Source organism: Amblyraja radiata, unplaced genomic scaffold (assembly GCF_010909765.2).
Source record: "Amblyraja radiata isolate CabotCenter1 unplaced genomic scaffold, sAmbRad1.1.pri S89, whole genome shotgun sequence".
NCBI lineage: Eukaryota > Metazoa > Chordata > Chondrichthyes > Rajiformes > Rajidae > Amblyraja > Amblyraja radiata.
In genome coordinates this window covers 10,898,883-10,965,527 of record NW_022630172.1, presented here as the reverse complement: position 1 = coordinate 10,965,527, position 66,645 = coordinate 10,898,883, and the positions used below count along the sequence as shown (strand labels likewise).

The following is a 66,645-nucleotide window of genomic DNA, read 5'->3' as shown; positions in this document are numbered from 1 at the left end:
GTCACCCACCCACCCTGTCCCCACCCTGCCGAGCCCTCTCGCCACCCTCCCCACCCCATCCTCACACTCCTGAACCCTCTCCTCACCCTCCACACCCCATCCTCACCCTCCCGAACCCTCTCCTCACCCTCCTGAACCCTCTCTTCACCCTCCACACCCAATCCTCTCCCTCCTGAACTCTCTTCACCCTCCTGAACCCCATCCTCACCCTCCTGAACCCTCTCTTCACCTACACATCCAATCCCGACCCTCCTGAACCCTCTCTTCACCTACACACCCAATCCCGACCCTACTGAACCCTCTCTTCACACCCCATCCTTACCCACCAGAACCCTCACTTCACCCTCCACACCCAATCCTCACCCTACTGAACCCTCTCTGCGTCCTCCACATCCCACCCTCTCCCAAACCCTGTGCACTCTCCACATCCCTTCCGAACCCTCTCTGCATCCTCTCCACTCTCTCCCAAACCCTCTCTGCACCCTACAAACCCCGTCCCCATCCTCACGAACCCTCTCTGCACCCTCCACGCCCCATCAAATAGTGAAAGGCTTGGACAGAGTGAATGTGGAGAGGATGTTTCCACCAGTGGGAGAGTCTAGGACCACTAGTCTAGCCTCAGAATTAAAGGATGTACCTCTAGAATGGAGATGATGAGGAATTTCTTGAGCTGGAGGGTGGTGAATCTGTGGGATTCATTGCCGCAGACGGCTGCCATTGGGTATTTTTAAGGCGGAGATTGACAGATTCTTCATTCGTTTGGGTGTCAGGGTTATGGGGAGAAGGCAGGAGTATTAGCAATGTTACAAAATTTTGAGATTTTAAAAATCAAGTCTGTAATTTATCCCATCAGATAAAGCATAAAAATAAGTTTAATTTGACACCTAATTCACTTTCATATCTCAAGTATTTAAAAAGTTATGGCCATTTTCATACTGGGAAATGAGCATCTTGTTCCCTATTGATTTTCTATGGACATAACAAAAAAGCTGTGATCGTGAACAGTCAAAAGCCCATAACTTTCTTAAAAATTAAGAGAACTGAATGAAATTTTCAGTTATCATAGATTGAAGCATTCTGAAACAAATATAAAATAATCTTACTTGGATGACCTGAAATTAAAGCATATAATTAGTTAGTTACCTAATTGTAGCTAATTTCAGACTTCAATTACTAGATCTAAACATCTATCCATTTCTTAATAAATGATTAACATTTTTAAATAGCCTAAATGTCCAAATAATATTCACAAATAATTCACAATAAAACATGATTTTTAAATCTCATTTACATTAATTTATAGGCCAAATGGAAGGAATTTAGTGTTTAATTGCTGTAAATAAATGCCCATTTAAATCAGCTTTCCAGTGGGTCTCTGTGGAACGCGCTGGTTTAGAACGTTCACATTGCGGTAGATTTGTGCCTCAAATGCCGAGAAAAATACTGCGCGATATAATGGGCCCAAATTGAGCTACTCGCAATATTAAACTTAGTATAAATGGATCTTTAGAAGCCCTTTTTAATGTAAAAATATACAACCTAACTTCTGCTATTTGCTTTATGAGACCCTGCGGTTGCTGACGGTCGCGGGTTTAGAGATTGATTTTTAAACTACTATAACTATTATTCAAGGCCTTTAAACCTAATAATAGCTTTTGCGACGGGGTCTTCCAGCGATTTTTCGTTAATAATTAACTAGGCTGAACATTTTCGATTGGAACAGCTTAGAGAAAATCGCGTTTTAAACCCGCCCCCTCTAAACGGCGCCAAAATCGCGCACACCCTCAGCAGCAGATCTTGAACGACGCTTCAGGTAGGCTTTGCAACATACCTAGGAGTATGGGGTTGAGAGGGAGACATAGATCAGCCGTGATTGAGTCTAAGAAAAAAATCATCGTCTATATCTCTCGTTTCCCTTAACCGTAACCAGACTGAAGAAGGGTCTCGACCCGAAACGTCACCCATTCCTAGTCTCCAGAGATGCTGTCTGTCCCGCTGAGTTACTCCAGCTTTTTGTGTCTAACCATGATTGAATGGCGGAGTAGACTAGATGGGCCGACTGGCCTCATTCTGCTGCTCCCCACGGCAGACCCCTCTCTGCCCGGTGATGCATAAACTCGGGGCGTCACCGGGCAGCTGCGGCTGCAGGAACCCCTTCACTGATGAGCGGAGACCCGGTTGACAAACGGCGCCACTCTCCCCGGGGTTTCACGGTGGCGCGTACAACAGGTAGAGTTGCTGCCTTACAGCAAAATGCATCGCCGGAGACCCGGGTTCGATCCCGACTACGGGCGCTGTCTGTACGGAGTTTGCACGTTCTCCCCGTGACATACGCGGGTTTTCTCCCAGATCTCCGGTTTCCTCCCACATTCCAAAGACGTACAGGTTTGTAGGTTAATTGGCTTGGTGAATGTAAACATTGTCCCTAGTGGGTGTAGGATACGTTTGTGACAACCAGTGGTGGTGATTATAGTCAAAGATACAGATACAGAGCAACGGAGACGCGCTATATCCCCTCTCTACCCCCTCCCTATCTACCCCCTCCTACTCTGCCCCCTCTCCTCTCTCCACCCTCCCTTCTCCTCTCCCCTTCCCCTCTCCCCTCCCCTCACCCCCTTCTCTTTACCTGCCTCCTTCTCCTCTCCCCTTCCTCTCTCTCTCTCTCTACCCCCTTCTCTCTTTCTCTTTCTCCCCCTCCCCTCTCTCTCCTCCCTCCGTCCCTCCCCCTTCTCCCATCCTCTTTCTCCCCTTCACTCCGTCTCTACCCACTCCCTCTCCACCCCCTCCCCCACTTTTCTCTGCCCTCCCTCCCCTACCACCACCCTTACCTCTCTCGCCCCCTTCCTCCCCCTCTCTCCTGCCTCTCCCCATTCCCCTCTCCATCCCCAATCTCCCCCCTCCCTCCCCTCTCCATCCCCAATCTCCCCCCTCCCTCCCCTCTCCATCCCCAATCTCCCCTCTACCTCCCTCTCACGAACCCCAATGTCAACGCTCGCACTTTCCCGCCCGGCGTCAGCTCCACCCCCCACACACACACATGTCAATGTCCGTTACCCGCACGGTCCTGCTGTAGTCGACCATTGGCCGCTCCCGCTCCCGCTCCCGCTCCCGCTCCCGGGCCGAACAACTGTCGACAGTTTAATTCTGAATAGGGGGGTCGGTCCAACGCGCTCGCTCGCGCTCCCGGTTTGAATGTGTCGTCTGTCTGTCGTCACCAACGGCCGCTCCCGGCCCCGGGCAACGGCGCGAGCGAGTGAGCGAGGCCCAGTGACGTCAACACGCAACCTTCCCGGCCCGGACCAACTGTCGACGCCCCTTTGCTCACGCGCGCTCCCGCTCCCGCTCCCGCTCCCGCTCCCGGCTTCAAGCTGTCGTCACCAGCGGCCGCTCCCGGGCAACGGCGCGAGCGAGCGAGTGAGCGAGGCCCAGTGACGTCAACACGCAACGTTCCACAACATTCCCGGCCCCGGACCAACTGTCGGCGCCCGCTCACTCACGCGCCTGCGCGTTATTTCCCGCCCGATCCACGTCCCCTCAACCGTCGCCGTCGCGCGTTTCCCGCCGGGCAGAAGATTCCAGAACATTCTCCACCAACGGTCGCTCGTTCCATTCATTCATTCACTTCCCCACATCCACCTTCACTTTCATCCCTCGCTTCCTCCTTCCCCCTCTCCCCCTCCTCCTTCCCCCTCTCCTCCTCCTCCTTCCCCCTCTCCTCCTCCTCCTTCCCCCTCTCCTCCTCCTCCCGCTCTCCTCCTCATCCTTCCCACTCTACTCCTCCTCCCCCTCTCCTCCTCCTCCTTCCCCCTCTCCTCCTCCTCCTTCCCCCTCTCCTCCTCCTCCTTCCCCTCTCTTCCCTCCTTCCCCGCTCCTCCTCCTCCTTCCCCTCTCCTCCTCCTCTCTATCTTCCTCTCCTCCTCTCTCTCCTTCCCCCTCTCCTCCTCCTCCTCCTTCCCCCTCTCCCCCTCCCCCTTCACCTCTCCTCCTCCTCCTTCCCCCTCCTCCTCCTCCTTCCCCCCTCTCCTCTCCTCCTCTTCCCCTCCTCCTCCTCCTCCTCCTTCCCCCTCTCCTCCTCCTCCTCCTCCTTCCCGCTCTCCTCCGCGCTCACCCCCTCCTCCTCCCCCCTCTCCTTCTCCTCCTTCCCCCTCTCCTCCTCCTTCCCCCTCTTCTCCTCCTTCCCTCTCTCTTTCCCCCCTCCTTCCCTCTCTCTCCCCCACTCTCTTCTCTTCCTTCCCCCTCTCTCTCTTCCTCACTCTTCTCCTCCTCCCCTCTTCCTTCCCACTCTCTCTCCCTCTCCCCTTCTTCCTCTCCTCCTCCCCTCTCTCCCTTATCTCTCTCCCCCTTCAACACGACGCTGCATTTCTGCCGCTTTTTAGTTTTCATTTGACACGTTTGTTTTGAAATTCTTTTTATTTTCGATTTCATTCATTATTTCGATTTAAACCATTTTTTAAGCTGACTATCGATAAAAACACTGGGTTTTTGTTTTGAAAATCTTTATATTTTTCGATCGCATTCACTATCTATAAAAAACAATTTTTTGTTGCTGTTTTGAAAATCTTTTTATTTTTCGATTACATTCATTATTTCGATTTAAACCATTTTCAAAAAGGTCAATTTTATTTTCCAAAACGTGGATGATTTTTTCAATATTTATTTATATTGTGGAGTAAGGGAGAGGGATTTATATTATACACCACTATTGTGGGGCGTATCACTGATGGGGATGAGTCAGAATACAGAAGAGAGATCGAGCAACTGTCCATATGATGCCAGCGCAATAACCTGGCCCTCAACACCAGCAAAACCAAGGAACTGATTGTGGACTTTGGAAGGAGTAGGAGGGGGACCCACAGCCCCATTTATATCAACGGGTCGATGGTTGAAAGGGTCAAGAACTTCAAATTCCTGGGCGTGCACATCTCTGAAGATCTTTCCTGGTCCGAGAACACTAACGCAATTATCAAAAAAGCTCATCAGCGCCTCTACTTCCTGAGAAGACTACGGAGAGTCAGATTGTTAAGGAAGACTCTCTCTAACTTCTACAGGTGCACAGTCGAGAGCATACTGACCGGTTGCATCGTGGGTTGGTTCGGCAATTTGAGCGCCCTGGAGAGGAAAAGACTACAAAAAGTAGTAAACACTGCCCAGTCCATCATCGGCTCTGACCTTCCTTCCATCGAGGGGATTTATCGCAGTCGCTGCCTCAAAAAGGCTGGCAGTATCATCAAAGATCCACACCATCCTGGCCACACACTCATCTCCCTGCTACCTTCAGGTAGAAAGTACAGGAGCCTGAAGACTGCAACAACCAGGTTCAGGAATAGCTACTTCCCCACAGCCATCAGGCTATTAAACCTGGCTCGGACAAAACTCTGATTATTAATAACCACTTTCTGTTATTTGCACTTTACCAGTTTATTTATTCATGTGTGTATATATTTATATCATGGTATATGGACACATTTATCTGTTTTGTAGTAAATGCCTACTATTTTCTGTGTGCTTAAGCAAAGCAAGAATTTCATTGTCCTATACAGGGACACATGACAATAAACTCACTTGAACTTGAACTTGATTTGAATAATCTTTTATGAAAAGCTGATTGTATAACTGTTTAAAAAAGTCGCGGTGATTTAGAACTTTAAGAAATTGCTTTTCTTACATATACATGAATTGTTTCATTTACATTTAGAATTTGCTCCCCTATTGACCTTGTGAATTTGGAGCAGACAGCAAAGGCCGAAAGGCCTGTCCCACTAGCGCGACTTTTAGAAACATAGAAAAATAGGTGCAGGAGGAGGCCATTCGGCCCTTTGAGCCAGCACCATTCGCCATTCAATGTGATCATGGCTGATCGTCCCCTATCAATAACCCATGCCTGCCTTCTCCCCATATCCCTTGACTCCACTCGCCCCTAGAGCTTTATCTAACTCTCTCTTAAATCCATCCAGTGACTTGGCCTCCACTGCCCTCTGTGGCAGGGAATTCCACAAATTCACAACTCTGGGCGGAAAAGTTTCTCCTCATCTCAGTACCAAATGGCCACAGATTCAAAATTCTCTGGGTGAAAAGGTTTTCCTCACCTCAGTCTTAAATGACCTACCCTTTATTCTACGACTGTGTGGCCCCTGGTTCTGGACTCGCCCAACATTTGGAATATTTTTCCTGCATCTAGCTTGACCAGTCCTTTTAGAATCTTATATGTTTATATAAGAACTGCCCCCTCATCCTTCTAACCTTCAGCGACTGTCTTCGCCCTTCATGCTCGAGGGCACTCGCCTGGAAAACCTCGCCGCCGATCCGCTTACTCGTGACTTTGAGGATAGATCGTAGCGGGGATATAAAACGGAAAAGTCAATAACGGCAACGTTTGAAAAAGAAAGGACTGGGCAGTGGGGGTTTTAAAAATCAAAAATAAGCAATAAGTAAATACATTTTGTAAAAATTAATTGTTTAATGTAAAAGTGCTCTCCTTTCTATTTTCTTTTTCAAACGTGGACATATTTTTCAATATTTATTTATATTTGAATAATCCTTTTTAACAAAATGATTACATAACTGTTTAAAAACGTCACACTGATTTAGACTGAAATTGCTTTTCTTACATATACGTTAATTGTTTAATGTAACTTACATTTTGAATTTGCTCCTATAGGGAGGTTTCACAGCAGTCGGATCACGACCCATGACCCGTACTGTTGCTATGCTACTCCAAGTGGAGTACAAGCGATGAACTGCAGGTAGGCACTCACCAGTGATTCCAGCGTAGCGGTCCCGTTAAAACCCGCCAAAATGGTCAATTTTTGCGCTGTAAATAATTATGGAAATCGGGATAAGCTTGAGAGACATTTAGCCTCCTTCAGAATTCCAAAAGCGAGGAGAAATGACCGTAGATAGAAGCGAGAGCTGAAGGGACAACAACAGCCCGAGTGCTTGGCGAACATTGGCCGTTTGCTCACTGCATTTCATCAACAGTAAGGCATTATTTGTGTTCTTTCTTGATTCCTTTGGCATCTAAAAAGTTTCAGAAGTGATAAATCTGGCTGTAAAATTTTTAAATCGCCCATGGATCTCAAGTGGGTTTTACATGCAAAATGAAAACGCCTCCGAAGCAAAATTTACAGCCAGATTTATCACTTCTGAGACTTTTTAGATAACAAAGGAATCAAGAAAAAACACAAATAATGCCTTACTGTTGATGAAATGCAGTGAGCAAACGCGATAATTCCCAATATTTTCAACTCCGATATCTGCACGGCCAATGTTTACCAAGCACTTTAGCTGTTGTTGTCCCTTCAGTTCTCGCTTCTCTTTACCTTCATTTTGCTTCACGTTTGGAATTCTGAAGTTGGGTACATGTCTCTCACACTTACCCCGATTTCCACAATCAAGTCTGCAATTTATCCCATCAGATAAAGCATAAAAGGAAGTTTAATTTGACACCTAATTCACTTTCATATCTTCAGTATTAAAAAAGTTATGGCCATTTTCATACTCGCAAATTAGCATCTTGTTCCCTATTGCTTTTCCATTGACTTAACTCAAAAGTTGTGATCAAGGACAGTCAAAACTTTATTAAAAATTAAGAGAACTGAATGAAAATTTCAGTTATTAAATCAGTTTGAAGCATTCTGAAACAAATATGAAACAATCTTACTTGGATGACCTGAAATTAAAGGATATAATTAGTTAGTTACCTAATTGTAGCTAATTACAAAATTCAATTACTAGATCTAAACATCTATCCATTTCTTACGAAAAGGTTAACATTTTTAAATAGCCTAAGTGTCCAATTAACATTCACACAAGAATTCACAATATAACGTGATTTTAAAATCTCATTGTCATGAATTTATCGGCCAAATGGAAGGAATTTAATGTTTAATTCCTGTAAATGAATGGCCATTTAAATCATCTTGCGAGTGGGTTTTTGTGGAACGCGATCGATTGGAATGTTGCGGTTGCGGTGTATTTGAACCCCATATCGGCAAGAAAAACACTGCCGGTTCGTATGGGGCCCAAATCACATTTTCGCAACGTGAAATTTTGATTAAAGGCATCCTAAGAAGCAAGTTTATTTGTTAAATAGATGACTTACCTTGCTTTGTCCCGTACGTGAGATCCATACCGTTGACGGCGTTAGAAGACGATTTTTATTTTACTCCAGCGCTGAAATTGTCCCGCGGTTTTTTAAAAAAATTGCGAGAATAAGTCACGTTTAATGTCACAACCGTGTATTCTGTTAAGAGTCGACATTGTGTCCACCCAGAATCAAGAAGAGAATGCACCCCTGGGACTGAACAGTGGGGGAGGGACAATTGTTGTGAGTTAGCGCATTGTTTAGATGCCGCAGGGAATAAGTTGCAGCAACAACCTAGGGACCATTGTCAGGGCAAGTCGAGGATCGCAGCCGGGTCTCCCTCCGTGCAGTGTGCAGGTAGACAGCAGCGCGTGGCCTGACAGCAACCCGCTGATCGGAGCGCCTCATCTCCGTCATGTGGTCTGCCTTTTAGCAGAGTGGGGTGGTGACACCGGTGGTGGGGTGGTGAAAACAGACAACCCTTGATAATTCCATTATTTTGATTCATCACAGCTCCTCCAATGTCTTCGATGACGGAGCTCCTGGAAAGGTGTGATGATTCGCAGCTACTGGATTTGACAAATCATTACCGCAAGAGGCTGGAAGAGGCCACTCAAGAGGCGGTGGAGAATGTCGTCTTCGTTCTAGCGTACGAGAGATATTTCAGTGAGCAAGTATAAGGTAGGGAGAGGAATGGATGAGTGGGTAACTTCAGCTGATACTCAAATGTTTTCATTCACAAATATTGTGGGCCGAATGGTCCATTCTTGTAATGAGTCGAGTCATATACACGTCAAGGTACAATACATGTTTATTAAAGTCCACTCACTCACAGCATTCATCTGCATGGTGTTACAGTAACTAGCAGCTACTCAGACTAATGACCAATAAACATAATATGACATAGTGTCCAAGCAAAGATACTATAAACATAGTAAACACAACTTGTTCCCTGCATCACTGATTACACTGCGAGAGGCATAACTGAAGTCGGGTCAGGCTTACTGAATTGGCGGAAGTTACGTTCCGTTGCGTACTACACGTCAGTCCATTGGATGATGCAGGAGTGGTCTATCATGCTAATTGCTCTCGTATCTTTGCTAATTACTTAAGCAGACTTCTGATAATATAAACCGCATAGTAGGCGGAGCATCGACTAACAAGCGCTGCATAGAAACATAGACAATAGGTGCAGGAGTAGAGGCCATTTGGCCCTTCGAGCCTGCACCGCCATTCAATATGATCATGGCTGATCATCCAACTCAGTATCCTGTACCTGCCTTCTCTCCATACCCCGATACCTTTAGCCACAAGGGCCACATCTAACTCCCTCTTAAATATAGCCAATGAACTGTGTGGCCTCAACTACCTTCTGTGGCAGACAATTCGACAGATTCACCACTCTTTGTATAAAAAATGATTTTCTCATCTCGGTCCTAAAATACTTCCCCCTATTCATTAAATTGTGTGTGGCCCCTTGTTCTGGACTTCACTAACATCGGGAATAATCTTCCTGCATCTAGCCTGTCCAACCCCTTAAGAATTTTGTACGTTTCTATAAGATCCCCCCTCAATCTTCTAAATTCTAGCGAGTACAAGCCGAGTCTATCCAGTCTTTCTTCATATGAAAGTCCTGACATCCCAGGAATCAGTCTGGTGAACCTTCTCTGTACTCTCTCTATGGCAAGAATGTCTTTCCTACAATTGGTTAGTAAGAAGTAAGCAATCTACACTTCTCTCTATAATTACAGTGCAGTCACAAAGAATATCCCGTACAGTGGTGGTGAGTTTGTCAAACACGCCATTATATTCACATGTAATACACTGACACAACACAAAGTGTTTCAATGATTCACATCGCTCGCTAGTTTTCAAAAAAACCCGCAACAAAATAGTTATATGCGCATTTTACATTTTTGGCATAATTAATAGGTGATCAACCTCTCTTTGTAGTCTTGCATCCTTGCTTTCCACCAGGTAGACAAAAATGCTGGAGAAACTCAAGTTCAAGTGAGTTTATTGTCATGTGTCCCTGTATAGGACAATGACATTCTTGCTTTGCTTCAGCACAACACAACATAGTAGGCATTGACTACAAAGCAGATCAGTGTGTCCATATATAGCATAATATAAATATATACACACATGAATAAATAAACTGATGAAGTGTAGATAACAGATAAAGGGCTATTAATGTTCAGAGTTTTGTCTGAGCCAAGTTTAATAGCCTGATGGCTGTGGGGAAGTAGCTATTCCTGAACCTGGTCGTTGCAGTCTTCAGGCTCCTGTACCTTCTACCTGAAGGTAGCAGGGAGATGAGTGTGTGGCCAGGATGGTGTGGGTCCTTGATGATACTGCCAGCCTCAGCGGGTGAGGCAGCATCTATGGAGTGAAGGAAATAGGCGACGTTTCGGGTCGAGACCTTTCTTCAGACTGATGTAAGGGTGGGGGCGGGAAGAAGAAAGGAAGAGGCGGAGACAGTGGGCTGAGGGAGAGCTGGGAAGGGGAAGTGAAAGCAGGGACTACCTGAAATTGGAGAAGTCGATGTTCATACCGCTGGGGTGTAAACTACCCAAGCAACATATGAGGTGCTGCTCCTCCAATTTGCGGTGGGACTCACTCTGGCCATGGAGGAGGCCCAGGACAGAAAGGTTGGATTGGGATTGAGAATGGGAGGGGGAGTTGAAGTGCTGAGCCACCGGGAGATCAGGTTGGTTATTTCGAACCGAGCGGAGGTGTTGGGCGAAGCGATCGCCAAGCCTACGCTTGGTCTCACCGATGTAGATCAGCTGACATCTAGAGCAGCGGATGCAGTAGATGAGGTTGGAGGAGGTGCAGGTGAACCTCTGCCTCACCTGCAACAACTGCTTGGGTCCTTGAATGGAGTCTAGGGGGGAGGTAAAGCGACAAGTGTAGCATTTCCTGCGGTTGCAAGGGAAGGTACCAGGAGAGGGGGTGGTTTGGGTGGGAAGGGACGAATTAACCAGGGAGTTACGGAGGGAGCGGTCTCTGCGGAAAGCCGAAAGGGGAGGAGATGGGAAGATGTGGCCAGTGTGGGATCCCGTTGGAGGTGGTGAAAAATGTCAGAGGATGGGGAGGGGGGGAGGGGGATGGGAGTGAGCAGAGGTTATGGGATATAGAAGAGGACCCCTGGTGAGAGCCTCATCTATAGTGGAAGAGGGGAACCACAGTTCCCTGAGAATGAGGACATCTCCGATGCCCTGCTGTGGATCCACCAGATCATTTAATCTCACCGCCAAAGGGAGTACAGTGTTCACCATCAACCGCAGCAAGAGCTGGGGACCGCTGATGATAAGTGACATCTGGGATCCTGCAGATCCCCGCTGTAATTCCCCCGTCCCCCACTGGATGGCAGGCAGCACCGGATATCTGGCATCATCATCAGCATCAGCAGCGCTGAGTACCCGGGTCACGCGACAGCGGGCAGGGCCGCCTCACGTCACCGCCCGCGAAGCGTCGGGGTTTAAAGGGGAGGGAGGGCGGCCGTTTAAAGGGGAGGGAGTGCGGGGAATCGGCCAACAATATTCCGGTCCCCAGGGCCGCGACGTTTACACCACGAGATGTTCACACAAACACTTTCAGTCCAGGTTTGGGTTCCTGCAGCGACCTCAGTTCCTTCTTCCCGGTTGGACTGAACTTATTCTCCACCAGCCTGAAATATGTGGAGGAATAAAGAGGAAATAAACAGATGAAACAACAGTGTCAATAACAGGGACTGGGGTTAATATTTCAACAACACTTACAGAACAAAATCACAGGAGAAAGAAGCCCGCGGATGGATGGATGGATCCCCTGATATTTGATCACATTAAACATTAACACAAACACTCACCTGATCCGCTCCAGTCTCGGGAGGGTCAGTATGAGGCGGCGGAGAGCGGGGACACATCGGTCTGTGAGGGAGTTGTCTGTCAGGTCCAGCCCCGTCAGTGAGGTGTTTGTACTGAGAGCGGAGACGAGATCCTCGGCTCCAGAATCTGTGAGACCGACACTTGCCAGCCTGGAGATGAGAGAGAGTGAGGGTGAGGGACACAGAGAGACAGGAGACGGTGCAAATCCCCAGTGTTTATCAATGACACAATTACTGATCATATTAATGTTCAGTGTCAGACACCCAGTGAGTGTAAACACAATCTCTCACAGTCTGGGACTTACCACAGTCTCTGTATTTTACAGTCCGGGTTCCTCAGAGCCGCAGACACCAGTTTCACTCCGGAATCTCCCAGGTCGTTGAATCCCAGTCCAACACAAACAGACAGAGTAAGAAACAAACTGATACAAACCCCGCCCGGTGAGGCTGAGATAGACAACTTCTCCCAAAGGGATATTTCTGGAAACACCTCAGCACATTATTGAACAAATCTGTGTGGATGTGGGTGTTTGGTGACTTTCACCATTTATTCTCATTCCCCGACAACCGGGACAAGATTTTTTCTCATTCCCCGTGCAGTGAACGGCGGCAGGGCAGGGCAGGCAACAGGCGTGTCCCGGGGGAAGGGGTCGATCACCGTGACCCGGGGGAGCCCAACCACCCTGTGCACAGTGACGGCCGCTCGGCCCCATAGAAGGGGTGTTGGACGGACGGAATAACAAAATAGTGGAACAATTTTACAGTTCAGTGTTAGCGTCAAACGGACAGTTACCTCAATTCCTCACACTTGTGCAGAGCCGGTCCCAGCCGCTGGAGACCTTCACACTGAATGCGGCAGTCCACCAGATCGAGGCGTTTGATTGTATCACAGAGCCTGATGGCATGAGACAGGACCGTACAGTCAATCGGGGTCAGTCCCAGTCTACTGAATGAAAGTGTTTCCACAGATCCCAGTGTCTGCTGAGACAGTGCAGGATTCTGAGACTCAAACAGGTAGTGCATCGTGTTCAGGAGGCTCCGTTGACCAGCTTCACTCCCTGTCTTTCCAGCCCGGCGTTTAACCTCCCCCTTCACCCAGTCACTCACTCGGCAGATTGTTTGACGAGAGAATTTACCCAGAAACTCCTCCAGGATCCAAGCTGTCCGTGGGGAGGAGAGACCAGCGACAAAACGGAGAAATACTTCAAATCGCCCGTCTGTCATGCCATGGGCTTCAATGAGGAGTGTCGTGATATCCCCGCGATCTACAGTCAGGAATTGTGCGAGTGCGGCTACAAACTCTTGGATGGTGAGGTGCGGGAAGGTGTACACCACGCTCCGGGCTGAATCCTCTCTCTCCAAAAGTTCCATCAGGAACCCGGACAGGAACTGGGAAGGCTGCAGATTATATTTGATCAAATCTCCATCTGTGAACACAATGTTCTTCTCAGCCACTCCAGTGAAGGCCATCTGACCAAGCCTCAGTAACACCTCACGGAGGTTCTCAATCTCACGGCCGTGGTTTTTCAGGATGTTGTAAATAAAGTAGCAATATAGTTGTGTGATAGTCTTGGGAACTCGCTGCGGGTCCCGGTGTGTTTGTGTGAAGAAGGGGCCCAGTGTCAGGACAAGGATCCAGCAGTAGGCGGGGTTGTAGCTCATGGTGTACAGGATCTCGTTCTCCTTCACATGTTTGAAAACAGCTGCTGCCACCGTCTGATCTTCAAAATACCTGGTGAAATATTCCTTCCGTTCCTCACCAACAAATCCCAGGATTTCAGCCCAGACACTGATCTCTGCCTTTTCCAGTAAATGTAACGCAGTGGGGCGGGTGGTCACTAGCACTGAACACCCTGGGAGCAGCTTGTGCTGGATTAAACTGTACACAATGTCAGACACTTCACACCACCACTCGGGATCTGGACACTGGTGCTTAGGTTCTGTGTCTCTCCGACTGTCAGCAAAATCGATTCTGCCCTTGAATTCATCCAGACCGTCGAATATAAACAGCAATCCCTCTGGGTTCTTCCAGACCTCCCGCAGCATATTCCCAAAGTAAGGATACTGATCCAGAATCAGTTCCCTCAGGTTTATTCTGTGTTTAATCATGTTCAAATCCCGGAATTTGAAACTGAAGACAAACTGGAATTGTTGGTATATTTTCCCCGTGGCCCAGTCATGAACAATCTTCTGCACCATTGTTGTTTTTCCGATCCCCGCGACTCCGGACACTGATGCTGAACTCCCCGCGACTCCGGACACTGATGCTGAACTCCCAGATCGGGATTTACTCCGGGAAAAGCTGCTGTGGAACAATTGATCAGTCCTGATTTTTTCCAGTTCTCCCCGGAGATGTTTCTCTTGCCATTTCTCATGGTCCCGACCTCTTGCCAGCAGCTCATGTTCCACAGTGTCCGATCTCGAACAGTGGAGATGATTGTGAGCTCAGCGTATCGATCAAGCAGCAGGAAATTCTTAACCTTCTCGTTCATCAGGATAGTGTTCACACTCAGTGTTTCAGTCTGTGCTCGCAGAGTCTCCTTGTGTTTCTGTTGAACATCTTGCATGGGAACAGGCAGATAATGGACACAATGTTAGATGGCTCAACTGAAAACCCAACATTACACAGTGTGTCAGCACTCTATCCAGGAGTGTGTGGGGTTACACAGTGTGTCAGGGCTCTATCCAGGAGTGTGTGGGTTACACAGTGTGTCAGGACTCTATCCAGGAGTGTGTGGGGAATCACTACACACACATTCTCTCCCAGGTGAGCACTGGATTTCACAGATCTCTTCCACAACCTGATACATTGCAAAACCTTGTACCATGAACGCCTGGAGGAGTTGAAATAATGCAGTGTAATAGTTCCAGTGTATGTCAGAGATCGAGTGATCTGGGAACTACTATCTACCTCTTCGGTTACACTCAGACTATCCTAGATCGGAGGTACACAAAAATACTGGAGAAACTCAGCGGGTGCAGCAGCATCTATGGAGCGAAGGAAATAGGTGACGTTTCGGGCCGAAACCCTTCTTCAGACTGATGGGGGGTCGGGGGGAGAAGGAAGGAAAAAGGGAGGAGGAGGAGCCCGAGGGCAGGGGGATGGGAGGAGACAGCTCGAGGGTTAAGGAAGGGGAGGAGACAGCAAGGGTTAGCAAAACTGGGAGAATTCAATGTTCATGCCCGCCGAACGCAGACTACCCAGGCGGAATATGAGGTGCTGTTCCTCCAATTTCCGGTGATGCTCACTCTGGCAATGGAGGAGACCCAGGACAGAGAGGTCGGATTGGGAATGGGAGGGGGAGTTGAAGTGCTGAGCCACCGGGAGTTCAGGTAGGTTCTTGCGGACTGAGCGGAGGTGTTCGGCGAAACGATCGCCCAACCTCCGCTTAGTCTCACCGATGTAGATCAGCTGGCATCTAGAGCAGCGGATGCAGTAGATGAGGTTGGAGGAGATGCAGGTGAACTTTTGTCGCACCTGGAACGACTGCTTGGGTCCTTGAATGGAGTCGAGGGGGGAGGTGAAGGGACAGGTGTGACATTTCTTGCGGTTGCAACGGAAAGTGCCCGGGGAGGGGGTGGTACGGGAGGGAAGGGAAGAATTGACAAGGGAGTTGCGGAGGGAGCGGTCTTTGCGGAAGGCAGACATGGGGGGAGATGGGAAGATGTGGCGAGTGGTGGGGTCACGTTGGAGGTGGCGAAAATGGCGGAGGATGATTTGTTGTATGTGACGGCTGGTGGGGTGAAAGGTGAGGACTAGGGGGACTCTGCCCTTGTTGCGAGTGCGGGGATGGGGAGAGAGAGCAGTGTTGCGGGGTATGGAAGAGACCCTGGTGCGAGATCGGACTTTCCTCGTTATACCTTGCACTAAACGTTATTCCCTCATAGTTTATCTATACTGTAAATGGCTCAATTATAATCATGTATTGTCTTTCTGCTGACTGGATAACACGCAACAAAAGCTTTTCACCGTACCTCAGTACATGTGACAATACACTAAACTAAGCTAAACCTGAATCTACACACAAAGAAGCAATTCATAGTGAATCCCCGTGTCAGTCTAACAATTGCTTAGCCTTTGATCTTCTGATTTCCAATTTTGCAAAGCTCTGAACAGTTTCAGTATTACATCGATTCTAACAAGTCATTGGTGTGAACTGTACATTTCAACACTCACCTTCCATATGAGAGGGTAATTCAGTTAAACCTCTGAGGATGTTCATGTATTCTTCTGTATCAGGACCTGTTTAAATCAACGAGCATTCATTAAACCAGACTTGAATAACATTGTTAACTCCAGTGTTTCAATGTGATATTCAGTTCAGTGTGTTGATTTACCGTACCGAGCTCCTGGATTTCTTTCAGTATTTTGTTCAGCTTTGGTAATTCATTCTGCATTTTCACAAAGGATTCCCACATCACCCGCCGGGCACGGTTACCCTTCTCCATCACCAGACTGAGGAAGAGTATGGAACTGTCTCTGCGGTTTCCCTTTACCACCAGCTCAGCGACGCTCTGTGAAGAACAACAATGAATATATGGGGAAGTGAATGAGACAATGCTAATGGGGAGGGATTAGCTGTTCAGTGATGGGGTATTCCGTTAGTTTTGAGCACAGTGACAGGCATTGGTCTGCCTCTTCATACACCCATGACACTGTGCTGACAAACTGTGTACTCCCAGAGTCCTGACAGTGGGGAAACTCACTTCACACCTGGCAGTGTCCGAGAACACAGCAGAGTACAGCACGGGAACAGGCCATTCAGGCCAATGATGGCTGTGTTGAAATTGATGTGAAATTAATCCAATTCCTTTTGGCCTAACGTGGACGTGTCCAGTCCAACCTGCATTACTTCCTGCTCTGTAGTTTGAAGCTATTATGTTCTTTCATCTACATTCTTACCCCCTGAGCCCACATTCACTAATTGACCAGATAACGTTTCTATTTAAATACCTACCCCAGTTTTACCCGATCAAAGACATTCCATCCTTGTACATTTCCTGCAGCTCACCCCCACCTTTCACTACACATTATCTCGGCTTTGCTTCCCACAGATGCGTAAATAACACCTGCTGAATATTTTTTTAATACCGTAGGTTTTAGTAAAAGATTTAGTAGAAGATTTTAGTAGATTTTAGTTTAGTTTGTCATGTACATCAATGATCTGGATGATGGTGTGGTAAATTGGATTAGTAAGTATGCAGATGATACTAAGATAGGTGGTGTTGTGGATAATGAAGTAGATTTTCAAAGTCTACAGAGAGATTTATGCCAGTTGGAAGAGTGGGCTGAAAGATGGCAGATGGAGTTTAATGCTGATAAGTGTGAGGTGCTACATCTTGGCAGGACAAATCAAAATAGGACGTAAATGGTATTGTATTCAATTTATTGTCATTGTCTCAATTAGAGACAACGAAATGAATTTTCCTTACAGTCAAGTATCATCAAAAATAAATAAATAATAAATAATAAAACATATTATAAAATAGAATTTAAAAAAAGCACAAACACAGAAAGTCCACAACACAACATAACACAATGGCACCAAGGTGAGGAAGGTACCATAGTCCAGCCAGCCTCCCTTCCGATCTTCCCAGATGTTCACCCGTGGTTGGAGCCTTCCGAGCACCCGCAGTCGCCGCCCCGGGTAAATGGTAGGGAATTGAAGAATGCAGTTGAACAGAGGGATCTGGGAATAACTGTGCATAGTTCCCTGATGGTGGAATCTCATGTAGATAGGGTGGTAAAGAAAGCTTTTGGTATGCTGGCCTTTATAAATCAGAGCATTGAGTATAGAAGTTGGGATGTAATGTTAAAATTGTACAAGGCATTGGTGAGGCCAATTCTGGAGTATGGTGTACAATTTTGGTCGCCCAATTATAGGAAGGATGTCAACAAAATAGAGAGAGTACAGAGCAGATTTACTAGAATGTTGCCTGGGTTTCAGCAACTAAGTAACAGAGAAAGGTTGAACAAGTTAGGGCTTTATTCCTTGGAGCGCAGAAGGTTAAGGGGGGACTTGATAGAGGTCTTTAAAATGATGAGAGGGATAGACAGAGTTGACGTGGATAAGCTTTTCCCACTGAGAGTAAGGAAGATTCAAACAAGGGGACATGACTTGAGAATTAAGGGACAGAAGTTTAGGCGTAACATGAGGGGGAACTTCTTTACTCAGAGAGTGGTGGCTGTGTGGAATGAGCTTCCAGTGAAGGTGGTGGAGGCAGGTTCGATTTTATCATTTAAAAATAAATTGGATAGTTATATGGACGGGAAAGGAATGGAGGGTTATGGTCTGAGTGCAGGTAGATGGGACTAGGGGAGAATACGTGTTCGGTACGGACTAGAAGGGCCGAGATGGGCTGTTTCCGTGCTGTCATTGTTATATGGTTAAATGTACTTTTGTTTATTTTATTTGTCAATTGAATGATAAGCAGACAACTTAATGTCTTAGCAGGTCAGACAACATTTCTAAATACTGAGTTATTTTGTGCAGCACGTTGTGTGTTTTTTTGTAAACCAGCATCTGCAGTTCCTTGTGCTTGAGCATAACGCCCTTTGTGGTTTAATGAACTGAGCTAAATGTGATCAATGAAACTGATGACACTTGAGAAGTATTATCGTTTCTGTTTCAGGTTTACAAGTTTACTGCTCCCTGACAATTGTGCTAAGATGCATGTGTAGGAAGAACAGCTGGATCAGAATGGAACATTCTCAGAAATCCCCAGGTCACAGGTTTTATTCCTGATACCAGATCTACAGGACGCAAACTGATCAATGATCAGTGCCTCCATTGCACTATTCAGTACGAGGTGAGCGGACTATGTCAAAGTTCGTTTCTTCAAAGGCAGATAGCAACAAAAACTGTTAAAGGTAAACCATGGCAATCTTTATTTGATTCGTCAGACGGGAGTGGCAAGAACTACAATGAGCACAAACGTTGCTCAGTGCTTATCGGGCTCCCACTCACAGAACAAAGGAAAGTTAGCACATTTACACATTTTTCTTATCAGTAAAACACTCCTATCAAGTCTGAATATGGCATGACTGAAAGATTCTGTAGACTTTCAGAATATAGGAAAAGCTGGGTCCAAATCAAGCTCATCCAATAACAAGTTATTACTTATCTATGGAGCGTCAGCTATTTTTTCAATCTTGGCTTCATTATGGCCTTAAAAGAAGTAGATGTTATTACTGCACGATCCCATCTTAATGTCTTTATTGAAAAGACAACCTGTCCTCTATATTGTGCCCCATATAATTCACAAGGTCATTCAGATTTGGCACCAAGCCATTCTTTTGTTCTACTAGACCATGCTTTTGTAGAAGAACTACTCCATTTTAGATTTGACTATTAGCTCTTCCCCCTAATGCCGTCGGTTCTGTGACAGGAAACAGAAGTCACCATGTTCCTTCCACTTACCCCGTGTTCTTGGCCACTGAAACATCCCTGCCTTCTCATCATCAAGCCGAGGCTTTCAACCCTTTCTTCAATCGCCTGTTTCAGTCTCTCCCGATAGAATTTTGTCAGCTGGAACAATTGGTACTCGCTCCACTGTGTCAGGAGCTCAAAGTATGTAAGAGTTAGATCTGTGTGTACAAAGAGAGAAACTAAACACCATCTGAATCAGTCCCCTTGGCTCCAGCTACAACAGCAACCCTCATCCTCACTGTTCCTGCCCCCTAATTAGAATGATCAAAACTGAATATCAGAATAAGACAATGTGCTGGAGGAACTCAGTGGGTCAACCACCACCTCTGGAGAATATGGATAGGTGACGTTTCAAGTCTGGACCATTCTTCAGGATGATTGTGGTGGCTGTGAGTGGGGAGAAATGTGGACAAGAGGAGGGACAGATCAAAGACTGGTAAGTAAGGTGGATACAGGTGAGGGGAGTTTTTGATAGGCTGATAATTGGAGAAAGACCAGAGATGAAAAGACAGATGTGAAACAAGCATTGCAAATTGTGAAACGTGATGAATTAATCTATGTGGAAAGGGAAGGGAGAAGGGAGAAATCTGCGCGAGTAGTAAAAATGGTTAGAAACCGGAAAAAGCGTAAGTGTTCGGCAAAACAGTCGCCGAGTCTGTGCTTTGTCTCGCCAATTCCCCACCATTGTAACTCTCTTCCCATTCCCATAGCAACCTCTCTGTCCTTGGACACATGCTCACTGGAGGAACAGCATCTCAAATTCCGCTTGGCTAGCCTACAATCCAATGGTATGAACAGTGAATTCTCCAATTTTTAGTAACATTACAAACCGCACACCCGCATTATTCCCCCCCCCCCACCACTCCCTCCGCTGTTTTGCACCAATTTGTCCCCTCCCCATATCCTGCTGTTGTGGTTCAATGTTCTTAAACAGACAAGAACGCAAATAAAATCCGTGATCATGCAGTACAATCTTTATTTTGCCAGGCGGGTGCGGTAAAACTCTTTACAGTATGCAGATTACAGACTATACAGAGATCTCATCCCCACACAAAGAGGCAGTGATCTAATTACATATATATATATACTCCAATAACCAACGATTCAGCAATACCTTATCTACAGATCATAGTACTGCCTCTTGCTTCTTAAGATTGACAGCTTCTTAAGATTGACAGCCTATTAAGAATGACAGGTTCGTCTGACAGAGGAAGGGTTAGCCATATATGGTTATATGAGAAGGCTATATTTCTGCAGAACAAGCATTTTGTTTTTTTCTACTTATGACGCACATTATAATCTTATAGAACAAAGGTTAGTGCCAAGAGTCTAAATCTCTCTAATGTTTATATTATCGAAGAGACATTCATGAAGCTGTGCTTGTTATCACGCTTATGTTATTGGAAAGGGGACATCAACAGCTTGTTAGCTTTGTTAAGGTTAGTGCATTTTGCTGGCTTTGCAATTTAATAGAAGAAGGCTAAAGCTTGCCTTAGTTTCAGCTGAATCCTTTTTGTAAGTTTAAATCTTTTTTTTTTAAACTTCCACACTGCCTCCTATAGTCCTTTCTTTATTTTCACAATCTCCAACACTTAATCCTTCTGCCGAACACCTGGATTTTTCATCTCTAGAGAGAGCTAGATAGGGCTCTTAAAGATAGCGGAGTCAGGGGATATGGGGAGAAGGCAGGAATGAGGTACTGATTGTGGATGATCAGCCATGATCACATTGAATGGCGGTGCTGGGTCGAAGGGCCGAATGGCCTCCTCCTGCACGTATTCTATATTGTCTATTGTCTATACACGAGGACCAGGAGAGGAAGAGATACACTATCTATTATCTATATATCACTAAATCTCTGATCTTGACCGCTTTTGGCCCACTGTGCTGCGATTTCCGACAGAACGCCGCCACCTATGGCCGTCATTTTTAGCCACCTCGCTCAGAGCCCCCCTCCGCCTTACGGGTGCGGAGGATTTTTCCCATCGATGAAAAATCTGAGAGATATTAATGTTTCTAAAAAAATCACCATTCCCTCTGCAGCCCCTGCTGGAGGGAGGGGGAGGGACTATAAAACCAGGAAGTCGTGTGCCTCACTTAGTCTCTGCAAGATGGATGAAGCCAAGAGTCACGTCTCTCTGAATAACACTCTGAATAACACTCAACAAATGTCTACACAAGTGTGAGTACCCTTAATGTGGTTTTAAAATGAAAATATGGTTTGTTTGAAGTAAAAAAACACTCCCTGCAAATAGTTGTTTGGGTGCTTTTGCTTGAAGTTCAAAGGCACTACTTACTGCAAATGGTGGTGGATGATTTGGCTTGAAATTGAAAGGCACTTCTTACTGCAAATAGTGGCTTGGGTGCTTTGGCTTGAAGTTGAAATGCACTATTAACTGCTAAAGGTGGCTTGGGTGCTTTGGCTTGAAGTTGAAAGGCACTACTTACTGCAAATGGTGGCTTGGGAGCTTTGGCTTGAAGTTGAAAGGCACTACTTACTGCAAATGGTGGTAGGTGCTTTGGCTTGAAGTTGAAAGGCACTTCTTACTGCAAATAGTGGCATGAAGTTGAAAGGCACTACCTACTGCAAATGGTGGCTTGGGTGCTTTGGCTTGAAGTTGCAAGGCACTACTTACTGCAAATGGTGGCATGTGGTTGAAAGGCACTTATTACTGCAAATGGTGGCGGGTGCTTTGCTTGAAGTTGAAAGGCACTACTTACAGCACATGGTGGCAGGTGATTTGGCTTGAAGTTGAAAGGCACTACTTACTGCAAATGGTGGCGTGGGTGCTTTGGCTTGAAGTTGAAAGGCACTACTTTCTGCAAATGGTGGCTTGGGAGCTTTGGCTTGAAGTTGAAAGGCACTACTCACTGCAAATGGTGGCGGGTGCTTTGCTTGAAGTTGAAAGGCACTACTTTCTGCAAATGGTGGCTTGGGGGCTTTGGCTTGAAGTTGAAAGGCACTTCTTACTCTCAGTGGGAAAAGCTTGTCCACATCAACTCTGTCTATCCCTCTCATCATTTTAAAGACCTCTATCAAGTCCCCCCTTAACCTTCTGCGCTCCAGAGAATAAAGACCTAACTTATTCAACCTTTCTCTGTAACTTAGTTGTTGAAACCCAGGCAACATTCTAGTGAATCTCCTCTGTACGCTCTCTATTTTGTTGACATCCTTCCTATAATTGGGCGACCAAAATTGTACACCATACTCCAGATTTGGTCTCACCAATGCCTTGTACAATTTTAACATTACATCCCAGCTTCTATACTCAATGCTCTGATTTATAAAGGCTAGCATACCAAAAGCTTTCTTTACCACCCTATCTATATGAGATTCCACCTTCAAGGAACTATGCATGGTTATTCCCAGATCCCTCTGTTCAACTGCATTCTTCAATTCCCTACCATTTACCATGTACGTCCTATTTTGATTTGTCCTGCCAAGGTGTAGCACCTCACATTTATCAGCATTAAACTCCATCTGCCATCTTTCAGCCCATTCTTCCAAATGGCCTAAATCACTCTGTAGACTTTGGAAATCCTCTTCATTATCCACAACCTTGGTATCTTGGTATCATCTGCATACTTACTAATCCAATTTACCACACCTTTATCCAGATCATTGATGTACATGACAAACAACAAAGGACCCAATACAGATCCCTGAGGCACCCCACTAGTCACCTGCCTCCAACCCGATAAACAGCCATCCACCATTACCCTCTGGCTTCTCCCATTCAGCCACTGTTGAATCCATCTTGCTACTCCTGCATTTATACCCAACAGTTGAACCTTCTTAACCAACCTTCCATGAGGAACCTTGTCAAAGGCCTTACTAAAGTCCATATAGACAACATCCACTGCTTTACCCTCGTCAATTTCCCTAGTAACGTCTTCAAAAAATTCAAGAAGATTAGTCAAACATGACCTTCCAGGCACAAATCCATGTTGACTGTTCCTAATCAGACCCTGTTTATCCAGATGCTTATAACTCAGATAAAACAATCCCGTCTTTGTCTCCCTTAACTCAGACCATATTTCCAAATGATGTGTATTCTAATGGATCTTTTAAAAAGCTTTCCCCTTGATCCACAATTCTGCAAAGAGTTCTATTGTTTTTGAACTTACTCGATCACCTACGTTTTTGCCCAAATCATGGACATGATCTGAAATTGCAGAGGTTCCAGAACTGTCTGCGCTCAGCCCCTTCCCTATTCCCACTTCCGTGTGAACATCATTTCTTGCATCAGCTCTACACCCACTGTCAGAGCATCATATATATGTCACACAAGGCTCACAAACCTTTTTGTTTCTTTGATGTAGAGGCCACTGAATCACCTCCCCAGTCACCACCTTCAGCCATGATGTCGACAGGTGATCACAAACTCTGTAGCTCTGGAATAAACAATATTAACAGAACCATCAGGTGACAATTGAATGTGAAGGAAGACATTGCCTTGTGAACCAACACACAGCATTACAGTGCAGCGGAGATGTGGAGACCATCCCATCCAAACAAGGTTTAAGAAAGAACTGCAGATGCTGGAAAAATCAAAGGCAGACAAAATGCTGGAGGAACTCAGCGGGTGAAGCAGTGTCTATGTAGCATAGAAACATAGAACATAGAAACATAGAAAATAGATGCAGGAGTAGGCCATTCGGCCCTTCGAGCCTGCACCGCCATTCAATATGATCATGGCTGATCATCCAACTCAGTATCTTGTACCTGTCTTCTCTCCATACCCCCTGATCCCTTTAGCCACAAGGGCCACATCTAACTCCCTCTTAAATATAGCCAATGAACTGGCCTCAACTACCTTCTGCGGGAGAGAATTCCAGAGATTCACCACTCTCTGTGTGAAAAAAATTTTCCTCATCTCGGTCCTAAAAGATTTCTCCCTTATCATTAAACTGTGACCCCTTGTTCTGGACTTCCCCAACATCGGGAACAATCTTCCTGCATCTAGTCTGTCCACCCCCTTAAGAATTTTGTAAGTTTGTATAAGATCCCCCCTCAATCTTCTAAATTCTAGGGAGTACAAGCCGAGTCTATCCAGTCTTTCTTCATATGAAAGTCCTGACATCCCAGGAATCAGTCTGGTGAACCTTCTCTGTACTCCCTCTATGGCAAGAATGTCTTTCCTCAAATTAGGAGACCAAATACTGTACGCAACCACCTGCAACCTCTGGCAACCTCCGGCAACCTCCGGCAACCACCTGCAACTAGCTTCGACCCAGAAGCCAATTATCATTATTTATTCATTTATTATTATTATTATTTTTTAATTTAATTCTTAATAAACATTGAAGAAAAACATCCAAAAAAAAAAGAAAAGCGTTGATATTGACCTTTTGCAAAAAATGGTGTAAATGGAAATAATGAAATAATGAAATGTAATCATCAAAAATAAATAGATTCTCAAAACAGAGATTAAAAACTTGTGGAGAAATCAAGTCCCAAGTTGGGCCGCCCGGGATCGAGTGTAATACAGTTGTGCCGCCCGGTTGCGGTGGGGGAGCGAGCGTTATACAGTCGCCGGGGTGGAGCATCGACAATGGGGCCGCCCGGGATCGAGCATAATACAGTCGTGCCGCCCGGTTGTGGTGGGGGAGCGAGCATTATACAGTTGCCGGGGTGGGGGGTGGAGCATCGACAATGGGGCCGCCCGGGATCGAGTGTAATACAGTTGGGCCGCCCGGTTGTAGTGGGGGAGTGATTGTTATACAGTTGCATGGGTGGAGGAGCATCGACAATGGGGCCGCCCGGGATCGAGTGTAATACAGTCGGGCCGCCCGGTTGTGGTGGGGGAGCGAGCGTTATACAGTTGCCGGGGTGGAGCGAGCATCGACAATGGGGCCGCCCGGGATCGAGTGTAATACAGTTGGGCCGCCCGGTTGTGGTGGGGGAGCGAGCGTTATACAGTTGCCGGGGTGTAGCGAGCATCGACAATGGGGCCGCCCGGGATCGAGTGTAATACAAAGGTACACAAAATGCTGGAGAAACTCAGCGGGTGCAGCAGCATCTATGGAGCGAAGGAAATAGGCAACGTTTCGGGCCAAAACCCTTCTTCTGACTGATCGGGGGTGGGGGGGGGGGGGCAGGGACAAGAAAGGAAAAAAGAGGAGGAGCCCGAAGGCTGGGGGATGGGAGGAGACAGCAGGGGGACTGAGGAAGGGGAATTTAACCCAAGTCTCTCCCCAAGATTAGAGCCGTCCACTGGGGAGCGGCGGACAAAATACTCACCGATGGATGGATGGATGGATGGATGTCAATCTGCTGTCCTCGCTCCCCGGCCCTGAGTCTCCCCGCCCGCTCAGACACCGCGGTGGGCCCCGCTCCCCACAGCGGCCTGGACAGTGGAGTCCCTCTCCTCTCCTCTCCTCTTCCCGCTCCCCCAGCCCGTGGACTCCCTCTCTTCTCTTCTCTTCTCTCTTCCCCCGCCGCTGCAACAGGTCGGTCGGCAGGAAGGAAACGACGCCCATCCGGTGACTTGCCAGCCTGTGCACATGCGCACTGCGTCATCATGGCAGGAAGGAAATTAAACAAACCCACAGATGCTGCAGGTCTAAACTCAAACCCACAGATGCTGCAGGTCTAATATCAAACCCACAGATGCTGCAGGTCTAATATCAAACCCACAGATGCTGCAGGTCTAATATCAAACCCACAGATGCTGCAGGTCTAATATCAAACCCACAGATGCTGCAGGTCTAAACTCAAACCCACAGATGCTGCAGGTCTAAACTCAAACCCACAGATGCTGCAGGTCTAAACTCAAACCCACAGATGCTGCAGGTCTAAACTCAAACCCACAGATGCTGCAGGTCTAATATCAAACCCACAGATGCTGCAGGTCTAATATCAAACCCACAGATGCTGCAGGTCTAAACTCAAACCCACAGATGCTGCAGGTCTAATATCAAACCCACAGATGCTGCAGGTCTAATATCAAACCCACAGATGCTGCAGGTCTAATATCAAACCCACAGATGCTGCAGGTCTAATATCAAACCCACAGATGCTGCAGGTCTAATGTCAAACCCACAGATGCTGCAGCTCTAATATCAAACCCACAGATGCTGCAGGTCTAATATCAAACCCACAGATGCTGCAGGTCTAATATCAAACCCACAGATGCTGCAGGTCTAAACTCAAACCCACAGATGCTGCAGGTCTAATATCAAACCCACAGATGCTGCAGGTCTAATATCAAACCCACAGATGCTGCAGGTCTAATATCAAACCCACAGATGCTGCAGGTCTAATATCAAACCCACAGATGCTGCAGGTCTAAACTCAAACCGGAAAACACAACCTCAAGTTCCCATTTAGGTTGCACACCACCTTTACTTTAAAATAACGATGAGTCCAAATGGTGAACTCTCTCCACCAACAGAACATGTCACATGTCATGGGTGGAATTGGCTGCTCACAACTTCTGCTCAAATAAAACAAATGCTGTTCCGACACGTAAACACAACTCAAACATTTACCACACATTTCTAATTCCAAGAAAGGTTAACATTGGCAAAGTCACCGGCTGTTAGGTGGTTAATTGGAATAAGTTTGGAAATTATTAACTGTATTTGGAAGTTTGATAAATTATTGGAAAGGCTAAATTTCACGAGAGCATCAATTGAGCTGTATAGAGTAATGAGATGAGGGACGAAAGGGGGAGGACCACTTTCCCTGAGTAATTCGGTCGAATACAGGGTAGCACGGTGATACACGAATTAGCTGAAAGATTGTAGACCTGGTGAAACGTTTCTCCCACCACAGGATCAGTACAGAACTGGAACTCAGCCAAAATTACCTGTGAAGAAACGTATACACTAAAATGTGTGCTTGAAGACTGGTTACCAGAAGGTGGGATCTGGCCGATGAACTCTTGCACAACCGGCAAAGACACTGTGGGTCAAATAATTGGCTTCCTCTGTCCTCAATGTATTGAAACCGCGAATGACCAACGGTAGCTGGGGGATGGAGGTACCACTGGTAGACACAGTGATGAAGACAGGAACCCCAAGCACATTTACACTGGGTGGAGCTGGGCATCCCTGCATTGTTCCACCGTTCCTCAGAGTCAGAAACAAGCCACCCCAGAAACACACCGACCACCACCCCAGTCACAGATTCTGACCCCTAGATCTGGACTCTTCACTCAGGGGAATAACCAGGAATCAAGAGTGTTAAATTCTCACATGTACAATGGAACAATTATATTCTTACATGCAGCATAACATACCACCCGGCATACATCCAATCTATGGACATTTCATTCAGGTCACCCCTCATTCATCTAAACATTAAAGAACAGAGGCTGAGCATCGGTCTCGCTACACACGGCAACGCCAGTCTGATGAAACTTGATGCAATATTATTCCTTATTTATGTCAATAAATGTTATCTAATACTCTTGTTGCTGCTGTAGCAAGGCACCATGTTCATTGTATAATAGTACAAAAACATTCACACAATACAGCATTGCTGCTTCATTGTCTGCTGGCGAGGATGGTCTCACATTTCACAGTCACCCCATCTGGCACCATGCTGTCACCCACCCACCCTGTCCCCACCCTGCCGAGCCCTCTCGACACCCTCCCCACTCCATCCTCACCCTCCTGAACCCTCTCTTCACCCTCCACACCCCATCCTCACCCTCCTGAACCCTCTCCTCACCCTCCTGAACCCCATCCTCGCCCTCCTGAACCCTCTCTTCACCTACACACCCAATCCCGACCCTACTGAACCCTCTCTTCACACCCCATCCTTACCCACCAGAACCCTCACTTCACCCTCCACACCCAATCCCCACCCTACTGAACCCTCTCTGCGTCCTCCACATCCCACCCTCTCCCAAACCCTGTGCACTCTCCACATCCCTTCCGAACCCTCTCTGCATCCTCTCCCCTCTCTCCCAAACCCTCTCTGCACCCTACAAACCCCGTCCCCATCCTCACGAACCCTCTCTGCACCCTCCACGCCCCATCAAATAGTGAAAGGCTTGGACAGAGTGAATGTGGAGAGGATGTTTCCACCAGTGGGAGAGTCTAGGACCACTAGTCTAGCCTCAGAATTAAAGGATGTACCTCTAGAATGGAGATGATGAGGAATTTCTTGAGCTGGAGGGTGGTGAATCTGTGGGATTCATTGCCGCAGACGGCTGCCATTAGGTATTTTTAAGGCGGAGATTGACAGATTCTTCATTCGTACGGGTGTCAGGGTTATGGGGAGAAGGCAGGAGAATGGGGTTGAGAGGGAGACATAGATCAGTCGTGATTGAGTCTAAGAAAAAAATAATCGTCTATATCTCTCGTTTCCCTTAACCGTAACCAGACTGAAGAAGGGTCTCGACCCGAAACGTCACCCATTCCTAGTCCCCAGAGATGCTGCCTGTCCCGCTGAGTTACTCCAGCTTTTTGTGTCTAACCATGATTGAATGGCGGAGTAGACTAGATGGGCCGACTGGCCTCATTCTGCTGCTCCCCACGGCAGACCCCTCTCTGCCCGGTGATGCATAAACTCGGGGCGTCACCGGGCAGCTGCGGCTGCAGGAACCCCTTCACTGATGAGCGGAGACCCGGTTGACAAACGGCGCCACTCTCCCCGGGGATTCACGGTGGCGCGTACAACAGGTAGAGTTGCTGCCTTACAGCAAAATGCATCGCCGGAGACCCGGGTTCCATCCCGACTACGGGCGCTGTCTGTACGGAGTTTGCACGTTCTCCCCGTGACATGCGCGGGTTTTCTCCCAGATCTCCGGTTTCCTCCCACATTCCAAAGACGTACAGGTTTGTAGGTTAATTGGCTTGGTGAATGTAAACATTGTCCCTAGTGGGTGTAGGATACGTTTGTGACAACCAGTGGTGGTGATTATAGTCAAAGATACAGATACAGAGCAACGGAGACGCGCTATATCCCCTCTCTACACCCCCCTCCTACTCTGCCCCCTCTCCTCTCTCCACCCCCCCTTCTCTTTACCCGCCCCCTTCTCCTCTCCCCTTCCCCTCTCCCCTCACACCCTTCTCCTCTCCTCCTCCCCTCTTCTTCTCTGCCCTCACCCCCTTCTCCTCTCCCCTCCCCCCACCCCCTTCTCTTTACCCGCCCCCTTCTCCTCTCCTCTCCCCAAACAGAAACCACCATATTGAGGACAGAATAATATGGGCATAAAACAATAATATGTCCTCACCTTTCTGTGTTATTGGGGAAGGTGAAGCAAGACAGATAATTTACAGCAGAACAGTGAGCTGTAGATGTAGTGGACCAACACCATGACGGTGTCGAGGCCGCCCTTCAAATTGGCGCCAACAATCGACCCCCGCGCGTGCGCGTTCCCAACGGCCGCTCGACTTGGCGGGAAGAGGCAGCGCGCGGGGCCCCGCCTCCCCAAGCATGCGCGCGCAGCCACAAGGTGCTCCCTCCCGGGTTCAATCCTACTCCATCTCCACCCCCTCCCCCACTTTTCTCTGCCCTCCCTCCCCTACCACCGCCCTTACCTCTCTCTCCCCCTCCCTCCCCCTCTCTCCTGCCTCTCCTCATTCCCCTCTCCATCCCCAATCTCACCCATCCCTCCCCTCTCCACACCCCGTCTCCTCTCTACCTCCCTGGTCCTGCACGGTCCTGCAGCCGACCATTGCTCCCGTGAGACTGCCAGTAGTTAAGATGGCCGCCTAGAGCTTCACTCAATTGATTCATGGGGAGACTCCAAGTGCTAAGATGCCGCCTATGGCTTCACCCCCATTGACTTAAATGGGAGACTGCCAGTAGCTAAGATGGCCGCCTATGGCTTCACTCCCAGTGACTTCAATGGAGCCGGTGGGTCCACTGGGGAGCGGCGGACAAATACTAACAGATGGGATGGATGGATTGTCAATCTGCTGGTCCCCGCTCCCCACAGCGGACCCCGAGATCTCCCCGGCCCGCCCGGCGTCCAGCTTCCTCCACCCCGCACACCCCCACACACACCTGTCAATGTCCGTTACCCGCACGGTCCTGCTGTAGTCGACCATTGGCCGCTCCCGCTCCCGCTCCCGCTCCCGCTCCCGCTCCCGCTCCCGCTCCCGGGCCGAACAACTGTCGACAGTTTAATTCTGAATAGGGGGGTCGGTCCAACGCGCTCGCTCGCGCTCCCGGCTTCAAGCTGTCGTCACCAGCGGCCGCTCCCGGGCAACGGCGCGAGCGAGCGAGTGAGCGAGGCCCAGTGACGTCAACACACAACGTTCCACAACATTCCCGGCCCCGGACCAACTGTCGGCGCCCGCTCACTCACGCGCCTGCGCGTTATTTCCCGCCCGATCCACGTCCCCTCAACCGTCGCCGTCGCGCGTTTCCCGCCGGGCAGAAGCTTCCAGAACATTCTCCACCAACGGTCGCTCGTTTCATTCATTCATTTCCCCACATCCACCTTCACTTTCATCCCTCGCTTCCTCCTTCCCCCTCTCCTCCTCCTCCTTCCCCCTCTCCTCCTCCTCCTTCCCCTTCTCCTCCCCCTCCTTCCCCCTCTTTTCCTCCTCCTCCTCTCTTCTCGTCATTCCCCCTCTCGTCTCCTCCTTCCCTCTCTTCTTCTCCTTCCCCCCTCTCTTCTCCTCTCTCCCCCCTCTCTCTCCCTCACTCTTCTCTCCCCCCTCTTCCTTCCCCCCCTCTCTCTCCCTCTCCCCTGCTTCTTCCTCTCCTCCTCCTCCCCTCTCTCCCTTATCTCTCTCCCCCTTCAACACGACGCTGCATTTCTGCCGCTTTTTAGTTTTCATTTGACACGTTTCATTCATTATTTCGATTTAAACCATTTTTTAAAGCCGACTATCGGTAGAAACACTGGGTTTTTTCTGACTTTTTGTTTGTTTTGAAAATCTTTATTTTTCGATTACATTCATCTATATACTATTAAAACTCTCGTGCCATCCGACCGGCTGCCGTCCGACTGCCTGTCTTCCTTTTGATTCGTTGACTTTCTGCCTTTTGATTTGTTGACGGCTGCTCCTTCCTATCAGCTTCCAACACACTTCGAAACAAACTTGCAAGACAGGAACACTCTGAACCTTTCACTGCTGCAGCAGGCAGGGGAGGTGCAATTGGAAATTTTTTTTAATCCACTGCTGAGGGAGGCAGGGGAGTGCTGGAATCTTACATTTGGGAACGGCTTCAGTTCCATTGGAGGAGACGAGTGCATGGTGGAATATTGGGTTGGGGGAGCAGGCCCAACGGGTCTGCACTTGGTCTAGTCTATTATTCTATAAAACTCTCGCCCCATCCGTCCGACCGGCTGCCTGTCTGCCTTTTGATTTGTTGACGGCTGCTCCTTCCTATCAGCTTCCAACACACTTCGAAACAGCTTCCAACACACTTCGAAACAAACTTGCAAGACAGTAACACTCTGAACCTTTCACTGCTGCAGCAGGCAGGGGAGGTGCAATTTGATTTTTTTTTAATCCACTGCTGAGGGAGGCAGGGGAGTGCTGGAATCTTACATTTGGGAACGGCTTCAGTTCCATTGGACGAATATTGGGTTGGGGGATCACACCATTGGGGGACCAGACCCAACGGGTCTGCACTTGGTCTAGTTATCTATAAAAACACTGGGTTTTTTGTTGCTGTTTTGAAAATCTTTTTATTCTTCGATTTCATTCATTATTTCGATTTAAACCACATAAGCCATCTATCTATAAAAACACTGGGTTTTCTGCCTTTTTTTTGCTTTTTGTTTTGAAAATCTTTATTTTTCGATCACATTCACTATAAAAAACTTTTTTTTGTTGCTGTTTTGAAAATCTTTTTATTTTTCGATTACATTCATTATTTCGATTTAAACCATTTTTTAAGCCGACTATCTATAAAAACTGGGGTTTCTGACTTTTTTGTTGCTTTTTGTTTTGAAAATCTTTTTATTTTTCGATCACATTCATTATTTTGATTTAAACCATTTTCGAAAAGGTCAAATTTTTTTTCCAAAACGTGGACGATTTTTTCAATATTTATTTATATTTGAATAATCTTTTATGAAAAGCTGATTACATAACTGTTTAAAAAAGTCGCGGTGATTTAGAGCGTTAAGAAATTGCTTTTCTTACATTTACATTAATTGTTTAATTTACATTTAGAATTTTCTCCTATATCGACCCTGTGAATTTGGAGCAGACAGCAAAGGCCGAAGGGCCTGTCCCACTAGCGCGACTTTTAGAAACATAGAAAAATAGGTGCAGGAGTAGGCCATTCGGCCCTTCGAGCCTGCACCGCCATTCAATGTGATCATGGCTGATCGTCCCCAATCAATAACCCGTGCCTGCCTCCTCCCCATGCCCCTGATACCACTAGCCCCTAGAGCTCTATCTAACTCTCTCTTAAATCCATCCAGTGACTTGGCCTCCACTGCCCTCTGTGGCAGGGAATTGCACAAATTCACAATTCTCTGGGCAGAAATGTTTCTCCTCATCTCAGTCCCAAATGGCCACAGATTCACAACTCTCTGGGTGAAAAGGTTTTTCCTCATCTCAGTCTTAAATGACCTCCACTTTATTCTAAGACTGTGTGGCCCCCGGTTCTGGACTCGCCCAACATTGGGAACATTTTTCCTGCATCTAGCTTGTCCAGTCCTTTTATAATTTTATATGTTTCTATAATATGTTTCCCCTCATCCTTCTAAACTTCAGCGACTGTCTTCGCCCTTCATGCTCGAGGGCACTCGCCCGGAAAACCTCGCCACCGTTCCGCTTACTCGTGACTTTGAGGATAGATCATAGCGGGGATATAAAACGGAAAAGTCAATAACGGCAACGTTTGAAAAAGAATGGACAGGGCAGTGGGGGTTTTAAAAATCACAAATAAGCAATAAGTAAATACATTTTGTAAAAATTAATTGTTTAATGTAAATATGCTCTCTCCTTTCTATTTTCTTTTTAAAACATGGATGTATTTTTGAATATTTATTTATATTTGAATAATCCTTTTTAACAAGATGATTTCATAACTGTTTAAAAACGTCGCGCTGATTTAGACTGCAATTGCTTTTCTTACATTTACATGAATTGTTTAATGTAACTTACATTTTAAATTTGGTCCTATAGGGAGGTTTCTTGGCAGTCGGGTCACGACCTATGACCCGTACTGTTGCTACGCTACTCCAAGTGGAGTACAAGCGATGATCACCAGTGTTTCCAGCGTAGTGGGCCCGTTAAAACCCGTCGAAATGGTCAATTTTTGCGCTGTAAATAATTATGGAAATCGGGATAAGCTTGAGAGACTTTTAGCCTACTTCAGAATTCCAAAAGTGAGGAGAAATGACGGTAGATAGAAGTAAGAGCTGAAGGGACAACAACAGCCCGAGTGCTTGGCGAACATTAGCCGTTTGCTCACTGCATTTCATCAACAGTAAGGCATTATTTGTGATTTTTCTTGATTCCTTTGGCATCTAAAAAGTTTCAGAAGTGATAAATCTGGCTGTAAAATATTAAAATCGCCCATGGTTCTCAAGTGGGTTTTTACATACAAAAAGAAAACCCCTCTGAAGCAAAATTTACAGCCAGATTTATCACTTCTGAGACTTTTTAGATACAAAAGGAATCAAGAAAAACCACAAATAATGCCTTACTGTTGATGAAATGCAGTGAGCAAACGCGATAATTCCCAGTATTTTCAATTTCGATATCTGCACGGCCAATGTTCGCCAAGCACTTTAGCTGTTGTTGTCCCTTCAGCTCTCGCTTCTCTTTACCTTCATTTCGCTTCATGTTTGGAATTCTGAAGTTGGGTACATGTCTCTCACGCTTACCCCGACTTCCACAATTTTTTAGAGCAAAAATTCAACATTTTGGCATTTTTTAACAGGTAGGATAGTACGCGTTTCTTGCATTAATAACATATACCGGAAATTACGGATGTCCTCCAGATGGATTGAGCGGCTCCGTGCATCAAGCCCTTTGACCCAGTGACCTAACGTGCATCCCCCCTATAGGACCACGTTGCTGTGAATATTGTGCATTTTTATTATGATGTTATCAGACTACTGAAAGATCCTTCCATTGGTAAGTTGTGGCCTGTGTGGGGACACAGTCCTTATTTTTACAAACTATTTCATTGCGGACGTTGGACGTTTTCTCTGAAACTATCAAAAAACGTTTCCACCCAGAGAGTTGTGAATCTGTGGAATTCCCTGCCACAGAGGGCAGTGGAGGCCAAGTCACTGGATGGATTTAAGAGAGAGTTAGATAGAGCTCTAGGGGCTAGGGGAGTCAAGGGATATGGGGAGTAGGCAGGCACGGGTTATTGATAGGGGACGATCAGTCATGATCACAATGAATCGAAGGGCTGAATGGCCTCCTCTTGCACCTGTTATCTACAGTGGCTTGCAAAAGTATTCATACCCCTTGAACTTTTCCACATTTTGTCACGTTACAACCACAAACGTAAATGTATTTTATTGGGATTGTATGTGATAGACCAACACAAAGTGGCGCATAATTGTGAAGTGGAAGGAAAATTATACATGGTTTTCAAAATTTTTTACAAATAAAAAACTGAAAAGTGTAGCGTGCAAAAGTATTCAGCCCCCTTTACTCTGATACCCCTAAATAAAATCCAGTGCAACCAATTGCCTTCAGAAATCACCTAATTAGTAAATAGAGTCCACTTGTGTGTAATCTAATCTCAGTATATATAAAGCTGTTCTGTGAAGGCCTCAGAGTTTTGTTAGAGAACATTAGTGAACAAACAGCATCATGAAGCCCAAGGAACACACAAGACATGTCATGGATAAAGTTGTGGAGAAGTTTAAAGCAGGGTTAGGTTATAAAAAAATATCCCAAGCTTTGAACATCTCACGGAGCACGGTTCAATCCATCATGCGAAAATGGAAAGAGTGTGGCACAACTGCAAACCTACCAAGACATGGCCGTCCACCTAAACTGACAGGCCGGGCAAGGAGAGCATTGATCAGAGAAGCAGCCAAGAGGCCCATGGTAACTCTGGAGGAGCTGCAGAGATCCACAGCTCAGGTGGGAGAATCTGTCCACAGGACAACTATTAGTCGTGCACTCCACAAATCGGGACTTTATGCAAGAGTGGCAAGAAGAAAGCCATTGTTGAAAAAAATCCATAAGAAGTCCCGTTTGCAGTTTGCCACAAGCCATGTGGGGGACACCGCAAACATGTGGAAGAAGGTGCTCTGTTCAGATTAGACCAAAATTGAAGTTTTTAGCCTAAATGCAAAACGCTATGTGTGGCGGAAAACTTACACTGCACATCACCCTGAACACACCATCCCCACTGTGAAACATGGTGGTGGCAGCATCATGCTGTGGGGATGCATTTCTTCAGCAGGGACAGGGAAGCTGGTCAGAGTTGATGGGAAGATGGATGGAGCCAAATACAAGGCAATCTTGGAAGAAAACCTGTTAGAGCCTATAAAAGACTTGAGACCTTCCAGCAGGACAACGACCCTAAACATACAGCCAGAGCTACAATGGAATGGTTTAGATCAAAGCATATTCATGTGTTAGAATGGCCCAGTCAAAGTCCAGACCTAAATCCAATTGAGAATCTCTGGCAAGACTTGAAAATTGCTGTTCACAGACGCTCTCCATCCAATCTGACTGAGTTTGAGCTATTTTGCAAAGAAGAATGGGCAAAATTTCAGTCTAGATGTGCAAAGCTGGTAGAGACATACCCCAAAAGACTTGAAGCTGTAATTGCAGCGAAAGGTGGTTCTACAAAGTATTAACTCAGGGGGGCTGAATACTTTTGCACGCCACACTTTCCTGTTTTTTATTTGTAAAAAAATTTGAAAACCATGTGTCATTTTCCTTCCACTTCCCAATTATGCACCACTTTGTGTTGGTCTATCACATAAAATCCCAATAAAATACATTTACGTTTGTGGTTGTAACGTGACAAAATGTGGAAAAGTTCAAGGGGTATGAATACTTTTGCAAGCCACTGTCTGTCCATGTATCGCTACATGCTGAGAAAACTATATTCAGCACTCTTCACTCTACCTGCTGTACTTGCACTTGGCTTGGTTGTATTGATGTATAGCATTACCTGACTAGATTGGATAGCAAGCATTCAAACAGAATATTTTCACTGTTTCTCAGTACACGTGACAATAATAAGTGTTACAACTTTAGTGCAGCTGGTAGAACTGCTACCTCACGGCCCCACAGACTCTGGTTCGATTCTAACCACGGCCACTGTTTGTGTGGAGTTTGCATGTTTTTCCTATGACGGCGTGTGTTTCCTCCCATATCCCTAAGGCATGCTGGCATGACCATCAATTGCCCTCTGTAAATTAGTCTCTAATACGCAGAACTGCAACATAACATAAAACTAGTGTGATCGATTGGCGTGGACTCGCAGGGCCGAAGGGCTTGTTTGCAAACTGTGCCTCTGAACTCTGAATGCTAACCCTAACGCTAAAGTGCGAGAATAAGTCGCGTTTAATGTCAACAACGGTGTATTCTGTCAAAAGGCGTCGACATTGTGTCCATCCAGAATCAAGAAGAGAATGTACCTGTGCGGCTGAACAGTGGGAGAGGGACAATTGTTGTGAGTTAGTGCATTGTTTAGATGCCGCAGGGAATAAATTACAGCAACAGCCTGGGGACTATTGTCTGGGCAAGTCGAGGATGGCAGCCGGGTCTCCCTCCCTCCATGAAGTGTGTGGGTAGATCCGGCACGTGGCCTGACAGCAACAATATTCCGGTCCCCAGGGCAGTGCCGTTTACACCCAGAGATGTTCACATGACCACTCTCAGTCCGGGTCTGGGTTCCTGCAGCGACCCCAGTTCCTCCTCCCTGGTCGGAATGAACTCATTCGTCCCCAGCCTGAAACAAGTCGAGGAATAAAGCGGAAATAAACAGGTTAAACAACAGTGTCAATAACAGGGACTGGGGTTAATATTTCAACAACACTTACAGAACAAAATCACAGGAGAAAGAAGCCCGCAGATGAATGGATCCCCTGATATTTGATCACATTAAGCGTTAACACAAACACTCTGCAGATCCACTCTAGTCTCGGGAGGGTCAGTATGAGGCGGCTGAGAGCGGGGACACATCGGTCTGTGAGGCAGTTGTGTGCCAGGTGCAGCTCCGTCAGTGAGGGCTTTGTACTGAGAGCGGAGACGAGATCCTCGGCTCCAGAATCTGTGAGTCTGACATCGTCCAGCCTGGAGATGAGAGAGAGTGAGGGTGAGGGACACAGAGAGACAGGAGACGGTGCAAATCCCCAGTGTTTATCAGTGACACAATTACTGATCATATTAATGTTCAGTGTCAGACACCCAGTGAGTGTAAACACAATCTCTCACAGTCTGGGACTTACCGCAGTCTCTGTATTTTACAGTCCGGGTTCCTCAGAGCCGCTGACACCAGTTTCACTCCGGAGTCTTCCAGGTCGTTGTCTCCCAGTCTAAACACAAACACAGAGTAAGAAACAAACCCCGGCCGACGAGGCTGAGATAGATAACTTCTCCCAAACGGATATTTATGGAAAAATCTCAGCACATTATTGAACAAATCTCTGTGAATGTGGTGTTTTGTGACTTTCACCATTTATTCTCATCCCCCGACCGACGACCAGGAAATGTTCCCCGTGCAGAGAACAGCGGCAGGGCAGGCAGGCAACACGCGTGACCTGGGGGAGGGGGTCGATCACCGGTGACCCGGGGGATGGGGGGGATAAAATAGGAGGGGTGCCCCCGTGCACAGTGACGGCTGCTCAGCCCCATAAAAGGGGTGCTGGACGGAATAACAAAATAGTGAAACAATTTTACAGTTCAGTGTTAGCATCAAACGGACATTTACCTCAATTGCTGACACTTGTGCAGAGCCGGTCCCAGCCGCTGGAGACCTTCACACTGAATGCGGCAGCTCTCCAGATTGAGGTGTTTGATTGTATCACAGAGCCTGATGGCATGAGCCAGGACCGCACAGTCAATCGGGGTCAGCCCAAGTCCTCTGAATGAAAGTGTTTCCACAGATCCCAGTGTCCGCTGAGTCAGTACAAGATTCTGAGTCTCAAACAGGTAGTGCAGCGTGTTCAGAAGCCTCCTTTGACCAAACTCACTCCGTGCATCTCTAATCTGACGTTGAACCTCCTCCTTCACCCAGTCAATCACTCGGTAGATTGTTTGATGAGGGAATTTACCCAGAAACTCCTCCAGTATCCAAGCTGCCCGTGGGGTGGAGAGACCAGCGACAAAACGGGGAAATACTTCAAATCGCCCGTCTGTCGTGCTGTGGACTTCAGACAGGAGTTTCACGATATTCCCGGGATCTACAGTAATGAATTGTGCGAGTACGGCTACAAACTCTTGGATGGTGAGGTGAGGGAAGGTGTACACCACGCTCTGGGCTGAATCCTCTCTCTCCAAAAGTTCCATCAGGAACCCGGACAGGAACTGGGAAGGCTGCTGATTGTATTTGATCAAATCTCCATCTGTGAACACAATGTTCTTCTCGGCCACTCCAGTGAAGGCCATCTGACCAACCCTCAGTAACACCTCACGGAGGTTCTCAATCTCACGGCCGTGGTTTTTCATGATGTTGTAAATAAAGTAGCAATATAGTTGTGTGATGATCTTGGGAACTCGCTGCGGGTCCCGGTGTGTTTGTATGAAGAAGGGGCCCAGTGTCAGGACAAGGATCCAGCAGTAGGAGGGGTTGTAGCTCATGGTGTACAGGATCTCGTTCTCCTTCACATGTTTGAAAACAGCTGCTGCCACCGTCTGATCTTCAAAATACCTGGTGAAATATTCGATCCGTTCCTCACCAACAAATCCCAGGATTGCAGCCCAGACACTGATCTCTGCCTTTTCCAGTAAATGTAACGCAGTGGGACGGGTGGTCACTAGCACTGAACACCAGGGGAGCAGCTTGTGCTGGATTAAACTGTACACAATGTCAGACACTTCACACCACCACTCGGGATCTGGGCACTGGTGCTGAGGTTCTGTGTCTCTCCGACTGTCAGCAAAATTTATTCTGCCCTTGAATTCATCCAAACCATCAAATATAAACAGCAATCCCTCTGGGTTCTTCCAGACCCCTCCTAGCATATTCCCAAAGTGTGGATACTGTTCCAGAATCAGTTCCCTCAGGTTTACTGTGCAGTTAATAGTGTTCAAATCCCGGAATTTAAAACTCGCATACAGAGCCAATAGGTCAGTGGAAGACACAGTCAATCTGGCCATTCATCACACTCTGCAACACCTGGAAACCGCCAACACGTACGCCCGCATCCTTTTCATGGACTTCAGTTCGGCATTTAACTCCATCAACCCGGTTAAACTCTTCCATAAATTAACGGACATGAACATCGACCCCTGCATCTGTCACTGGATCTACAGCTTCCTTTGGAACAGACAACAGAGGGTGAAGATACATAACACAATATCTCACCCCCTGCACCTTAGCACAGGAGCCCCTCAGGGCTGCGTCTTGTCCCCCTGGTTATTCTCACTCTACACAAACCAATTCACAACCCAGCATAGTTCAGTTAAAATTTATAAATATGCAGATGACACAACCATCATTGGTCTCATCTCGAACAATAATGAAACAGAATACCGCACTCAAACACACAAAGCAGTCACTTGGTGCACAGACAATAACCTCTCACTTAACACATCAAAAACACACGAACTCATCATTGATTTCAGACGTAAGGCACAACCCAAGACCCCCCTACTCATCTCAGGCGAACCCATATCCACCACTGACTCATACAAATTTCTAGGCACCCACATAAGCAATAACCTCAAATGGAAAATCAATTCAAATCACATCTACAAAAAAGCCAACCAGAGGCTCTTCTTCCTCCGCCAGCTCAAGAAGTTTAGAGTAAGGAAACACCTCCTAATCAAATTCTACACAGCCATCATCCAAAGCATGCTCACTTCATCAATTACAGTCTGGTTCAGCAGTTTAGACACTCACTCCCGTAATAAATTACAACGCATAGTTAACAAAGCATCCAAAATCATCAGCACTCCCCTCCCATCAATAGAATCACTCCATCACAAACGGTCTGTGTCAAGGGTGAAGAAAATCATCTCTGATCCCTCCCACCCAGCACACCACATCTTCCACCTGCTGCCATCAGGAAGGCGCTATAGCTCACTGTCCGCCAAGACATCTCGATTTAAAAACAGTTTTTACCCACACGCAATCCGAATTCTGAACACACTATAACAGCACATATCCTCCCCATGCATGTACTGTATATTGTATGATGTTGTGTTTTATGTTATGTTTGACGGGAATCAGCCTACCTTGTAACATCCTGAACCTGAATTCCACCAATTTGACTGTGTGGTCATTAAATAATCTAAGTTAATCTAATCTAATCTGTGTCTCTCCGACTGTCAGCAAAATCGATTCTGCCCTTGAATTCATCCAAACCATCAAATATAAACAGCAATCCCTCTGGGTTCTTCCAGACCTCTCCTAGCATATTCCCAAAGTGTGGATACTGTTCCAGAATCAGTTCCCTCAGGTTTACTCTGCAGTTAATAGTGTTCAAATCCCGGAATTTAAAACTGAAGACAATCTGGAATTGTTGGTATATTTTCCCTGTGGCCCAATCATGAACAATCTTTTGCACCATTGTTGTTTTTCCGATCCCCGCGACTCCGGCCACTGTTGCTGAAATCCCAGATCGGGATTTCCTCCGGGAAAAGCTGCTGTGGAACAATTGATCAGTCCTGATTTTTTCCAGTTTTCCCCGGAGACATTCCTCTCTCCACTCTTCATGGTCCCGGCCTCTTGCCAGCAGCTCATGTTCCACCAGTGTCCGATCTCGAACAGTGGAGATGATTGTGAGCTCAGCGTATCGATCAAGCAGCAGGAAATCCTTAACCTTCTCCTTCATCAGGATGGTGTTGACGCTCAGTGTTTCATTCTGTGCTCGCAGAGTCTCCTTGTGTTTCTGTTGAACATCTTGCACGGGAAAAGGCAGATAATGGACACAATGTTAGATGACTCAACTCAAAACTCAACATTACACAGTGTGTCAGGACTCTATCAGGAGTGTGTAGGGTTATACAGTGTGTCAGGACTCTATCAGGAGTGTGTGGGGTTACACAGTGTGTCAGGGACATCCAGGAGTGTGTGGGTTTACACAGTGTGTCAGGGACATCCAGGAGTGTGTGGGTTACACAGTGTGTCAGGGACATCCAGGAGTGTGTGGGGTTACACAGTGTGTCAGGGACATCCAGGAGTGTGTGGGGTTACACAGTGTGTCAGGGACATCCAGGAGTGTGTGGGGTTACACAGTGTGTCAGGGACATCCAGGAGTGTGTGGGGTTACACAGTGTGTCAGGGACATCCAGGAGTGTGTGTGAAATCACTACACACACATTCTCCCCCAGGTGAGCACTGGATTTCACAGATCTCTTCCACAACCTGATACATTGCAAAACCTTGTACAATTAACGCCTGGAGGAGTTGAAATAATGCAGTGTAATAGTTCCAGTGTATGTCAGAGATCGAGTGATCTGGGAACTACTATCTACCTCTTTGGTTACGCTCAGACTATCCTAGATCGGACTTTCCTCGTTTTACCTTGCACTAAACGTTATTCCCTCATAGTTTATCTATACTCTAAATGGTTCGATTATAATCATATATTGTCTTTCTGCTGACTGGATAACACGCAACAAAAGCTTTTCACCGTACCTCAGTACATGTGACAATACACTAAACTAAGCTAAACCTGAATCTACAGACAAAGAAGCAATCCATAGTGAATCCCCGTGTCAGTCTAACAATGGCTTAGCCTTTGATCTTCTGATTTCCAATTTTGCAAAGCTCTGAACAGTTTCAGTATTACATCAATTCTAACAAGTGATTGGTGTGAACTGTACATTTCAACACTCACCTTCCATATGAGAGGGTAATTCAGTTAAACCTCTGAGGATGTTCATGTATTCTTCTGGATCAGGACCTGTTTAAATCAACGAACATTCATTAAACCAGACTTGAATAACATTGTTAACTCCAGTGTTTCAATGTGATATTCAGTTCAGTGTGTTGATTTATCGTACCGAGCTCCTGGATTTCTTTCAGTATTTTGTCCAGCTTCGGTAATTCATTCTGCATTTTCACAAAGGATTCCCACATCACCCGCCGGGCAAGCTTACCCTTCTCCATCACCAGACTGAGGAAGAGTATGGAACTGTCTCTGCGGTTTCCCTTTGCCACGAGCTCAGCGACGCTCTGTGAAGAACAACAATGAATATATGGGGAAGTGAATGAGACAATGCTAACGGGGAGGGATTAGCTGTTCAGTGATGGGGTATTCCGTTAGTTTTGAGCACAGTGACAGGCATTGATTTGCCTCTTCATACACCCATGACACTGTGCTGACAAACTGTGTACTCCCAGAGTCCTGACAGTGTGAAACTCACTTCACACCTGGCAGTGTCCGAGAACAGTCAGAAACAGGTGAGTTGATCATGGGGAACAAGGATATGGCGGACCAATTGAATAACTACTTTGGTTCCGTCTTCACTAAGGAAGACATAAATAATCTGCCGGAAATAGCTGGGGACCGCGGCTCAAAGGAGTTGGAGGAATTGAGTGAAATCCAGGTTAGCCGGGAAGTGGTGTTGGGTAAATTGAATGGATTAAAGGCCGATAACTCCCCAGGGCCAGATAGGCTGCATCCCAGAGTACTTAAGGAAGTAGCTCCAGAAATAGTGGATGCATTAGTAATAATCTTTCAAAACTCTTTAGATTCTGGAGTAGTTCCTGAGGATTGGCGGGTAGCAAACGTAACCCCGACTTTTTAAGAAGGGAGGGAGAGAGAAAACGGGGAATTCCAGACCAGTTAGTCTAACATCGATAGTGGGGAAACTGCTAGAGTCAGTTATTAAAGATGGGATAGCAGCACATTTGGAAAGTGGTGAAATCATTGGACAAAGTCAGCATGGATTTACAAAAGGTAAATCATGTCTGACGAATCTTATAGAATTTTTCGAGGATGTAACCAGTAGCGTGGATAGGGGAGAACCAGTGGATGTGGTGTATCTGGACTTCCAGAAGGCTTTCGACAAGGTCCCACATAAGAGATTAGTATACAAACTTAAAGCACACGGCATTGGGGGTTCAGTATTGATGTGGATAGAGGACTGGCTGGCAAACAGGAAGCAAAGAGTGGGAGTACACGGGTCCTTTTCACAATGGCAGGCAGTGACTAGTGGGGTACCGCAAGGCTCAGTGCTGGGACCCAAGCTATTTACAATATATATTAATGATCTGGATGAGGGAATTGAAGGCAATATCTCCAAGTTTGCGGACTGACACTAAGCTGGGGGGCAGTGTCAGCTGTGAGGAGGATGCTAGGAGACTGCAAGGTGACTTGGATAGGCTGGGTGAGTGGGCAAATGTTTGGCAGATGCAGTATAATGTGGATAAATGTGAGGTTATCCATTTTGGTGGCAAAAACAGGAAAGCAGACTATTATCTAAATGGTGGCCGACTAGGAAAAGGGGAGATGCAGCGAGACCTGGGTGTCATGGTACACCAGTCATTGAAAGTAGGCATGCAGGTGCAGCAGGCAGTGAAGAAAGCGAATGGTATGTTAGCTTTCATAGCAAAAGGATTTGAGTATAGGAGCAGGGAGGTTCTACTGCAGTTGTACAGGGTCTTGGTGAGACCACACCTGGAGTATTGCGTACAGTTTTGGCCTCCAATCCTGAGGAAGGACATTATTGCCATAGAGGGAATGCAGAGAAGGTTCACCAGACTGATTCCTGGGATGTCAGGACTGTCTTATGAAGAAAGACTGGATAGACTTGGTTTATACTCTCTAGAATTTAGGAGATTGAGAGGGGATCTTATAGAAACTTATAAAATTCATAAGGGGTTGGACAGGCTAGATGCAGGAAGATTGCTCCCGATGTTGGGGAAGCCCAGGACAAGGGGTCACAGCTTAAGGATAAGGGGGAAATCCTTTAAAACCGAGATGAGAAGAACTTTTTCCACACAGAGAGTGGTGAATCTCTGGAACTCTCTGCCACAGAGGGTAGTCGAGGCTAGTTCATTGGCTATATTTAAGAGGGAGTTAGATGTGGCCCTTGTGGCTAAGGGAATCAGAGGGTATGGAGAGAAGGCAGGTACGGGATATTGAGTTGGATGATCAGCCATGATCATATTGAATGGCGGTGCAGGCTCGAAGGGCCGAATGGCCTCTACTCCTGCACCTAATTTCTATGTTTCTATGTTTCTAACACAGCAGAGTACAGCACGGTAACAGGCCATTCAGGCCAATGATGGCTGTGTTGAAATTGATGTGAAATTAATCCAATTCCTTTGGCCTCACATGGACTGTATCCCACTAGGAATGGACGCGTCCAGTCCAACCTGCATTTCTTCCTGCTCTGCATTTGGAAGTTATAATGTTCTTTCGTCTACATTCTTACCCTCTGAGCCCACATTCACTAATTGATCAGATAACGTTTTTATTTCTAGACCTACCCCAGTTTTACCCGATCAAAGACATTCCTCTCTTGTACATTTCCTGCAGCTCATCCCACCTTTCACTACACATTATCTCGGCTTTGCTTCCCACAGATGCGTAAATAACTGACCTGCTGAATATATTTTTAATACCGTAGATTTTAGTAAATGTACTTTTGTTTATTTTATTTGTCAATTGAATGATAAGCAGACAATTTAATGTCTTAGCAGGTCAGACAGCATCTCTAAATACTGAGTTATTTTGTGCAGCACATTGTGTGTTTTTTTGTAAACCAGCATCTGCAGTTCCTTGTGCTTGTGCATAATGCCCTTTGTGGTTTAATGAACTGAGCTAAATGTGACCAATGGAACTGATGACACTTGAGAAGTATTATCGTTTCTGATTCAGGTTTACAAGTTTACTGCTCCCTGACAATTGTGCTAAGATGCATGTGTAGGAAGAACAGCTGGATCAGAATGGACCATTCTCAGAAATCCCCAGGTCACAGGATTTATTCCTGATACAAGATCTACAGGACGCAAACTGATCAGAGATCAGTGCCTCCATTGCACTATTCAGTGCGAGGTGAGCGGACTGTGTCAAAGTTCGTTTCTTCAAAAGCAGATAGCAACAAAAACTGTTAAAGGTAAACCATGGCAATCTTTATTTGATTCGTCAGACAGGAGTGGAAAGATCTACAATGAGCACAAACGTTGCTCAGTGCTTCTCGGGCTCCCACTCACAGAACAAAGGAAAGTTAGCACATATACATTTTTCTTATCAGTAAAACACTCCTATCAAGTCTGAATATCGCATGACTGAAACATTCTGCAGCCTTTCAGAATATAGGAAAAGCTGGGTCCAAATCAAGCTCATCCAATAACAAGTTATTACTTATCTATAGAGCGTCAGCTATCTTTCAATCTTGGCTTCTTTATGGCCTTAAAGAAGCAGATGTTATTACTGCAGGAATTCCATCTTAATGTCTTTATTGAAAAGACAACCTGTCCTCCATATTGTGCCCCATATAATTTACAAAGTCATTCAGACTTGGCACCGAGCCATTCTTTTGTTCTACTAGACCATGCTTTTGTAGAAGAACTACTCCATTTTAGATTTGACTATTAGCTCTTCCCCCTAATGCCGTCAGTTCTGTGACAGGAAACAGAAGTCACCATGTTCCTTCCACTTACCCCGTGTTCTTGGCCACTGAAACATCCCTGCCATCTCATCATGAAGCCGAGGCTTTCAACCCTTTCTTCAATCGCCTGTTTCAGTCTCTCCCGATAGAATGTTGTCAGCTGGAACAATTGGTACTCGCTCCACTGTGTCAGGAGCTCAGAGAATGTAGGCGTTAGATCTGTGTATACAAAGAGAGAAACTAAACACCATCTGAATCAGTCCCCTTGGCTCCCGCTACAACAGCAACCCTCATCCTCACTGTTCCTGCCCCCTAATTAGAATGATCATAACTGATAATCGGAATAAGACAATGTGCTGGAGGAACTCAGTGGGTCAACCACCATCTCTGGAGAATATGGATAGGTGATGTTTCAAGTCTGAACCTTTCTTCAGGATGATTGTGGTGGCAGTGAGTGGAGAGAAATGTGGACAAGAGGAGGGACAGTTCAAAGGCTGGTAAGTATGGTGGATACAGGTGAAGGGAGTTTTTGATAGGCTGATAGTTGGAGAAAGACCAGAGATGAAAAGACAGATGTGAAACAAGCATTGCACATTGTGAAACGTGATGAATTAATCTATGTGGAAAGGGAAGGGAGAAGGGAGAAATCTGCGCGAGTAGTAAAAATGGTTAGCAACCGGAAAAAGCGTAAGTGTTCAGCAAAACAGTCGCCGAGTCTGTGCTTTGTCTCGCCAATTCCCCACCATTGTAACTCTCTTCCCATTCCCATAGCAACCCCTCTGTCCTTGGACACATGCTCACTGGAGGAACAGCATCTCAAATTCCGCTTGGCTAGCCTACAATCCAATGGTATGAACAGTGAATTCTCCAATTTTTAGTAACAATACAAACCGCACACCCGCATTATCCCCGCCCATAGAGTATAGGAGCAGGGAAGTTCTACTGCAGTTGTACAAGGTCTTGGTGAGACTACACCTGGACTATTGCGTACAGTTTTGGTCTCCTAATCTGAGGAAAGACATTCTTGTACAGAGAAGGTTCACCAGACTGATTCCTGGGATGGCAGGACTTTCATATGAAGAAAGGCTGGATAGATTCGGCTTGTACACGCTAGAATTTAAATGATTGAGGGGGGATCTTATAGAAATGTACAAAATTCTTAAGGGGTTGGACAGGCTAGATGCAGAAAGATTATTCCCGATGTTGGGGAAGTCCAGAACAAGGGGTCACAGTTTAAGGGTAAGAGGGAAGTCCTTTAGGACCGAGATGAGAAAATCATTTTTTACACAGAGAGTGGTGAATTTGTGGAATTCTCTGCCACAGAAGGTAGTTGAGGTCAGTTCAGTGACTATATTTAAGAGGGAGTTAGATGTGGCCCTTGTGGCTAAAGGGATCAGGGGGTATGGAGAGAAGGCAGGTACAGGATACTGAGTTGGATGATCATATTGAATGGCGGTGCAGGCTCGAAGGGCCGAATGGCCTACTCCTGCACCTATTTTCTATGTTTCTACGTCTATGTTTATTTCGCCAGGCGGGTGTGGTAAAACTCTTTACAGTATGCAGATTACATACTATACAGAGATCTCATCCCCACACAAAGAGGCAGTGATCTAATTACATATATATATACTCCAATAACCAACGATTCAGCAATACCTTATCTACAGATCATAGTACAGCCTCTTGCTTTCTTAAGATTGACAGCTTCTGACAGAGGAAGGGTAAGCCATATATGGTTATATGCGAAGGCTATATTTCTGCAGAACAAGCATTTTCTACTTATCAAGTTGGTGGAAGTTGTGATGGTATTTCAGTCACAGTCACAGAGGCCGATGTCAGGAAATCCTTCAGAGGGGTGAACCCTCGTAAAGCGCCTGGACCTGATGGTATACCCGGTCGTGTTCTAAAAACCTGTGCGGACCAACTGGCTGGAGTTTTTATGGACATTTTCAACCTCTCACTTCTGAGGTCTGAGGTTCCCACCTGCTTTAAAAGGGCATCAATTATACCGGTGCCCAAGAAGAGCAAGGTGACGTGCCTCAATGACTATCGACCAGTGGCACTAACGTCGGCGGTGATGAAGTGCTTTGAGAGGTTGATCATGGAGCAAATCAACTCCTACCTCGACAAAAACCTGGACCCACTGCAGTTCGCTTATCGCCACAACAGATCAACGGTGGATGCGATCTCGCTGGCCCTCCACTCCATCCTGGACAATTTGGACAACAAAAACTCATATGTCAGGCTGTTATTCATTGACTACAGCTCGGCATTTAATACCATCATCCCCTCCAAGCTGGTTACCAAACTCGCAGAACTGTGTCTCTGCAGTTGGATCCTCGACCTCCTCATTCAGACCACAGACTGTTCGAATTGGTAGAAAGGTGTCAGCCTCGATAACAATCAGCACTGGAGCACCTCAAGGCTGCGTGCTCAGCCCCCTGCTGTACTCACTCTATACTCATGACTGTGTAGCCAGACACAGTGCGAACACCATCATCAAGTTCGCTGACGACACCACTGTTGTGGGACGTTATCACTGTTGGGGACGAGTCAGAGTATAGAAGAGAGATCGAGCGAGTGACCAAATGGTGCCAGCACAATAACCTGGCCCTCAACACCAGCAAAACCAAGGAACTGATTGTGGACTTTGGAAGGGGTAGGATGGGGACCCACAGTCCCCTTTATATCAACGGGTCGATGGTTGAAAGGGTCAAGAGCTTCAAATTCCTGGGCGTGCACATCTCTGAAGATCTCTCCTGGTCCTGGACTCTCTCGAACGTCTACAGGTGCACAGTAGACAACATGCTGACCGGTTGCATCGTGGCTTGGTTCGGCAACTTGAGCGCCCTGGAGAGGAAGAGACTACAAAAAGTAGTAAACACTGCCCAGTCCATCATCGGCTCTGACCTCCCGACCATCGAGGGGATCTATCGAAGTCGCTGCCTCAAAAAGGCTGGCAGCATCATCAAAAACCCACACCATCCTGGCCACACACTCATCTCCCCACTACCTTCAGGTAGAAGGTACAGGAGCCTGAAGACGGCAACATCCAGGTTCAGGAATAGCTGCTTCCACACAGCCATCAGGCTATTAAACTCAACTCAAACAAAACTCTGAGCATTAATAGCCCATTATCTGTTTATTTATTCATGTGTATATATATTGATATAATGGTATATGGACACACTGATCTGTTCTGTATTCATGCCGTCTATATTCTGTTGTGCTGAAGCAAAGCAAGAATTTCATCGTCCTATCTGGGACGCATGACAATAAACTCTTGATCTAATCTTGACTTGATCTTGGACTGGATCCCTCTGTTCCATAACTGTGTCAGTCTAAACAGCGTCTCCCCCACCTCCTGTTTAACGAATCTGCTCGAATTCTTTGAGGAAGTAACAACCCGGGTGGATAAAGGGGAACCGGTGGATGTGGTATACTTGGACTTCCAAAAGGCTTTTGACAAGGTGCCACATAAGAGACTATTGCTAAAAATAAAAAATTATGGGATTGGGGGTAATATATTAGCATGGGTAGAGGATTGGCTATCAAATAGGAAGCAGAGAGTGGGGATAAATGGTTCATACTCGGGATGGCAACCGGTAACTAGCGGGGTTCCGCAAGGGTCGGTGCTGGGACCCCAGTTGTTCACAATTTATATAAATGATTTGGAGGAGGGGACCAAGTGTAATATATCAAAATTTGCGGACGATACAAAAATGGGAGGAAAAGTAGGGGATGAGGAGGATAGGAAGAGTCTGCAAAAGGATATAGATAAGCTAGGTGAGTGGGCAACAACTTGGCAGATGAAATTTAATACTAATAAATGTGAAGTCATTCACTTTGGGAAAAAAATGATAGGGCAAGTTATTTTCTAAATGAGGAGGAGCTGCGTTGTAATGCAACGCAAAGGGATCTAGGGGTATTAGTACATGAATCACTAAAAGTCAGTATGCAGGTGCAGCAAGCAATCAGGAAGGCCAATGGAGTTTTGGCCTTTATTGCTAGGGGGATTGAGTATAAAAACACGGAGGTCTTGCTGCAGCTGTACACAGTATTAGTGAGACCACATTTGGAATACTGTGTACAGTTCTGGGGTCCATACTTAAGAAAGGATGTACTAGCCCTGGAGGCAGTGCAGCGAAGGTTTACAAGATTAATTCCTGCAATGAGGGGATTGACATATGAGGAAAGGTTAAGTAAGCTGGAACTCTACTCTTTGGAGTTTAGAAGAATGAGAGGCGATCTCATTGAAACATATAAGATCGTGAGGGGCCTTGATCGGGTGGATGCACCGAGGATGTTCCCAATGATCGGGGAAACTAGAACTAGGGGACATAGTTGCAGAATAAGGGGGGGCTCTTTTAAAACTGAGATGAGGAAGAACTTCTTCACCCAGAGGGTGGTTAATTTATGGAATTCACTGCCCCAGGGAGCAGTGGAAGCAGAAACGTTAAATGTATTTAAGTCTAAGATAGATGGTTTTTTAGCTGCCAAGGGGACAAGGGGCTACGGGGAGAGGGCAGGGATATGTACCTAGGTATGGTTAGTATAGTAAGACCTGAGTGATCTCCTGGACAAGTGTCGATCGCCTGGATTGGGATCGGAGAGGAATTTCCCGGATTTTTTTCCCGAATTGGACCTGGGTTTTTATCCGTTTTTTTGCCTCCCCCAGGAGATCACGCGGTTCTTGGGGTGGAGAGTGGTGATAGCGGTATAAAGGGGAGGGTAGTGTCTTGTGTTCTGTGTCTTGTGTCTACTGTTTGTGGGTAAGTGTGTCTGTTTAGTGTTCAGCCATGAGCGAATGGCGGTGCAGGCTCGACGGACCTGGTGGTCTACTCTCGCACCTACTTTCTATGTTTCTATGTTTCCTCATGCAGGACCTTCCAGGAACTGACCAAAGTCTGCGTAAAAACTTGTCCAGACTGTCCCCTTTAAACATTCCTCGCTCCAGTCAGAGACATCCCCACCCTGGGAACAAGACTGACCATATCTATGCCCCTTATATTCTATACTTCTGTTTGGCCTCCACTCAGCCTTCATTACTCAGATAAAACAATCCAGTCTTTGTCTGCCTTAACTCAGACCATATTTCTAACTGATGTGTATTCTAGTGGATCTTTTGACAGCTTTCCTCGTGATCCACAATTCTGCAAAGAGTTCTATTATTACTTATTAACTCGACCACCTACGTTTTTGTCCAAATCTTGGACATGTTTAGAAATTGCAGAGGTTCCAGAACTGATCCTTGCAGAATACTACTGGTCACGAACCTCGTCAGAATCACACTCCTCCACCACTATTCCTCTCTCCTGTTTCCCCTCGCTCTAAGCCCTTTGTTTTTTTTCTCTGCCCAGCTCTTACAGTCTTCACCATCCACTCCACTTCCATTTCACTCACCTGCCCCTTGGATGAGACTCAATGATTCCTTGTTTGATGAATCTCGGCCGTGATGGATTTCACCACTTGGGTCAGTTCCAGGGAGGTGAACCACGTCTCCTATTCCTCTCCAACTGGACTGACCTTGTTCCCTTTCCTCTTCAGCGGGTTCACATCCCATCAAGGGTCCGCTCTCAATCCCACTCTGCTTTTCGGTCATTGTTCCGTGTGTTCTCACCATCGTTCTTTAATGAGGAGCCTGGCCTAAATGCTTTGAAAATCTAGCCCACTCGAGTTAATTTCCTACCTGAAAAAAAAACATTAATTGTAGGTTGTAGAGAAATTTCTAATTGAGAAAATCACAGGTTTGGAATAGCTGGCAGCAATCCGAGTTGACATTCTGGGGCAGGGGTGGGGAACCTTTTCATGTTGGAATGCCGCTTTAAGTTAGCTGTAACCTAATAAGGCCGCAAACTTCAATTAGATATACTTCAAAACGCACATAATTTGGTAAAAATCTAACTACTATGTACTAACTTCAAGAAAATGAAACAAGTTGTTAATTCTAAAGTTAACTAAGCTTTTAATGACTTTGTTGTTACTGCTTTTTTTGTGGGAAAGCATTTGAATATTTGGTTGAAACATGGAAGTACGCAGTTTCAGCTGATCTTCTAGATGGGGATCCGTCATTTGTGACCTTAAGGGCGTCTTGATTTGAGTTACATGGGAGAATGTAGAATCGCAGCAATAAGTAACCGAAAAGCAAGAAAGCATTTTTCATGCGGGGAGGATTATTTAGTTGAATCTTCTTTTACTCTTTGGTATTTTAAATAACCATATAACAATTACAGCACGGAAACAGGCCCTCGGCCCTTCTAGTCTGTGCCGAACACTTACTCTCACCTAGTCCCATCTACCTGCACTCAGACCATAACCCTCCATTCCTTTCCCGTCCATATATCCATCCAACTTATTTTTAAATGATAAAATTGAACCTGCCTCCACCACTTCTACTGGAAGCTCATTCCACACAGCTACCACTCTCGGAGTAAACAAGTTCCCCCTCATGTTACCCCTAAACTTTTGTCCCTTAATTCTCAAATCCTCTTGTTTGAATCTTCCCTACTCTCAATGGAAAAAGCTTATCCACGTCAACGCTGTCTATCCCTCTCATCATCTTAAAAGCCTCTATCGTCCCCCCTTAACCTTCTGCGCTCCAAAGTATAAAGACCTAACTTGTTCAACATACGTTCATTTTAACACAACTAATGTGTTAATTTCATCACAACTAAAACTAATAAAAGACGAACAAAAACATATTAATAAAAATAAAAGGACATGTTCTGCAAAATTTGGATTCATTCAAAAGGCCACACTTAACGTCCTAGAAGGCCGCATGTTCCCCACCCCTGGATAAGAGCGTGGAAGAAGCAATCCTTGAATCTGGTGCTATTTTATCTCCGTTTATCTACATATAATTAAACTTCTGATCTTGACCACTTCCTGTTTGCGCTGCATATTGATTTAATAAAAAACGCTACCACGTACGGCTGTGATTTTTGGCCACCTTACTCAGAATCCCCCTCCGCTGCGCAGGACAAGAGGATTTTTCCCATCGATGAAAAATAAAAGATTTATTAATATTTGTTAAATATTGAGATTCTCTCTCCTGACAATCACGCCATGAAGGCCACGGCCCTTCTGGTGGGAGGGGGAGGGACTATAAAACCCGCAAGTGTGGAGGTGCCTCAGTTCTCTGCAAGATGGGGGAGCGACAGGTCACGACTCTCAGTCTGAGCTGTGAATAACACGGAACACACATTTACTTACAACTTACAAAATCCTTAAGGGGTTGAACATGCTACATGCAGGAAGATTAATCCCGATGTTGGGGAAGTCCAGAACAAGGGGTCACAGTTTAAGGATAATAGGGAAGTCTTTTAGGACCGAGATGAGAAAATCTTAATTTTGCACAGAGAGTGGTGAATCTGTGGAACTCTCTGCCACAGGAGGTAGTTGAGGCCAGTTCATTGGCTATATTTAAGAGAGAGTTCGATGTGGCCCTTGTGGCTAAAGGGATCAGGGGGTATGGAGTGAAGGCAGGTATGGGATACTGAGTTGGATGATCAGCCATGATCATATTGAATGGCAGTGCAGGCTCGAAGGGCCGAATAGCCTAATCCTGCACCTATTTTCTATGTACTAAACTGTGTGGTTTTACTGACCTGTGGGGGCCCTTAATGTGGTTTGAAAATGCAAAAGTGTGTTTTGGTTTGAAAATGCTAAAGTTGCCTTTGGTTTGAAAATCCAAAAGCTGCGTTGCCTTATTGAAAAGGTCACTTGAGTTTGGTGGCCTTGCACCCTGCCTGGTGGAATTTCAAGGAATAGCTGTGAGTCAACTGCCAGCCCACCAGCTGTGAGTAACCTGCCAGCACACCAGGCTTGAGCCGCCAGCCCAAGAATCCATTCGGCCCACAATGTCCATACTAGCCCTCTGGAAACCAGTCCCTTCAGCCCACAACACCCATACTAGCGCTCCAGAAACCACCCCCCCCCCCCCCCACTGGCCACCAATATTGGAATTGGTGGAGAGGTGGAATATTGCGTTGGCGGACCAGCCCTCCTGTGTGACGCTGGGACCCAACTTAGTCTAGTCAAATATAAAATTTGGATGCTTGTTACTTTGAGATAATCGGATAATTTTGTTCCAAGTATTCCTGATTTTGGCCTTACAGTTATCTGCCAGAATTCTGATCACTTGACAAAGCATTTCTACCACCCCAACTGGATTTGAACCAGTATTTGTGGATGATTAGTCAACATGTTAGATGGTGAAGTGACAATTCAAGTTTAATCCTGATGAGGGCACATTGTCACCTGTTGGAAGGATAAATAAAACCAGCATATTCACCATGAAGGACAAGGGCCTTGAGACCACTGAGAAACACCCATACAAATCCAAGCACAGGCTTGGCGATCGCTTCGCCGATCACCTCCGCTCGGTTCGCAACTGCCAACCTGATCTCCCGGTGGCTCAGCACTTCAACTCCCTCTCCCATTCCCAATCCGACCTTTCTATCCGGGGCCTCCTCCATGGCCAGAATGAGGCCCACGGTAAATTGGAGGAGCAGCACCTCATAATTTGCTTGGGCAGTTTACACCCCAGCGGTATGAACATTGACCTCCAATTTCAGGTAGTCCCTGCTTTCTCCTCCCCTTCCCGGGTCTCCCTCAGCCCACTGTCTCCGCCTCTTCCTTTCTTCTTCCCCCCCACCCTCACATCAGTCTGAAGAGTCTCGACCTGAAACGTCGCCTATTTCCTTTGCTCCATAGATGCTGCCTCACCCGCTGAGTTTCTCCAGCATTTTTATCTACATACAAATGGATAACTCTAAGAGTACTCTAAGAGTAAACCTAGCAATTATAGACCTGTTAGTTTGACTTCAGTGGTGGGCAAATTAATGGAAAAGATACTTAGAGATAATATATATAAGCATCTGGATAAACAGGGTCTGATTAGGAACAGTCAACATGGATTTGTGCCTGGAAGGTCAAGTTTGACTAATCTTCTTGAATTTTTTGAAGAGGTTACTAGGCAAATTGACGAGGGTAAAGCAGTGGATGTTGTCTATATGGACTTTAGTAAGGCCTTTGACAAGGTTCCTCATGGAAGGTTGGTTAAGAAGGTTCAACTGTTGGGTATAAATGCAGGAATAGCACGATGGATTCAACAGTGGCTGAATGGGAGAAGCCAGAGGGTAATGGTGGATGGCTGTTTGTCGGGTTGGAGGCAGGTGACTAGTGGGGTGCCTCAGGGATCTGTGTTGGGTCCTTTGTTGTTTGTCATGTACATCAATGATCTGGATGAAGGAGTGGTAAATTGGATTAGTAAGTATGCAGATGATACCAAGATAGGGGGTGTTGTGAATAATGAAGAGGATTTCCAAAGTCTGCAGAGTGATTTAGGCCATTTGGAAAAATGGGCTGAAAGATGGCAGATGGAGTTTAATGCTGATAAATGTGAGGTGCTACACCTTGGCAGGACAAATCAAAATAGGAAGTACATGGTAAATGGTAGGGAATTGAAGAATACAGTTGAACAGAGGGATCTGGGAATAACCGTGCATAGTTCCTTGAAGGTGGAATCTCATATAGATAGGGTGGTAAAGAAAGCTTTTGGTATGCTAGCCTTTATAAATCAGAGCATTGAGTATAGAAGCTGGGATGTAATGTTAAAATTGTACAAGGCATTGGTGAGACCAAATCTGGAGTATGGTGTACAATTTTGGTCGCCCAATTATAGGAAGGATGTCAACAAAATAGAGAGAGTACAGAGGAGATTTACTAGAATGTTGCCTGGGTTTCAACAGCTAAGTTACAGAGATAGGTTGAATAAGTTAGGTTTTTATTCTCTGGAGCGCAGAAGGTTAAGGGGGGACTTGATAGAGGTCTTTAAAATGATGAGAGGGATAGACAGAGTTGATGTGGACAAGCTTTCCCCTTTGAGAATAGGGAAGATTCAAACAAGAGGACATGACTTTAGAATTAAGGGACAGAAGTTTAGGGGTAACATGATGGGGAACTTCTTTACTCAGAGAGTGGAAGCGGTGTGGAATGAGCTTCCAGTGGAAGTGGTGGCGGCAGGTTCGTTGGTATCATTTAAAAATAAATTGGATATGCATATGGATGAGAAGGGAATGGAGGGTTATGGTATGAGTGCAGGCAGGTGGGACTAAGGGAAAAAAAGTTGTTCGGCACGGACTTGTAGGGCCGAGATGGCCTGTTTCCGTGCTGTAATTGTTATGTGGTTATATGGTTATATGGATAGAAACATAGAAAATAGGTGCAGGAGGAGGCCATTCGGCCCTTCGAGCCAGCACCGCCATTCATGGCTGATCGTCCCCTATCAATAACCCGTGCCTGCCTTCTCCTCATATCCCTTGACTCCACTAGCCCCTAGAGCTCTATCTAACTCTCTCTTAAATCCATCCAGCGACTTGGCCTCCACTGCCCCCTGTGGCAGGGAATTCCACAAATTCACAACTCTCTGGGTGGAAAAGTTTTTTCTCACCTCAATCTTAAATGACCTCCCCTTTATTCTAAGAATCCCTAAAGCCAGCAAGACACACAAAGACAGCATTTAGCATTCTTGTCATTAGCTGCAGCCTAGAACGCAAGTGAAGGGAGGCGATTAAGCCTTGATACAGGGAGTTGATTAAGCCTTAAGTTGGAGGAGTGTGTGCAATTCTGATCCCCATACTGTGGGAAGGATGCCTTTGCACTGGTGACGTTGCAGAGGAAATTCATCAGGTTATTGCTCGGAAATTAATATTTCAATTACCAGCAGAGACTAGCATGATTTAAGTCATCTTCCTTGAAAAAGAGGGCTGATTTATCACACAATTCCTGCATCCGCCCACCTGTGACTGTGATGTCCTGTAGATGTCAACTCTCTGTGCTCAGCCCCTTCCCTATTCCCACTTCTGTGTGAATCCAGAAGTGGCGGCGCTGTTGAACGGCTGCGGCTCGCCTGCAGTCCGTCTGTTTTTACTTTTTTGTTCTTTTTTTTGTCTTGTTTTAGTTAAATTTTAGTTTATTAGGTTGTGTTATGTGTGTGGGGGGAACATGGTTTTCTGTCTCTTCCTTCGGAGGAATGCGACTCTTTTGTCGTATCCCCCCCCCCCCTTCTCTGCCTCCGTCTGCGCTGAGGCCTAATGGCAGAGCTGGAGGCCTCCAGCTGCGACCGACCTTGTGGCTCCAGAAGCAGAGCCAGCCAGGACTTACCAACGCGAGGCTGGCCAAATTCGGAGCTGTGGCGGCGTTCCGATGGCAGCGGCACGACTCGGCTGAGACGGTGCTCCGGTGAGGGCGGCCCGACTTGGGGCTGAGATGGTGCTCCGGTGGCTGAGGCGGCGACGGCGACCTGAATCCGGGGCTTGACCGCGGGCCAGTGGACGACATCGTCGGGAGCTTGCAGGTCACAGGTTGGTGCCTGTTTTCTGGAGCTCCCGCAGCAACAGCTGCATCTGCTGGACTGGAGGGCGGCAGCTTAGATCCACCCCGAGCCGCGGAGCTGAACCGGCCCGTTTGCGGACTTACCATCGCCCAGTGGGGTAACAACATCGCAGGCCTGGATCGCCTCAGCGCAGAGGGAGAATAAGGAGGGGAAGAGACAGTGACTTTAAGACTTTTGCCTCCATCACAGTGAGGAGGTGCCTGGTGAACTCACTGTGGTGGATGTTAATTTGTGTTTATTGTGTGTTTTTGTTGTTTATTATTATATGTATGGCTGCAGGCAACAACATTTTGTTCAGACCGAAAGGTCTGAATGACAAATAAAGGATCTAATCTAATCTAAAAACATAATTTCTTGCATCAGCTCTACAACCCATTGACAGGGCATCATATATATGTCACAGAAAGCTCACAAACCTTTGTGTTCCTTTGATGTAGTGGCCACTGAATCACCTCCCTAGTCACCACCTTCAGACATGATGTCGACAGGCGTTCACAAACTCTGTAGCTCTGGAATAAACAATATTAACAGAACCATCAGGTGACAATTGAATGTGAAAGAATACATTGCCTTGTAAACCAACAAACAGCATTACAGTGCAGCGGAGATGTGGAAACCACCCCTTCCAAACAGTTTTGGTCTCCTAATCTGAGGAAAGACATTCTTGCCATAGAGGGAGTACAGAGAAGGTTCACCAGACTGATTCCTGGGATGGCAGGACATTCATATGAAGAAAGACTGGATAGACTCGGCTTGTACTCGCTAGAATTTAGAAGATTGAGGAGGGATCTTATAGAAACATACAACATTCTTAAGGGGTTGGACAGGCTAGATGCAGGAAGATTGTTCCCGATGTTGGGGAAGTCCAGAACAAGGGGTCACAGTTTAAGGATAAGAGGGAAGCCTTTTAGGACCGAGATGAGAAAATCATTTTTTACACAGAGAGTGGTGAATCTGTGGAATTCTCTGCCACAGAAGGTAGTTGAGGCAAGTTCATTGGTTATATTTAAGAGGGAGTTAGATGTGGCCCTTGTGGCTAAAGGGATCGGGGGTATGGAGAGAAGGCAGGTACAGGATACTGAGTTGGATGATCAGCCATGATCATATTGAATGGCGGTGCAGGCTCGAAGGGACGAATGGCCTCTACTCCTGCACCTATTGTCTATGTTTCTAATAGACAATATGTGCAGGAGTAGGACATTCGGCCCTTCGAGCCAGCACCGCCATTCACTGTGATCATGGCTGATCATCCACAATCAGTACCCCGTTCCTGCCTTCTCCCCATATCCCGACTCCGCTGCCCAAACCCGCCCAAAGGTTCATCGGACGGCGTTACTGAGAGAGAGCTGGAGACGTCAGGCGCGAGGAGTAGCCCAGTAGGAGGATGAACTGGGTTCATGCCTACAGCCCGTCAAGGTAGGTGGAGTCGCCCCACGGGACACAAAGATGGGTGAGGAGAGGGAGGTCGGTTCACAAGAACTGCACCAGGACATCGAGAGATTTGGACTTTGAAAATGGCGAAGCCTGCATGTTTAATATGTGCTTTAAGAATTTCATTGTACAGTCACATATTGAACTAGTGAATTGTTGACCAAACATCAGTTCCTCTCAGCACTCAGCTCACCAACTGATTCATCCTCAACAGACAGGGATTATCCTTTGCTATCTTGCAAACATTCTCTATTATCATAGCTGAAAGATACAATTCTACATTAAATGGTACAACTTCTGGTCCTGAACTATCCCAGCTGTGGACAGGTGATCTCTCCCTACCTTTAAGCAACCTCTAGCATGTAAATCAAACATATTTTGTTCATCTTACCGCTGTGTGTGATCTGGCCAAGTACAAATGACTACCATTTGTTACAAGTGTAATAAAAACAATGTGTATTTACTTGTTTAAGAAGGAACTGCAGATGCTGGAAAATCGAAGGTACACAAAAATGCTGGAGAAACTCTTGGGTGCAGCAGCATCTATGGAGCGAAGGAAATAGGCAACGTTATTTGGACACTTAGGCTATTTAAAAAAGTTAATCTATTCTTAAGAATTGGATAAATGTTTAGATCTAGTAATTGAATTTTGTGATTAACTACAATTAGGTAACTAACTAATTATATGCTTTAATTTCAGGTCATCCAAGTAAGATTGTTTCACATGTCTGCAACTCATTCCTCCACTTTTTCGCTGATAAAATCAGCACCATCTATCAATCTTTATCCCCTCTACCCGACTCCCCAGCATCTACTCCACCACCTACCAAGGCCCCTCCTTTCAACATCTCCACTGTCCTCCTTACCCCTCCTCCACACTGCTTCCTCTCCCAGTTTGACCTGGTCACCCCTATTGAAATCTCCAAACTGATCAGCTCTTCCAAACCCACTACCTGCTCCCTCGACCCACTCCCCACTCCCCTGTTGAAGTCCTGCCTCCCCGTTCTCTGCCCCTACCTCACTAATCTCTTCAACTCCTCATTGTCCCAAGGAATTGTCCCCTCCGCTTTCAAAACTGCTGCCGTTACACCAATCTTAAAGAAACCTGGTCTTGATCCCTCCTCTCTCATTAACTACCGCCCAATCTCAAACCTCCCCTTTCTTTCAAAAACCCTGGAGCGCATCGTTGCGTCGCAACTTCATTCCCACCTCCTTGCGTATAACCTACTTGAACCCCTCCAATCTGGCTTTCGCCCCTTCCATAGCACAGAAACTGCTCTCCTCAAAGTCCTCAACGACGTCCTCACCTATGCTGACACTGGTTCCCTCAACATCCTCATCCTCCTCGACCTGAGCGCAGCCTTCGATACAGTGAACCATAACATCCTGCTCACCAGACTCAAAGACCTCGGCATTGAAGGCTCTGCACTCAGCTGGCTCCGTTCCTACCTTTCCAACAGATCCCACTTCATCTCTCTCCACAACCACACCTCTGCTACAGCCGCAGTCACTCAAGGCGTTCCCCAAGGCTCCGTACTCGGCCTCCTCCTCTTCATCATCTACATCCTCCCCCTTGGTCAGATACTCCGCCACTTCAATCTGGACTTCCACTGTTACGCTGATGACACCCAGATTTACCTTGGCACCAAATCCCCCCCCAACCCCCCCCTCTCCCATATCAACTCCTGTTTGTCAGCTATAAAAACCTGGATGCAACATAATTTCCTCAAACTCAACAGTGATAAGACAGAATTCCTCCTCATAGGCTCCAAAGCCACACTCAGCAAAATCAATAACCCCACTCACCATCGACAGCACCACTGTCTCCCCATCTCCCCAGGCCCGCAACCTTGGCGTGATCTTTGATTCCACCCTCTCCCTTGAGCCTCACATCCGCCATGTCATTAAAACCTCCTTCTTTCATCTCCGCAACATCGCCAAACTCAGACCCTCTCTCACACCGCCTGCTGCTGAAAGACTCATCCATGCCTTCATCTCCTCCCGACTGGACTATTGCAACTCACTTCTCCTTGGCATCAGCTCCACCTACATCAACCGACTCCAACTGGTCCAGAACGCAGCCGCCCGACTCATCACCCACACCAAATCCTGGCATCACATCACTCCAGTCCTCAAAAAACTTCACTGGCTTCCCATCTCCCACCGGATCACCTACAAAATCCTGGTCCTCACCTACAAAGCCCTCCACCATCTGGCCCCCCCATATCTCACTGACCTCCTCTCCCCCTACCAACCCTCACGGTCCCTCAGATCCACATCAGCCGGTCTCCTCTCCATCCACAAGTCCAACCTCCGCAGTTTTGGGGACAGAGCCTTCTCCAGGGCAGCTCCCATGCTCTGGAACTCCCTCCCCCAACTGATCCGCAATTCCGTGTCCCTCACCATCTTCCAGTCCCGCCTCAAGACCCATCTCTTCACCTCTGCCTATCCTTAGCCCCGCGTCCCCGTCCCTTTTCATCTGTGCATTAATTGCCTCATACTGTGTTTTGTATTGAATTCTGTCTTTACTTTGTGTACTAGTCATGTCTCTACTATTTATTTCATTTCCCTTACATGTTTTTCCTCTACATGCTCAATTTTTGTAAGGTGTCCTTGAGACTCTTGAAAGGCGCCCATAAATAAAATGTATTATTATTATTATTATTATATTTGTTTCAGAATGCTTCAATCTATCTATCTAAGCAGACTATTATCTAAATGGTGGCCGACTAGGAAAAGGGAAAATGCAGCGAGACCTGGGTGTCATGGTACACCAGTCATTGAAAGTGGGCATGCAGGTGCAGCAGGCAGTGAAGAAAGCGAATGGTTGTGTTAGCTTTCATAGCAAAAGGATTTGAGTATAGGAGCAGGGAGGTTCTACTGCAGTTGTACAGGGTCTTGGTGAGACCACACCTGGAGTATTGCGTACAGTTTTGGTCTCCAAATCTGAGGAAGGACATTATTGCCATAGAGGGAGTGCAGAGAAGGTTCACCAGACTGATTCCTGGGATGTCAGGACTGTCTTATGAAGAAAGACTGGATAGACTTGGTTTATACTCTCTATAATTTAGGAGATTGAGAGGGGATCTTATAGAAACTTACAAAATTCTTAAGGGGTTGGACAGGCTAGATGCAGGAAGATTGCTCCCGATGTTGGGGAAGTCCAGGACAAGGGGTCACAGCTTAAGGATAAGGGGGAAATCCTTTAAAACCGAGATGAGAAGAACTTTTTTCACACACAGAGTGGTGAATCTCTGGAACTCTCTGCCACAGAGGGTAGTCGAGGCCAGTTCATTGGCTATATTTAAGAGGGAGTTAGATGTGGCCCTTGTGGCTAAGGGGATCAGAGGGTATGGAGAGAAGGCAGGTACAGGATACTGAGTTGGATGATCAGCCATGATCATATTGAATGGCGGTGCAGGCTCGAAGGGCCGAATGGCCTACTCCTGCACCTAATTTCTATGTTTCTATGTTTCTAATTATTACTAAAACTCTGATCTTGACCGCTTTTGGCCCACTGTGCTGCGTTTTCCGACAGAACGCTGCCACCTACGGTCGTCATTTTTGGCCACCTCGCTCAGAGCCCCCCTCCGCCTTACGGGTGCGGAGTATTTTTCCCATCGATGACAAATCAGAGAGATATTAACGTTTTTAAAAAATTCACCATTCTCTCTGCTGACCATGCTGGAGGGAGGGGGAGGGACTATAAAACCAGGAAGTGGTGTGCCTCACTCAGTCTCTGGAAGATGGATGAGGCCAAGGGTCACATCTCTCAGAGCTCTGAATAACACCGAACAAATGTCAACACAACTGTGAGTCCCCTTAATGTGATTTGAAAATGAAAATATGGTTTGTTTGAAGTAAAAAGGCACTGCCTGCAAATGGTTGTTTGGGTGCTTTGGCTTGAAGTTGAAAGGCACTACTTACTGCAAATGGTGGCTTGGGAGCTTTGGCTTGAAGTTGAAAGGCACTACTTACTGCAAAGGTTGCTTGGGTGCTTTGGCTTGAAGTTGAGAGGCACTACTTACTGCAAATGGTGGCTTGGGTGCTTTGGCTTGAAGTTGAAAGGCACTACTTACTGCAAATGGTGGCTTGCATGCTTTGGCTTGAAGTTGAAAGGCACTACTGCAAATGCACTTATTTGCTGTTTGCACTCTATATTGATTTTAGATAAAACGCTACCACTTGCGGCTGTGATTTTTGGCCATCTTACTCAGTCCCCCTCCGCTGAGCAGGTGCAGAGAATTCTTCCCATCATTGAAAATTAAAAGTGTTATTAGTGTTTAAAAAATGTTGAGAACCTCTCTCCTGTCAATCACGCCATGAAAGCCACGCCTTTTCCGGTGGGAGGGGGAGGGGTTATAAAACCCAGAAGTGGCCTTGCACCCTACTGAAAGTGGTATGAAACTGCACTTGAATTTGGTGGCCTTGGATCCAGCTTGAAGTGGTAAGAAACTGCACTTGAATTTGGTGGCCTTGCACCCTGCTTGAAATGGTAGGAACATGGATTTGCATTTGGTGGCCTTGCACCCTGCTTGAAGTGGTAGGAAACTGCACTTGAATTTGGTGGCCTTGCAACCTGCTTGAAAAGGAATTCCAAGGAATAGTCATGTCAACTGCCAGCCCACCAGCCTCGAGTGAGCTGCCAGTAGATCAGGATTGAGGGACTGAGCTGCCACCCCAAGAACCCATACCAGCACTCCAGAGAGCCCCCCCCCCCCCACTAACCACCAATATTGGAATTGGTGGAGAGGTGGAATATTGCGTCGGGGGACCAGCCCTCCCGTGTGAACATGGGACCCAACGGGTCCCCCTTAGTCTAGTAATAACTGAAAATTTCATTCAGTTCTCTTAATTTTTAAGAAAGTTATGGGCTTTTGACTGTCCTCGATCACAGCTTTTGAGTTAAATCAATGGTAAAGCAATAGGGAACAAGATGCTAATTTCCCAGTATGAAAATGGCCATAACTTTTTTTAATACTGAAGATATGAAAGTGAATTAGGTGTCAAATTAAACTTATTTTTATGCTTTATCTGATGGGATAAATTGCAAACTTGATACATCTGCACTTTAGTCTGTTTTGACTATTTTGCTGTTGTAATGTACTTTGTACAAACCATGTTCTCGGGGTATCATAGAAACATGGACAATAGGTGCAGGAGTAGAGGCCATTCGGCCCTTCGAGCCTGCACCGCCATTCAATATGATCATGGCTGATCATCCAACTCGGTATCCTGCCTTCTCTCCATATCCCCTGATCCCTTTAGCCACAAGGGCCACATCTAACTCCCTCTTATATATAGCCAGTGAACTGGCCTCAACAACCTTCTGTGGCAGAGAATTCCACAGATTCACCACTCTCTGTGTAAAAAATGATTTTCTCATCTCGGTCCTAAAAGACTTCCCTCTTATCGTTAAACTGTGACCTCTAGTTCTGGACTTCCCCAACATCGGGAATAATCTTCCTGCATCTAGCCTGTCCAACCCCTTAAGAATTTTGTAAGTTTCTATAAGATCCCCCCTCAATCTTCTAAATTCTAGCGTGTACAAGCCGAGTCTATCCAGTCTTTCTTCATATGAAAGTCCTGCCATCCCAGGAATTAGTATGGTGAACCTTCTCTGTACTCCCTCTATGGCAAGAATGTATTTCCTCAGATTAGGAGACCAAAACTGTACGCAATTCTCCAGGTGTGATCTCACCAAGACCCTATACAACTGCAGTAGAATCTCCCTGCTGCTATACTCAAATCCTTTTGCTATGAATGCTAATATACCATTTGCTTTCTTCACTCCCTGCTGCACCTGCATGCCTACTTTCAATGACTGGTGTACCATGACACCCAGGTCTCGTTGCATCTCCCCTTTTCCTAATCGGCCACCATTCAGATAATATTTAAGTCTAAATTTTAGTAACTACTTAAGTTATGATGTCGGATGGAAGCTGCATACCCAAATCTCGTTGCACTTATCAGGGCTCTCGCTTAACTTTTTTTCCCTGTTGCCAGCCGGGCAACCTTGACAGCTTTTTAGGTTGCCAATTGACAGTTTAGGTGGTCATTTAAGATGGCTTGCATGACGCGTGCGATAATGTGCTCGGACGAAGTGCGTAGTTACCAGTCGGAATTATACTCAATGAAGCATTCACATATTATTTCTGCTTCAAATAAAGTCACAAACATTCACCAATCACGACATGATATATCCCACAATGACATGCCGCAAAATTATAAGGCAATATCTCAACTCTTTTTACACAATGCAATTAATGCAATTTCTATTAGTTCTTTCCACTTCCAAACAATAATGTGGTTCAATTATTCAGCGTATGATCAACCTGTGTCAATAAATCCTGGACCATCAGAAGTTAGAAGGCAGTCGTGCAGAATGGATGGATTGAGGCAGGTGAATTAGTACGTGTTGGTTGGAGTAGGTAAAATTGTGAGGGGAGAGCACGGGGGATGTCAGTGGTGTTGAATGGGGGGGGGGGGTTCAGTACGGGATGGATGAGGTAGACAAAAGTGCTGGAGAAACTCAGCGGGTGAGGCAGCATCTATGGAGTGAAGGAAATAGGCAACGTTTCGGGTCGAGACCCTTCTTCAGACTGTTCCCCCCATTCTTCTTGAATGGAAGGATCAGTACAGGATGGATGGGAGGGAGATCAGCGCAGGATGAATGGGATAGGGGGGAGGTCAGTACAGTGTGGATCGGAGGGTCTGTGCAAGATGAATGGGAGATCACTACAGGATGAATGAGGGGAAGGTGCAGGGTAAATGGAAGGTGGGTCAGTACGGGATGAATGCGTGGATTAGTACAGGATGGATGGGGAATCAGTACAGGATGGATGGAGGAGGTGCAGGATGGATGGGAAAGGAGTAAGTACAGGGTGAATTTGGGGAACCAGTGTAGGATGGATGGGGGGGGGGGGGGGGGTGGCAGGAGAATTAATGCGAGGTGGATAGTGTGATCAGCGCAGGATGGATAGATTGGGGGGGGGGGGAGATGGGGAGGGGAGCACAGGTGATGTCAGTGAGGACTGAATAGAGGCAGGAATGGGGATCAGTGCGGGATGGAGAGGAGGGGTCCCGGGATAAGTGGGGGGGTGGAGGGGGCGTACAAGAGAGAGAGAGAGAGAGAGAGAGAGAAGGGGGTGAGGTGGGGAGGAAGGAGGGTCAGCGCTCCTCGGACAACATCGCCCCGCTGCCTTGGCCGTTGGGTATTCCTCGCCACCGCCTCCCTCCTCCGCCAGCCAACGGGGCCTAGCGGTGCAGCTCAAAGATCCTATAGCTATAGGGTCTATGGTGCAGCTGCTTCAGAAGTGTCGAAGCGAATGACGGGCCGCTGCTTGCAAACCCGCGCTTTCAATACAAACCCTCCCGCACGCCAAAGCCTCCCCCTACCTCCCTCCCTCCTCCCGGCCTCGGCGTGCGGAAGGGTTTGTATTGAAAGCGCGGGTTTGCAAGCAGCGGCCCTTATCAGGGCGGGCGGGGGCGGGAGGAGGAGATGGAGCTGCTGTTCGGGGCCCGTCATTCGCTGTGATCCTTCCTCACCCCGCACCTAGTATCTTTCCCACGCAATACAGCCGTCACCGCCAACACAAAACATTGCGTTCCTTTTCTCCAGAGATGCTGCATGACCCGCGGAGTTACTCCAGTTTTTTGTGTCTATTTTCGGTACAAACCAGTATCTGCTTTAGTTGCCCGGCGGCGCTTTGAGTGGTCAATGGCACCCGGGCAACCATTAATTTCGAGCCCTGCCTTGTGTCCGCACTGTATCTCTTTCTCCCTCTCTCCCTCTCTCTCTCTCTCTCTCTGTCTGGCTCTGTGTCCCTCTCTGTCTCTC

General features: G+C 46.5%; 3 long non-coding RNA genes across 3 annotated transcripts; 1 reads left to right on the top strand and 2 right to left on the bottom strand.

Moving 5' to 3' along the window:
• Nucleotides 1-37,411: 37,411 nt before the first annotated feature.
• On the bottom strand, nt 37,412-37,744 carry LOC116969627. Its single transcript, XR_004410865.1, has 2 exons — nt 37,696-37,744; nt 37,412-37,540 (listed from the first exon to the last, which is right to left on the bottom strand). It is a non-coding gene; the product is annotated as an uncharacterized LOC116969627 (long non-coding RNA).
• Nucleotides 37,745-51,632: 13,888 nt separating this feature from the next.
• LOC116969625 lies at nt 51,633-65,653 on the bottom strand. Its single transcript, XR_004410863.1, has 4 exons — nt 65,641-65,653; nt 60,862-60,864; nt 57,791-57,883; nt 51,633-51,665 (listed from the first exon to the last, which is right to left on the bottom strand). It is a non-coding gene; the product is annotated as an uncharacterized LOC116969625 (long non-coding RNA).
• LOC116969626 lies at nt 52,795-54,198 on the top strand. The gene is made up of 3 exons (XR_004410864.1): nt 52,795-52,820; nt 53,404-53,408; nt 54,013-54,198. It is a non-coding gene; the product is annotated as an uncharacterized LOC116969626 (long non-coding RNA).
• Nucleotides 65,654-66,645: the final 992 nt, after the last annotated feature.